General features: G+C 38.8%; 2 protein-coding genes across 3 annotated transcripts in view; both read left to right on the plus strand.

Annotated features, from left to right (window-relative positions):
• The first annotated feature begins 6172 nt into the window (after positions 1-6172).
• On the plus strand, positions 6173-43799 carry UBE2D1 (ubiquitin conjugating enzyme E2 D1). Of its 2 annotated transcripts, XM_037139921.2 has the most exons (7): positions 6173-6412; positions 31989-32052; positions 32145-32176; positions 34156-34233; positions 35504-35609; positions 41002-41095; positions 41808-43799. In XM_037139921.2, the coding sequence occupies exons 1-7, from the start codon at positions 6389-6391 to the stop codon at positions 41851-41853; spliced, it is 444 nt and encodes a 147-aa protein (XP_036995816.1). In that variant the 5' UTR covers positions 6173-6388; the 3' UTR covers positions 41854-43799. The 2 variants fall into 2 exon arrangements, with proteins under 2 accessions (XP_036995816.1, XP_036995817.1); XM_037139922.2 differs by lacking the exons at positions 6173-6412; positions 32145-32176.
• Positions 43800-68137: 24338 nt separating this feature from the next.
• Positions 68138-72089, plus strand: part of TFAM (transcription factor A, mitochondrial) — a 20964-nt gene continuing 17012 nt past the window's right edge. Inside the window, exons 1-3 of the mRNA XM_037139923.2 lie at positions 68138-68663; positions 69218-69336; positions 71580-71650. Coding sequence (XP_036995818.1) covers positions 68563-68663; positions 69218-69336; positions 71580-71650 — 291 coding nt within the window. The 5' untranslated portion in view covers positions 68138-68562. The remainder of the gene's footprint in view (positions 68664-69217; positions 69337-71579; positions 71651-72089) is intronic.

Genomic DNA, 72089 nt, shown 5'->3' on the forward strand with positions numbered 1-72089 from the left:
CACACTTTATTTTATTTGCCCTTTGGCAGTCAGAAGTAACTGCTTGCCTTTTCACAAGATGCACACACACATGCACACATACACACACATACATATGCATGCACATACACATACCTATATATGTCTATATATATGTCTATATATGTGTGTGTATAGCTCTCTCTATATATACCTATATGCATTCATTCATGCATACATATGCATAAGTATATATAGGTATATAAACATTCAGATATGTATATATACATATAGACCTGTGTGTGTGTGCATGTGTGCGTGTGTGTGTGTGTGTGTGTGTGTGTATATGGGTCCTCCTGAAAAACTGGGTTTTGGAGTCCTTGGCATTCTTAAAAGATTATATAGTTGGTTCTGCATTTACCACCTGTAATCAGATCCTGTTAGGCTTTGCAGAAAAGTACATCCAGCCATGATTCAGGGCACTTGAAATAAGTTTGTTAAAGGACTGCATCATGTAGATGTGTTTAACACCTTTTAGAGCATCGACATGCTCAATATTGTTTAAACTGGGGGGGGGGGGTGTTAAGTTACACACATCTCTCTTTCTCATTAAATTGTCATATATTGTCCTGGATTATTTACGGAATTACTTAGAGAGTCAGGTGCTCATTTATTGCCTTTAAGAATAGTCATTATGATAACATGACAACATCTGTTGGGTTGACCAAAAAGTCTGTTTAGATCTTTTCGTAAAATGAAAGACGCATTTTTCATTTTCACCAATAACTTCATTGATGTGGATATTTTGAGCATGTCGGCTGTCTCTCACTATCGGCCTCTAGTGGGCTGAGGTCAGGAATGCTGCTAAACATCTTCCAAGGTGCAAGACACCCCCATAGCAAAGAATTATTTGGCCAAAATGTCAATAGTACCAAGAAACTTCGTAAAACACTTTTGACATGCTCCATCAGTCACAGCACCTTCTCCATACACTGCACAAATCTTTTGTTTGCATTTTAGTTGTGTTTTTACCTTTCTTGAAATAATAAAGCATAATATGCCAAAATGTTGCATATCTTTTTACATCTTCAATATGAAAATGGCTACATAAAAACTTACCAATTTTGATAAGTTTTTTTTATTTTTTTAAATATTTTTTATTGATTATGCCATTACAGTTGTTCTATTTCCCCCTTCATTCCCCTCCACCCTGCACAACCCCGTCCCCACCATTCCCCCCCATTTAGTTTATGACCATGTGTCTCAAGTTCTTTAGATTCTATATTTCCCATACTATTCTGGCCCTCCCGCTGTCTATTTTCTACCTACCATCTATGCTACTTATTCTCTGTACCTTCTCCCCCCTTCTCCTTCTCCCACTGCCCTGTTGCTAACCCTCCATGTGATCTTCATTTCTATGGTTCTGCTCCTGATCTAGCTCTCCTCTTAGTTTGCTTTTGTTTTAGGTGTGGTTGTTAATAACTGTGAGTTTGCTGTCCTTTCACTGTTCATCTTTTTTATCTTCTTTTTCTTGGGTAAGTCCCTTTAACATTTCATATAAAAAGGGCTTGGTGATGATGAACTCCTTGAATTTGATCTTATCTGAGAAGCACTTTATCTGCCCTTCCATTCTAAATGAAAGCTTTGCTGAATAGAGCAATCTTGGTTGTAGATCTTTGGTTTTTGTGACCTGGAATACTTCTTTCCAGCCCCTTCTTGCCTGTAAGGTCTCTTTTGAGAAATCAGCTGACAGTCTGATGGGAAGTCCTTTGTAGGTGACTGTCCCCTTATCTCTTGCTGCTTCTAGAATTCTCTTCTTCATTTTAATCTTGGCTAATATAATGATGATGTGCCTTGATGTGTTACTCCTTTTGTCCAACTTCTTTGGGACTCTGAGCTTCCTGGATTTCCTGGAAGTCTATTTCCTTTGCCAGATTGGGAAGTTCTCCTTTATTATTTGTTCAAATAAGTGTTCCATTTGTTGCTGTTCCTCTTCCCCTTCTGGTACCCCTATAATTTGGACGTTGGAATGTTTAAAGATATCCTGGAGGTTCCTAAGCCACCTCATTTTTTTGAATTCTTGTTTCTTCATATTTTTCTGTTTGGTCATTTTTTCCTTCCTTCTGGTCCACTCCCTTGATTTGAGTTCCAGGTTCCTTTCCATCACTATTGGTTTCCTGTGCATTTTGCTTCATTTCACTTAGTGTAGCCTTCATTTGTTCCTCTAATTTGTGACTAAAATCAACCAGTTCTGTGAGCATCCTGATCACCAGTGTTTTTGAACTGTGCATCTGAAAGGTTGGCTATCTCTTGGTCTCTTAGAAGTATTGGGTCTGGGACTTTGAGCTGTTCTGCTTGAGCCACAATGTTTTGGTCTGTTTGAGCCTGTTAGTATGAAGGGCGGAGCCTTAGATGTTCACCAGTGCGGGGTGACCCAGGTCACTGGGTTGTGACGCTGCATGTGGGGACGGGGTCAAAGAGGGGCAATAGTGGTCCCCTCTGCTGCTTCCCACTGCTGGGGCTTGAGTGGTCTGTCTCACTGCTTGCTCCTTTGCTGGTTTATCTGTGTGCGAATGTGTGACTATGGTCAGCCTGTCGCCTTGCGCCCTCACTGAGTCCACGTGTTGCCACCCCACACCTGGGATTCTCCCACAAATGAATTCACTTGCCCGCCTGGGTCAGGGGATCTTTCCTGCCTGACCCTGTTTTACTGCTGGCTCCACCCCTCTTACCGGTCTGGCTGAATGATTATTGTTGCCGTATAGTTCAATTTTCTGTGTTTTGGCTGCATTTCTGTTACTAAAATTTTGTTGTCTTTAAACTTGGTTGTGCGAGTAGGCACAATGTTTCCACCTACGCCTCCATCTTGGTGGAAGTCTTCCAATTGTGATAAGTTTTTGAAAAATGCATGCTGATACAGCAGCTGTTGCAATACAATCTAACAAAATTGTTTCAAGTGAAGTTAGAGGCAAGTAAGCAGTGCTAGAGGCACCTTATGGAAAAATCCAAATGAACTTTTTGGCCGACCCAATATTTTACAACAGTTGCAGAATTGCAGAATTGCAACTGTTGTAAAATAGAGCAAGAATTCTCAGAGCAATAAAGTGTAGGGGGTGAAGTTTAAAGGCTTCACCCAAAATATTTATATCATAGCCTAATATAAAAATTCATATCAAAGGATGAAAGGACAAAATTCTGAAAATACTTATGGAGAGGAAAGAGATTCCCCAGTGCCAGAGAAAATTGTTAAATGAAATTAAGAAAGAGAGAGAGAGATAGGTAGCTACCTACCTGAGAAGGAAGAACTCTGCAAAGGAGTACACATATAATTAAGCAATAAAATTCTCTCTACATATAGCTTTCTGCTTTAGGACTATGACTGCCTTAATCTTTTTCACATTAAAAATTTGAATTCAGTTGATTTGGGCCATTTTCTCCTGGAAACATTCTTCAGTTTAGAGAAGAAATTTGGGAGGTGATGAAGGCAGGGCTCTGCTACATTGTCATTGCTGCTTCTTTAAAAAATATATATACAGCCCTGCCTGGTGTGGCTCAGTGGATTGAGTGCCAGCCTGTGAACCAAAGGTCGCTGGGTCAATTCCCAGTCAGGGCACATGCCTGGGTTGCGGGCCAGGCCCCTAGTTGGAGGAGTGCACAAGGCAACCAACTGATGTTTCTCTCACATGTTGTTGTTTCTTTCCCTCTCTGTTTCTCTCCCTTCTGCTCTCTCTAAAAGTAAATTTTAAAAAATCTTTAAAAATTATACAAATGAGCCCTGGCTGGTGTGGCTCAGTGGAATGAGCGCCAGTCAGCAAATCGAAGGGTTGTTGGTTCGATTCCCAGTCAGAGCACATGCCTGGGTTGCAGGCCGGGTTCCCTGGTGTGGGGCACGTGACAGGCAACCACACACTGATGTTTCTCTCCCTTTCTTTCTCCCTCCCTTCCTCTCTGTCTATAAATAATTTTTTTAAATCTTTTAAAAAATGATGCAAATTAATTCATGTATTCCTAGCCAGGTAGTTCAGTTGGTTAGAGTGTTGTCTGATACACCAAGGTTAGATCTTCCAGGGAGGTTTTTTCCTGGGCTTACTGGCAATGAGCTACCAGCAACTAGTGCTTCCCCATAAGGCATTCTCTGAACACAACTTCTGACATGATATTCAAACACTATCAGCTTGAGAAGGCAACTTCCCAAAGCAGCTGGTGCCCAAGCCCAGACTATTTATCTCCTATTTACAAGGACATTCTTATGCTTTCCCCATAAAAAAGGAAGGACAATGTGGCAGTTGGATCCCACTTTCTGGAGTACAAAATCAGTGCATAAAGCTAGCCTCTCTACAGGATAAGGCCTTGCTAGGGTGTTTCAGAAGCCTCTTCACCCAAAAGTACTTCAGACTTCCTAAAGCTGATTGGACCATGGGTGGCCACCTTAACCCAAGGGTTGTCTATCTGTACTTTGTTCACTAGCTGACAGTTTATACCTTGGAGTAAAACGATGAGTTGCATCAGTGAGAGTCTTCCTTTTAGGGAGATGAAATGGGGATACCAAAAAGCTTGGCCATTTTAGCAGCAGAAGCAGTTGCTGGGAGATTGTCAAAAAGTGGAGTAAGGATGGTACAAGCTCAAGCCTTGTGTAGGAGGACCTAAGGGAGCACTGGAAGGGGAAGTCAAGCCAATCAGCAGAGAGAGGTGAGACCCTGTAAAAAGGAAAGTAAGAAAGTAGCCAGGTTCTAGACTTGTCAAAGTCATCTTCTTCTTCTCCTTTTCTTTCTTCTTTATTATTATTATTATTACTATTATTATTTGGCAGAGGGAAGGTGAGACTTCCAAATTAAGTTTTAGATCTCACTGATTTATTTCTATCATTTTTTTCACTATCCGATTCCCCTGTACATTTCTTTTTAACTTACTCGAGTGGATTTTTTGTTTCTTGCTCTTTGTAAGCCTTTACCGTGGTAGCTAGTGTTTGAGTTTCCTGGAAAGCTTTCCTCCACCCCATTTTGTAGTAATGGACTGGCATTCCTAGAAGAAAGGTGACCACACCCAGTAAGCTTTTGGAAATATAAGGCTGAAGCAGATGTGAGCACTTTCAACATATTAGATACTATGTTTGGCACATTATATATATTAATGTCAGTTAATTTTTTACAATAATATATCTAGAGATTATTATCTCTAATGACAGATGATGAAATTGAGGCTTAGAGAGTTTAAGTGGCTTAGAGAAAGTCAACCGGTGGGTGTTCAGAGCTGGGATTCCATCTCAGGGTACTGGTCAGTCTACAAAACCCATGTTCCTCCGACTGCCCTGGGTGGCCTCCCAGTTTATAGCAGGGTTCAGGGTCTTTTAGGAAGACGTGGATGATGAGAAACCAAAGTTTGGAATTCTGGGGCACCCTTGAAAAGAGGAGCTAGTGACAGAAAAGGGAAACTCAGGGAAGTAGAAGACCCAGCTAGCACGGTCCCGTGGAAGCCAGAGGCGGTGAGCGTTAGGAAAAGTATACAGGTGGCCCACAATCAAACGGTTCAGAAACACCGCAGAGAGTAAGTGGGTAAGTAGCGCATTGGATTCGGTAATTAGAAAAGCTCAAGAGTGACATTGGTGAAAACCGATTCTGCTTGTGCTGAGAGCAGAAGCCAAGTTTTAATGAGCACACAAGTTCACAAGAATGAAGGGATTTAGGAGTGTGAGTTGACTGCCCTGAGCACGTACTGTCAGTGGAAGGGAAGGAGCCAACGGTGAAGACGAAGCTCAGAATTCAGAATTCTAAGGGAAGGAGACAGGCGAGATTGGCATTGCACAAAGGAGGCGCCTTTTGCAATAGGAACTAGGTAGGTATGAGTGTGTGCATGCTTGGAGGGTGAGAAATTCATGTATTTGAGTGAAATCTGTAAAAATAACAAGATCAGCTATATAGCACATTAGAAATTCCTGTAAGCGCTTTACAAACTAATTTATTACCCCCACTTCCCAGATCGGGACCGACAGGTTCAGTAACTGGATCCAGATCAAACTGCAGAGAACCACTGGAGCCCCAGGCGGTCGTCAGCCCCAGCTGCAGCGGAGGTCAGCGGTGAGTCAGCGGGCGGCGCCCCTGCTGGCCGCGGAGGAGGCCGGGCGGGAACTACACTTCCCAGGGTGCCCGGAGGGGCGGGGCGCGGGCGGGGAGAGCGCAGGCTCCTTCCCAGAAGTAAAAGCGGAAACAAAAGAGTCTCGCCGGTGTCCCCGCCCGCACAGTCCTCGCGCACACTCGCGCTCGGGCGCACACGGAGCAGGAGCAGGCTCCCGGAGCGAGCCAGCCAGCAGCGAGCCGGGGACCCGCCGGGCTGAGCCCGCCGAAGCACCAGCGAGCCGCGCCCGCAGCGACCCCACGCCCGAGCCCCGCAGCCGTCCCCCGCCGGCCGGTGTCCCCGCCGTCCTCCCTGACCCATGGCGCTGAAGCGGATTCAGAAAGTGAGTGCTGGGGGCAGGCCTGGGGCGCCGGGGCGGCTTCGGTCCCAGCCCGCACTGACCCGGGCGGTGTTCCCAAGCGACTCACCGAGAGGGCACGGGATGGAAGGGCGAGCAGGGGCGGGTACCCGAGGCCGGAGACGCGGGCCGGGCCAGCGGCACCGGACAAGTGGTGTGGGAGCAGGGATCGGTCCTGGGTGGCTGGAGGTGCTTGGAGGCAAAGGGCCCCCGGTGCTCGGGCTGGACCTGTGATCTGGAGACCTTCCTACTCTGTCTCCAGATCTGCAGCTCCAGATCTGAAGCTCCCGAAATCGGGGCTTCACAGTCACCGCTGGATTTGTGCCCTACACTGGGCTAGTTTTGGCCTCTGTCATGCTGTTTTTTCTTTTTGCTGTTTCTTAATCCCATTCTCTGTTATCTTTTTGCTTCCCCGGGCTCCCGATGAGGGCAAGGAAGGTGTGGTGGGCCTGCAGCCCTTTTCCTCGGATCTGTTGGGTTTGTTCTTTCTCTCCTTTGCGGTTGGCTCTTGCTCAGATACCCGAATGGGCTGGAAAAGCCGATTTGGGGCCCAGAAGCCAGGAGAAGCCTCCTGCTCCTTCTATTTTGGTGCCTCTCTTGCTGCCACTTTAGGTCACATAGCTGTAGTGAAAACATAGTTGCTGGTACACAAGATGACCTCCTGGCTGTGATTCACAGTGAGGCAGCCAAACAGGTTTTTTTCCTCCCTTTCATGATAAACTTACATGTAAAGTTTGAGACACAACAGAAACTGGCGCAATTAAATTGTTTGATGCTTTGACACATGGGTTTAGAATGAGGAAGAAATGTATATATTCATTCAAGAAATATCTGTTCCAACTGTAAGGAATTATCATCTTGTGCATATTTATTGCTACTGTATCAGATGTGAACATTTTCCAATATTGGGGTTGGGCCATTTTCTCTCTGTTCAGTTTTATTTGTTGTTGAGTTAGTGGTCTGCCCAGTAATGCCAGTTTTAGGTTTTAGAGTTATAGTTCACGTTCATGAGGAGAGCATTGAGAATTTGTTGTTGAAATTGGGAGTGCATTCAGCAAGTTAAGCCAAGAATGGACAGCGTGTTTTATAAGTGATTGCAGAAGAAATCGGTGCCTTCCAAAAATTTTTATCAACATGTTATCAAGAGAGCAATGACAGAGATGTATACATTATATTCTCAGTCACCGCTGGTGACATCTTTCTGTACAGAGGACAGCAACTTTCAGACCTACACATTTTTTTTGTTTGTTTCAAATCTATGAGTCATTGTTGTTTTTTGTGCCTTTAAGGGTCCTCTTACTATAAAGCATATCTAATTAGCATTTATTAATATGTTTTCTGGTTTGGAGATAATGCAGTCATACATTTTTTTTTTACATATAAGCAACCTAGTTTTTAAGCCCCAGCCAGAATCTTTGCTATACCTTATGTACTTATTAATGATGATGTAATATCGTCTGGCACTTAAATAATACACCTTTTCCAAGAATGTTGTAAAATTGCATTTTCTCCTTCCTAGCTATGAGCATTTTTCATGAGACTTTGCATATATGATGGCTTTTAAATAGTGGAGAATTTGTCCACAGTGAGTAGGACTTCAAAGAAAATGGACACTATTTGTAAATACCATCCTGGGCAACTGTCATTCACCATGCTGAACTAATGCATTTGACTAACATTTGTAATGTGGCATATGCACAAACCATATTTTTATAGTTACAGTTATTTTTAGTTTACAGGAGGGTTGACTGATTAAAAAAATCACTTAGAATTGATGTCAGACCTGCAAAAGTTGATATTTAGGAGACGAAATTGGGGATCATGTAACATCACATCTCCACGTGTCAGTCTTTGGCTTTCCTTTTCTGTTATCAGAAGACTTCACTTGCACAAGTTGCCTTTCCATTAATCACATGTTCACACCATTCCCTCAAACTTTAGGGGGCATTATTTTGTTTGACTTCCCACTTTTCCTCCTCCTTTAGCCACTTGATTGGAAGCCAATTCTAGGTAAGATGTACTGTTCATCGTATATAGAGCTATGAAGCTCTCCTCGATAGCACCAGTAGACAGGTTCTTATTTGCGTCTTGCATATTCCCACTGCAGAAGATGCACAGTAACATTTAGCCCTTCTTTTTTGAGCATTTCAGAGTAACACTGCTGTCCCTTGCCAGGTAGCTTGTTTGGTTGGGCACCGGCATGATACATCAGGGTGGCAGGTTTGATCCCCAGTTAGGGCGCATGCAGGAATCACCTGATGAGAGCATGGAGGAGTGTAACAGCAATTCGATGCTGGTCTCTCAGCCTTTCTCTGTCTCTTTCTCTCCTTGCCTTCCACCCTCCCTCCCTTTCTCTCTAAAATTCAATAAAAATAAATTAATTAATTAACACTGTCAGATACCTTCCAGGCTCCTGGGGTTGTGATTTTTCTGTACGTAATGTGGCAGCAGACTTGAGAACTGTGTATGGCCTCAGAGAACTCTGAAGTAGTGGAGTGGAGCCGAGCAGAGGGCAGGGGCGCAGCTTCCAGCGTAGTGTCCCAGAACCCCTTGCGTGATATTTTCAGACTGTCCCCTCTGCAGTAAGTGGAGAGATGTTGAATCCCTCAGATGGGCTGGGGTGGAAGAGTTGAGGACCAGTGATGTTCTACCCACCTTGTTCAAAGGCCTGGGGTAGAGAAGTACTTTGTCCAAGTTAATTTGTTAAGAAGTGATTTGACATATTTGGGAATGTTAGAAAGTTTATGACTTTATATTTTTTCACTTCGTTTGGAAATATTAAATATGCTTGAATTAAAATTATATATACAGTGTATACAAAGCATGTGGGTATCAGTGCTTAGAAACATTTTTATACTAGAGTATGTTAAATGATTTAGTACTTTAATGTAGGCATCTAGTGCCAGTTTTGCATGTCAGCTCATAAATTTACACAGCCACGCCCTATTTTTAGATGCAGTGGAAGTTATCAGTCACCTAAATCACTAAAGGGAAAAAGTTCAAACAGAGTCTGAGGAAAGATACCTAAAACATGTCTGAAAAAAGAGGGCATTGTGCAGCTGGGCATATGTTATTGCCCAGAATTAATTTCTAAGTGTTTTTTAATCAATATTTTCAAATCTTGATGAACTTTATTGGAAACCATTTAAAAAGTAACTTTATCTCATAATACTGAAAGTGTTGAGAACCAGAAAGGAAAAAGAAAGGAAATCAGAGTACAGGCATTATGATCATCCTAGTATGTAGTTGACCCTTGAATGACATGTTTGAACTATACAGGTCTCCTTGTATATGGGATTTTTTTTTCCAGTAAATACCTGAACTGTTTTTGATCCACGTTTGGGAGTTGGGTGTGCAGGGCCAACTGTGTGCCAGTTTATGTCCTGGACTTGAGCATTATGGGGGATTCTAGAATCAATCCTCTGTGGATGAGGTGCAGCTCAAGTTTTGAGGAAGTGAAAAGTTATATGTGGATTTGGTTTTCACATGTGTGAGGTTTGGTGCCCTTAACCCCTGCATTGTTCAAGGGTTAACTGCATTTCTTCTAGGTTGTTCTTTTGTCTGATAAAGAATTTGAAGCAATTAACGTGATATGTTATGATAGGCTTGTTGCCTTTTTTGATCTGTATTTTGAAAAGCAAAACAGAAGTTTTGTTTTGCAGATAATAGCAACACAGGTAATGGTTTCTTAATGTATAGTTCTGTCCCCAAAGTGGAAAATTTATTTTTTAATAATTAATATAAATATGCAAACATAGATTACAATACAACTTTATCAATGTTTTGAGCTGCTGCATATTTTACTTGTATAATTCCACATTAAACTGTTTATATTAATCTAGAAAACCTTAGGACACTTAAAAATAACAACAAACCCATCTTTCTGTGGATGAAGCTTCAAATGGGAGAAAAAGATCTGGTTTCTATTCCTGGCTCTGTGACTTACTAGCTTGTTTCCCTGGCCTTACAATGCTGCTGCTGATAAGTACAGTTAGAATGTACAATATATATGGTTACTTTGTGCTGGACACTATTTTAAGTGCTTGACATATATTAATTAGTTTAATCCTTAGTGGGTCAAAGAGGTAGAAATGATTATTATCCCCATTTAATAGATGATGAAACTGAGGTGGGGATGTTGAGTAATGTACTCGGAATCGCATATCTAGTAAGTGGCAATGCTAGGGGTCCAAACCAGGCAGTTGGCCCGAGATTCCCTGCTCTTAACCATTTTAGTGCATAGCTTCTCTTATCCAGATGGACCATATCTTATATCTATTGTACTTAAGTTGAAGGATGTACAGAGTCAAACGAGTTTATGGGTGTAAGTGCCTTGTAAACTGTTCTAGTCAAATGTAAAGTGGTGTTATAATTAAGTGGTGTTCTAGTCAAATGTAAAGTGGTGTCATAAATGACTGCATATGCAGTCATTTTCACTGTTGCATCACTCCACGTGTTGATTATACATTGTGAATAAATCTCTGCTTTGAGGTGACGTACACTGGATCTTTTAACATGGTGAATCAATAATGTAACTTTGTTCTGTCACTTAAAATTTTTCTCCTCCCAAGCATTCAGAAGAGTTGTTCTGTCAAAAGGATCATTTCATTGTGGAGTTTTCATTTGAGCAAGCAGTTTATGAATTGATGTAGCTGTTTAGTTCCTCCGGGGGCTTTGGAGAGTAGTCAGCTGTTCAGATTGCACGTATATGTTAGTAGGACTTTCAGATTACAAGGTTAAATCTCAGTCTCCAGGATCTGTCAATAAAGAAGCATATAACTTCAAAAATTTTTTACAGGATTAAAATAAAACAGTATTTATGCTTCTTGGTAAATAAATGGTTTGCCTTGAGATAAGAGGAAGGAATTGTTCTTTTTTAAAAAGCCACCATGTGAATTTTTCTGAATCTTTGTAATTAAGCTCAGTCTTCCTTTTGCCTCTGGTACCAAGTAGTTTTCTTCCTTCATCCCTAAAAGGTGTAAAAAGATGAGGTAGCCTATTAATAGTTAAGGAGTTCTGAAGTTCCTTCTCTGTGGAAATAAATAGCATAGATCTAAATAAAGCTGTTTATGCTTATTTTAGGAGGCCAAGCACATATTAGAAAAACCAAACCTAGCAGGATGTGGGTTTACCTCCAAAAAAAGCAGAGTAGCGTCCTTACTTGCTTTAGTTCCCTGAAAAACACAGAAAACATTTAATGAATGCCACTAATCAAAACGATAAGCCTTATACCTTCCATCAAACTGAGGTAGTGGTTGTCTACAATGTATTAGCTCCACTTATCCCCCCTCCTTTTTAACAGCCAATGAATTGATATTTAATTAAGAACAGATATTGAGATACTGTCCTCTCTTTTAACCATGTGATGCTGGACTAAAAGGTACTAGGGTATATAATGTAACTCAGGAATCAGGGATTGGCAGGGTCCTCAGGCCACCTCAGAATATCTGCCTGAGGGCAAAACAGGTTTTATTTCTGGCCGGCCTTAGTTTAGATGGCCTCTAAGAAGCTGAGGTTTTTCTGCATGTAAATTTGGTTCTGGGATGAATCTGTGAGGCTCCGGCTACACATATTGGACAGTAAGTAGTAAGAGTAAGAGGCACTTGTTCCGGGCGTTGTCATCAGTTTGGGGAGGAAGCCCGGGTCCCGTAGAGGACGCCTGCAGTCTGGTGCTGCCCATCGGATCACCACCGGGCTCTAGCTTCCTGTCTTGCCTCTTTCCGGATGTTTCCACTGCTGCTGTCTATGCAGATTATCCTGTTTGTGTGGCTTTTCTCTTTTGGTGACCAGATTGCATATTAGAGTCCTAGTCTCCTTTCAGATTTAGGAAAGCCTTTCCAACAGGGATAAGGTGAGGAATTGGTTCTTCCATCTTAAACTTCCATAATAGTAAAAAGAATCGATGGTTTTCACTCCTTTGTGAGGAGGCTCACAAAATGCCTCCTTATGTGAGCACTTTGGGTGGTTCTAGAGGGGACCACGCAGACCTGATGGTGGGGCTTGTTTGTTCTTCTCTAAACCAGTGAAACTCTGGCCTGCGTTTTTGCTTCCCTCGAATTTTAATGTATTGTATTTTCATTTTCGTCTAATTAAAAATATTTCCTCTTTCACTTTTGACTTCTTGTTCAGCCCTTGAGTTGTTTAGAAGTATATTATTTGTTTTCCAAATATCTGGGCTTTTACAGATAACATTCTATTATTGATTTATAATTTAATTCCATCGTTATCAGAGAAGATGTATTATTAACTCCTTTTAAATTTTTGAAACTTGTTTTATGGCCCAGAATGTGGTCTGTATTATTTACATAATCCCTTCAGGCATTATTAAGGTCAACATAGCTTTTGAATGAACAATATTAAATAATTTTTAGGCCTCATTTTGGCTGTGTCTGATTGTCATCTGTAGAACTTCGGTTATTCCCAAAGACTGAATGCCAAACTCAGGTTTATACCTTCCCACTGCCTTTTTGCACTTTTATGAGCTTGCAGAAGAGGGTGACAAAATCAGTTTCGTGGATCACAAACAGCATTTTAAAAAATGGAATGGAAAATGTTAATACTTTGGCTATGGTGAGGGTAGTGTTGTTTCACGAAACTTTTGTATTATGTGTGCATGTGTCTATGTGTATCTGTATGTGTATGAGAGGGGACTCCCCCCAAAACCTGGAATTATCCTCTGGAGGACAGGCCCCTTGTAGTGCAGACTTCCCCTGCTAGATGCATGTTCTGGGAACCCATCTGTATCAGTGTACCAGCCGGCATTGTTGTGAGAGGCTGCGTTTGGCTTCAGTTAATTTTTTTTTGAAGACTCTTTCAGCGCATTTGCCCATTTCATGATGGGTGATTTATGAGCACACCTGCCCACGCTGTGCTGAGTGTTCAGCTGTTTTCATCCAAAAACAGCATGAGCCCCTGTGCCCCACCTTCCTCCCTATTCACCTGATCTCTTTTTTTTTCCCCCACTGGATGAAAAAAGTCCTCAAAGGTAAACATGTTGCCAGTGTGAAAGAAGCAAAACAAAAAATGGCAGAAGCCCTAAAAGGCATCAAAATTAACAAGTTCAAAAACTGAGAAAAAAAAATCTTGATAGGTATATTGCATTAAACAGAGAGTACTTTGAAGGTGACTGAAGTTTAAACATGTAAGAATAAATACACAATTTTTATAAGTAAATTTCAGTTTTGAGGGGAGGTATCCCCTTGTATGTGATACGTGTACAAGGTTGTCATGTACTTCTTATTCTGAATTGCTATAAGGAGGGTTTGAAAAAAAATCACTGTACCACTTGTTCCATAGCATAAGATTCTTAGGTAGAATCAATATTGTCAAAAACACATTTCATATATTTATACATTATGTATATATAGAAAGAGCAAATGAACTATACACATACAAATGCACATACACATATACAGGTATATACAAATTGTGTAAAATGTTCTAGCCTTAGAAACAATTTTATGTCATACAAACTGTCTATGCTAATTCCTTTCTACTATAAGTAGCAGCCATTTAAAGACCATGGACTAAATAGTATGTGCCCGTGGGCTTTTTAAAAAAATCCTTACCCAAGAATATTTTTCTTATTGATTTTAGAGAGAGAGGAAGGGTGTGAGAGGAACACGGATTGATTGCTTCCCATACACACCCTGACCCTGGATTGAACCTGCAACCTTTTGGTGTAACAGGTGATGCTCCAACCAACTGAGACACCCAGCCAGGGCCACAGAAGCAGTTCTGTACAACCATACAATGTACAACCATACGTATTCAAGAATAGCCCTGGGTGACCCTAAAAGAGATTAATTTATTATGCAGGTACTTCCTAAGTGTCTATTGGCATACCAGTTATTAGGGATAGAGCTGTTAAGAAGTGGTGCTTGCCCTGGCTGGCGTAGCTCAGTGGATTGAGCGCGGGCCTGCGAACCAGAGTATCACGGTTCGATTCCCAGTCAGGGCACATGCCTGGGTTGCAGGCCAGTTCCCAGCAGGGGACTCACGAGGGGCAACCACACATTGATGTTTCTCTCCCACTCTTTCTCCTTCCCTTCCCCTCTCTCTAAAAGTAAATAAATAAAATATATTAAAAAAAGTTAAAAAAAAAAGAAGTGGTGCTTAATAACAAATATTTGGTGAATATTGCCAGGTATGTTTATGTTTTAAGTAGGTTTTAAGAAATACCCTGCTAGTTTCTTGTCTTTCATTTTTTTCTTTTTTCCCTGAAGCACCACCTTTCTTGGTTACTGTGAAGTAAATAGTAACCTCTGATAATGTTTCATTCAAAACGCTCTATGTTGCATGTTCCATTATGTGTCAGAACTCTATTATATATTTGAAAAGTTAGATGTGTTTTCCTTTCATGTTTTTCTTGCCTCTCAGAGGTCTTTGAACACACTCTCCTTAGAAACGTATGAAGTCGTGCTCATTTCTAACCTTTATAAAGGTTACAAGGCTCCTGGGAAAAGATAAAAAGAATTCCTTTTCATCCCTTCACTCGTCACACTTTTGTTTCTCTTGAGCGTGGCTGAAAATGTGCAAGTGGCTTAATTCGGTGTGGTGTATTGTTGGCTCTAATTCTGGTTGAAAATAATGGGCTCGACTTAGAACAGCCTTGAGACGAGTTCTGTTTGGGGGCAGGAACAGTGTGGGGGGTGAAATGAAAGTCAGATGGCCCTGAGCCTTTGTCCTAGCTTTAGCTTTGTGACCTTGGCCGAGAAACTCATTGTCTTTTTTTTCTTTATCTAGAAATGTAATGGGTTGAACTAGATAATTTGTATGGGTATAATTTTAGGCACACCTAAATAATGTTATTTGCTATTTGTTCAGCAAACAGCAAAAAATGGTCACAAAAATAAATATTGAGCAGTGGCACTATGTTCTGCTGCTGTATGAAACTTGAGTTAAAATTCTATTTACTTTCAGATGTCAGAATTGAACTAAATGTTAACATCTTATGTATAATATAATATTAGTGAGTGTATAAAGACATATTACTCTTTGAATAAAGAACAATTATTTCCAGTGCAAATAAGGTGTATTTCTGTTTTTGTACTGGTGGCATAGCATGCTCTTCTGATTCCATTTAGCTTCTATCGGTTTCACAGGTGTCTTTTGTACCTGAAAGATTGTTTTCTCCATATATTTAGATAACTGCCTTACAGCTTCATGCATTTATGGGGGACTCTCTGTATTTAAGGCATATACAAAATGGAATAAGGAGATAATGTAGAAAAGTAACCAGCGTTACCTAAGATACTGAAAACAAATAAAGGTAAGAAGTGTATCATAACAACAATGTAGCTTTAGGAAAGCGCCATAGAGAAAGCACAACATATTTGAGGAGGAAGGAAGTCAGAGGTGAGGGAGACCAAATTTATTTGGGGAAAAGAAGGGAAAATTCTATGGAGAAGATGGAATTGGTTGTGGTTTTAGAAGAAAGGGTAGCTCTTTTTTCTTTTTTTTTTTAAGATCTCACCTTTTTTTTTTTTTTTTTTTTTTTTTTTTCAGAGAGAAGGCAAGGTAGAAAGGGAGAGAAACATTGACCAGTTGCCTCATGTATGTGACCTGACCTGGGACCAAGCTCGCAATGCAGTCACGTGCCCAGACAGGAAATCTAGCAGGCCACCCTTCACCCTGCAGGATGACTCCCAACCAACTGAGCCATATCAGTCAGGGCTGAAAGGGCAGCAGGTTTAAAGACAGGACAGCCAGGTTCCTAGAGGAAGCTACATAAATGAAGGCACCAGATGCGGGCCCAATCTGGCCCTCCACCTTCTTTTATCCGACCCGCACTTTGTTTCTACCCGGCAGCAGCGCCAAGCTCTTGCTTAACTGTTAGGGAGTAGTTACATTTATAGTCCTAAAGTTACATTTGGCCCTTTGAAAGGCAACCACAAAGCTGATGTGACCCCTGGTGAAAATGAGTTTGACACCCCAGTGCTGGAGAGTATGTGGTTTATATGGGAAGGAACAGATAATCCTGCTTTTGGGAAGCATTTAGGGAATAGTAGGCCATAAAAACTCATACCATAGAAGGCCTTGAAGACCCATGCTGAGAAATGTGAACTTAATGCAGAAGTTTGGGGAAGCCGGCAAAGGTTTTTGAATAAGGAACTAACATTGCTAATCACAGAGTAGGTACGCATTCTTGCTCTCATAGAATACAAAATTGTTTACCATTTGTAATTACAAATTTGATAAATGTCATGAAAAGGGAAGTGCAGGGTTCCTCTTATACTCGGAATATAGTGGGGACCCCTTAAAAAAGGGGTCAAGGAAAACCTACTTAAGGAAATGGTGTGTAGGATGAGACATGAAGGTAAAAACTAAGGTAGGTGAAGTGAGTGAGTGTGTGTGGTATGGATGGTTTGGAATCTTCTGTCTAAAGGGAAACAATATTTCAAACTAGAGGCAAGATAGCATTTGGGGGATTGGCCGTCGTTATGACAGGTGCAGAGCAGGTTGCAGGAAAGCATGCAGACAGGAGGCCACAGAGACGGTGTCAGATCCTGGAGGGTCTACTGAGCCATTTTAATTAAGGACTTCTAAATCGTACATTAAGGCTAAGGAAAAGCATTGGAAGAATTTGGTATGGTACTTTAAGATGATTATTGACTGTGGTGTTGGTAGAGAAATAGGAGGACAAAGCATCAGCGAAGATGTTATTGTATTTATTCAAGTGAGATTTAAGGAGGTGTGAGCTAGGGTGGCAGCTGAGGACATTTGGAAAGAGGGGCATGTGAGAAAAATAATAGGGTGTTTGCCATTTAACGTTCTTGAGTTGGCCGCACCCACACAGCCCTTGACTCAGGTCAGTTCTGGGCTCGGTGGTCTAAGCAGTCTCTTCCTCCTACTACCCAGTCTGTCCCAGACACTTTGGTAGTGTCGCCCTTGTTCGGTGGAACCTCTGTCTTCTTATACTAAAATGTGCCCCCTCTGGCTTTTCTCAGACTCTTAAGCCTTTTGGACTTTGGTTTTTCTATGTCATGGGCTTACTTGTTTTCCCTTTCAGTGCAAGGGATCTGAGTCAAAGGAGAGTCTGAACAACTTGGTACTGACTAATGTGAGGGGGTGGGAGGGTAGGAAGGCACCTGGAGGGAAGCCCAAATCAGATGATGATTCCAGGGCTTAGAGTTTGGGGGGGTGGAATAAGTGCATTTTTACTATAAGAAAGTAGACTCAAGTACAAGTTTTTATTGAAATACCCTGGATTTGTGTAAGCTATATTTTTATTTATGTAATTCCTACGATTGAAATGTTACATATAAAGGGAAGTGATCGGGAGTCTTCTCTTTAAAAGGAAGCTGTGTTTTAAACTAGAGGCAAGGTAACGTTTGGGGAAATTAAAAGTCATTACGGGAGCTGTAGAGAGCACTGGGGGGGGGGCAGGAATGTGGCTGCAGATTTGCAGCCCCTGATCCTGACCTCAAACATTTCTTCTTGATCGAGCTTTTTAGAGTTCAGTCAATAGATGTCACTTTGACGCTGCAAAGTCAATAGCATCATTGCTTTTTTCATCCTCTTCTGTGTGGAGTTTGGCTGCATTCTTATTATTATTCTTTTTAATAAATAGTCTTTGCCAGAAATACTTGATCCGAAGAGGCAGGGAAGCAGCCAGGACCAGTTTGTTGAAGTGAACTTGGCTCCTATAACTTAGCTACTTGGATGTCATCAGCATCTTGAAGTCTTCCAGGAAGAATCTACATGATTTAAAATCAAGATGTTCTTTAATTTAAGGCCTTAAAGAGGGTCTGTATTTGGAGACATTTCAGACAATCCCTTGACATCTTTCTATTGAAATAGCTCTAGTCAGCCGGACAAGGAGATCAGAAGCTGAACTGTGGGCCCATGAAATGTTTATTTACAGACAAACCAAATATAGCTCATACACCCCTTTAGAGACAACATCAAATATGCAGTCCAGCTCGAATCACTGTCTTGTTTTAGGAGTTTTGAGACAAAGATGGTTGTGTCACATTAATTAATTGCCTGTTGAGCCAGCATTTTTGAACTAATGCTTTCATAAGCTTCGGATTCAGTAATCTAGATTTTGGACTGTAAATCATTCACTACACACGGACTGTTTAATGTCCTTTACACACACACACAGCAGAGTATGTATTCTTTTGCAGAGTTTAGACCTTCTAAATGTGGAAGCTAGAGAAGAACAAAGCATTTTCAGTCTGGTCAGCTAATTTTTTAGAGAATATTTACTGGATACTGTCATAGTAAGTCTGATGGTAAATGAGGCAGCTCTGACTTGTTAGCTTTCATTCTCGCTGTTCAGATCGGACTGTTTCCCTTCTGGGGGCTGAGAGATTAATGCAGGCCTCTCTTCTCTTACATTCCCTTCTTTGTTTCCTTTTATTTGTTTACTTTCTTTGAATTAGACTGCCTCATCTACTTTTAGATTTTTAAGGCCCCCAGAGGCAGGAACTGTGTCTAGGTTGGTTTTATGGAGAACACTCAGCATATTGTGGGGGTGTTATAAACATGCCATCTGTGCCAGTTTAAAATTCCGTTTCAGACCTTTCAGTACTTTTCTTTGTGTTTAGTTGGTTATAGAAATCTGAACTAGAATAGTCCATTAAGTACACATTTCTGTGGGCTGACGGTGCTTACAGTCTCAGTTCTAATATAGAGACAATATCTTATAATCTACCTTTGCTTACTATATCATATATATATATATTTTTTTAATTTAGATACCCTAAATACCATGTTTTGTACACTGTGTATAATGCACTTTTTTTGCCCAATTTTTTTTGGGGGGGGGAAATAAGGATGCTGGTAATATGTGGGTAGTAGCAATTCTGTGTCTATATAAGTGTTTTTAATTCATTTATTTATGCTTCCGAGTTAAAAGTATAACTCTAGAAAGCAATAAAAATATGTGTATACAGAATATGATAGTCTGTTTTGTTTCTAAATATAAATAAATAAAAGAATTGAATTAAAAAATTAAAATGAAAGATTTTTTCCCTGAAAGTTTGGGCCAAAAACATGGATGCACATTATACATGGCAAAATACAGTAGTTTTTTTTAAATTTGAGTATTAATCACATTGGAATAGAAAATTGCTTCCTTGATGCAGGTTGCTTTTGTCTGGGGTATATACTTTCTCTGCTTTGATGATAATTACTGTTCAATCTCTGTTTAGGTATAAGGTTGGTTTTAAGTTTACTCTTTCTGAAAGGAGAAGAAGGGGATCAGATCAACTATATATTTCCATTTTAGATTTAAAAGTTAGTAGAAATGCAACAAAGATACACATGCATACACAAAATATGTGTATTGTACAATGTGTTTACTATAACAAGTTCTTTTCATATATGGATTTATAACTGGTTTGTTATTTGATAGCCGTCTTACACATTATACAATTTCTATATATTTTTCTTAGGTATGTATCTCTCAGTAGAAGTCTGGGTCATTGAGTATTCCCATATTCACTTCCAGTGTTTACTGTCAAACTTTTCCTCTTCTACCAGCCGCGTGTGAGAGTTCCAGTCGCTTCACATCTTTGCCAACATTCGTATGTTCTTCTGTCATTTTCTTTTAAAAAAAGTTTGTATTGAATTTATAGGGGGGAACATTGGTTAATACAAGTATATAGGTTTCAAGTGTACAATTCCGCAACGTACCAACTGTGTAACGTATTGTGTGTTCACCACCCAGAGTCAGGTCCCCTTCTGTTACCATGTGTCCCCTCTTTTCCCTCTTCTCCCTCCCCCTACACCCTTTCCCTCAGGTAATTCTCATGTCATCTGGTCTAAGAGTTTGTTCGTTTGCTTGTTTGGTTTTGCTTAATCCCTTCACCTTTTCACCCAACCCCCCAAGACCCCTCCCCTCTGACAACTGTCAGTCTGTTTTTTTACCCGTGAGTCTGTTTCTATGTAATTCACTAAATTTCACTTAGCATAATACTCTATGCTGTTGCAAAAGGTAAGATTTTCATTATGGCTGAGTAGTATTCCATTGTGTAAATATACCACCGCATTTTTATCCACTCATCGACTGATGGGCCCTTGGGCCGCTTCCAAGCCTTCACTATTGTAAATGTTGCAGTGAACATAGAGGTGCATATATTCTTTCAAATTAGGGTTTCGGGTTTCCTCAGATATATTTCCATAAGTGGAATTACTGATCATAAGGCAGTTACATTTTTAATTTTTTCAGGTAACTCCATACTGTTTTCCACAGTGGCTGCACCAGCCTGCATTCCCACCAACAGTGCAGGAGGGTTCTCCTTTCTCCGCATCCGTGTCAACACTTGTTTGTTGACTTACTGATGATGGCCATTCTGACAGGTGTGAGATGGTACCTGATTAAAGTTTCAGTTTGCATCTCTCTGATGATTTTGTGACGTTGAGCATCTTTTCATATGTCTGTTGTCCATCTGTATGTCCTCTTTGGACAAGTGTCTATTCAGATAGTGTCTATTCTTTGCCCATTTTTTAATTGGATTGTTTGTTTTTCTGGTACTGAGTTTTATAATGCCTTTTAAAATTTTGGATATTAACCCCTTATCAGACGTTTCATTGGCAAGTATGTTCTGCAATTCAATGAGTTCTCTTTTCTTTTTATTGATGGTTCCTTTGCTGTGCAAAATCTTCAGTCTTTTTCATTTTAATGATTCTGTTAAATATGTGGAGGCATAGGACTTGGGTTTAAATTTGCATTTCTTTGATGGCTAATGAATCTGAGCCACTCTGATATGTACAGGGTGGGGCAAAAGTAGGGTGAGGAACAGAGTTTATTCTTGTATTATTATTCATTAATTATATATATTAATGATTTTTTAAAAGATTTAATTTATCTATTTTTAGAGAGAGGGGAAGGGAGGGAGAAAACAAGGAAGAGAAACATTGATCACCTGTCTCACAACCCCAATTTGGGACCTGGCCCACAACCCAAGCATGTGCCATGACCAGGAATTGAACCAGTGACTCCTTGGTTCGCAGGCCAGTGTTCAATCCACTGAGCCACACCACCCAGGACTATTAATGATTTTTTTACATGAACAACTGTAAACTTACTTTTGCCTAACCTTGTGTATTGACCATTTGTATAGCCTCTTTCATAAAGTGCCTATTCAACTCTGCCTTCGAAAAATTGATCTGTAGGAATTTAATTTTTTTCAACATTCTGGCTGTGAGTCTTTTGTCAGATATATCTTAATTTTTTGGCTTGCTTTTTCACACATTTAATGTGACTTTTGATGAACAGATGTTCCGAATTTTAATCAAGTCCTAATTTTCCTTTTTTTCCTCGCATGATTAGTGTTCTTTGTGTCCTGTGTAAGAAATCTCTGCCTGCCCCAAGGTCATGGAGATATTTTCTCTTTTCTTATAAAGGCATTATTGTTTTACCTTTTACATGTGCATAGATATTTTTTCTTTCTTAAAGTATTTACTTATTTACTTTTGGAGAGACGGGAAGGGTAGGAGAAGGAGAGAAACATCAATGTTTGAGAGAAGCCTCGATAGGTAGCCTCTCACGTGCCTCCAACTGGGGGCCGTACTGAGGCATGTGCCCTGATGGGAGTCAAACCCGTGACCTTTTGCTTGGTGGGTTGATGCCCAGCTAACTGAGCCACACCAGTTGGGGTGCTACCATTTATATTAAACCTATGATCAATTTGGAATTGATTTTTGTGTATGATTTGAGGTGAGGAAGGTCAAAGTTTATTTATTTTTCTGTATGGATACCTGATTGACCTAGCACTATGTACTGAAAAAAATTTCCCATCTCCCTTTGCTAGAATGTCCTTGTCTTTACTTTTAATTTTTGAATTCCAAGTTTGCCATTATTTTCTTCCCATTTTCAATACGTTGATGACATAGTTAAAATAAGTGCTTATGCCCCCACTTGGATGTCAAACACTGTCACTTTTGCCTCTACATCAAAAGTACTCTTTGTTTATTCACAGCTGATAATGTCCTAGGTTGGGTTTAGAGGACATGCTGCCCATTTCTTTTTCGTGCTGCAGCCTTCTATGATGAAGCTCTGGAGCCCTCGAGGGCCCCACTCACACTGAAGTTAGTGAGAATGGCACCCGTTGGCGTCAGCACACACAGCCTGTGTGACAAAATGCAGCAGCCCTGAATGCCATTTGTAGTAATTGACAAGTACAAAATTACTAACTTTTACTGTGCTCCAGCAATCTGCCTTTTAACATGTAAGGGTTGTTTTTCATTTAAGTGCAGTACTGTAGGATGCCACAAATTTAATGAGGTAGAGTAGGAAATAAATTCTGAGGCAACTCATGTGGCTTTTCAGAATTTACCAAATCTCATAAATTTACTTTTTAATGTTTCATATTTGTGTTTATTTTTTATTTAGAAGATAGTTTGTGGCATTGAGAGTATTTTATGCCAATTTCTTAGTATATCATGTTTCTATCCTAGGAGAAACTTTCCTGGATTCCCTAGAGTGTTACAAACTTTAATGAACACATTCAGAAGATGACCCTTGAGGCTTATAGCTACTCTTACACGTATTTTCTTGGAGATACAATTACTTTTAAGCATCTAAGCATCCAGGGGGCCTCTTTCCTGTACCTTTTAAATCACATCTTATGGATTTTCTTACAAATCAGTTCTTGAATTTCATATCCCAGTTTAATCATCAACAAATGTGCCTGACCAGTGACTTGGGAGGATTTTTATTAGCATCATAATCTGATACAGTCAAATTAAACCTTTAAAATATATGGGAGTGTATAGTTAGGATGAGAGTATAAAATCAGAATCCTGACCCCTGTTAGGAGGGATCTGGAAGTGCTTAACAAACCTCTGCAATAATCAGTCCAGCTGGTTCCGTTGAGCATGGAACTGCGACAACACGCTGCGGCTCCTGCGACAACCCGCTGCGCCACATGCTGCGGCTCCGTCTGCAGGCGGCTCCGGACTGGGGCTAGCCAGCGTTTGGACGATGACTGACATCGAGACTAGGTCAGCGCAGCACAGACCCCCCCAGCTCCTAGGAAAAGCAACCCCAAGCTGTGTCCTGAAAGTAGTTCAGCAGTATCTAAACAAACAATAAAGGTGGAATATTTAGAGTTTTGAGGTCTTCTACACTGGAAAAGCCAAAACAGATTTCTAGCAGAAATTTTGTGTGTCTTTGGACACTTTGCTGGAATCTCATATATTCTGTATAAATCAAAAATAGTTGTGGTAGCAAGTATTTTTAATACCTTAATGTTTAATATTCATTTGAGATTCATTTTTTAGGTGGTGTTAGCTGATATTTACAAGGCCACCAGTGTTTTTAAGTGACCTGCATTATTCTCTCTTAATACATGTTATGATAGTCTTTTTTTTAATAATATATTATATGCAATCTGCATATCTATGTTGGGAGTAATTAATTCTCATTCTATTGGCAAATCTAATAATTTGCATTCCTGAAAGATAGAATTATGAGATAGCGGTATTATTCCTTGAATTTTATTGCTTAACTATGTATCATACACCTTATAAAAAAGTCATTGCAGTAAATATTGTGGGGAAAAAACAAGAATAAAATGTGTAAAAGTCCTGATTTTATAAAAAGTATTCTGGTAGAAAAGGAAGACAGGGAGGAAGTTAATATTCCTTAAGCATCTAGTGTACATGCCAGGTATTGAGTTAGGTACTTTTCTTACATGTTTTTCTTTAATAATTCTCAATATAATTCTTCAGTGTTACCAGTGATATCCCCAAATGAGGTGCTTGAGAGACTCAAAGAGGCTAAGTTGCCCAAGGCCACACAGCTAGTGAGGTTCAGTAGTAGAGCCAGATTTGATATAGCTCTGACTCTAAACCTCATGTTTTTCAAATGGCCATTGAGAAAATAGCTACTGTTAAAGAAGATGGGTAAAATTTAGGCATAAGAAGATAGAAGGAAGGCTGTTTTAGGGGAAAGAAAATTATAAAGGCCAGAAAACTTAGCCATGTACAGGGAACGTGCAAATACACTAGATTTCAAAAACTCTTTGGTCTCTGGGGCCCCTTTATATTAAAAGTATTAAGGGTCTCAAAGAGCTTTTGTTTGTATGAATTACATCATTAGTTTTTACCATATGAAAACTAAAAACATAAATTTAAATGTATTTATAATTTAAAAATAATATAAGCTCATTAAATATTAATCTAAATAAAATTTTTATTAAAATAACTATATTTTCCAAAAAAAAGTAGAGGTGCTTTGTTTTATATGTATTCAGATCTCATGAGAGTCAGGCTTAAAAATGACAGTTGAGTTCTCACATCTGCTTCAATGTTACTATATATCACATTATTAAACTGGAAAACGCCACTGTGTACTCAGGATACATTGAGTGGAAGAGGTAGATAGCATCTTAGTTTTATTATGAAATTAATTTTGTAATTAATTTCACAGACCTCCTGAAAGTGTTTTAGAAAACCCAGGGGTGTTCTTTGGAGAATTACGAGGCATGTTTGTGAAGGGGAACCCAAATGAAAGTGTAAGGTCAGGACAAGGTAAAGGAAAGACCCTTCATTGGCTGAGTTTGATCTTTAATAAGCAGTGAGGAGCCACCGACATTTTCTAACAGAAGAATGAAATAAAGAGTCATGTTTTTAAAAGATTACTATGCAAATAATATAGAGTATTGGGAAGCAACTATCGTTGAAATGTAATTGATTTTTGAGGTAACTATCGTAAGCAATGCAGTTGGCACCGTGTAGTAGAACATATCGTAGCACTCTTCGTCTGGCCACATGTGTATGTGAAGAACCAGAGAAAGAAGAGTCGAAACGATGCTAAGATTTTGAGCCTGGTGACTGGGAGATTCATATTCCATTAATAGATATAGGGAACAAAGGAAAAGAAGCATATTGGGGAAGGAAAACCGTGAATTGTTTTCAAATATATTTAAAAAGTTTTTGTATTTTTATTTTGAAATAGTTTTAGTTTTACCAAAAAGTTGCAAGAATAACAGAAAATTTATAGATATTCTTCCCCTAATTTCCTCTGATATTTACAACTTGTATAACTAGAGTACAGTTATCAAAATGAAGAAAATAATATGTACAGTACTATAAAGTACAGACCTAATTCCGATTTCGCCAGTTGTTACACCTTTTCCTGTTTGAGGATTCAGTTTGGTGTCACGTGTTAGATTTAGTTGTGTCACTGTCATGTCTGTAGCCTCTCATCTGTGACAGTTCCTCAGTCTTTTCTTTAAAAAGTACTGTAATGAAAAGAGAAAAACATGTGAAAAAAAAGCAATATCAGTTTTATCTCTTTTAAAACGCCTAAGAACCTGAATAAAATCATTATTTTTTAAAGTGTTACAAAAGTGTTGTACAAAATTGAAATTTATGTAGAAGACATAAATAAAAAGTGACAACCCACTCCCAGAGATAACTGCTGTTAATAGTTTGGTGTGTATTCTTTTATTTGTTTCCTATGCATGTGTGTTTATATATTTTGGAATCTAATGGGGATACTCTACCACAGCTTATATTTTTCAGTCAATAACTATATTATATTCACGTGACATTCTTTTTAAAAAAATTTTTAGAGAGGGAGAAAGAGGAAAGGAACATCAGTGTGTGGCTGCCTCTTGCACGCCTACTGCTGGGGACCTGGCGCACAACCCAGGCGTGTGCCTTAGACCAGGAATTGAACCTGGGACCCTTTGCTTTGTAGGCTCGCAGTCAGCCACTGAGCCACACAAGCCAGGGCTCACACAACATTCTTTAATGTTAATATAGAGCGATCTATCTCATTCTTTTTAGTGGCTGCACGTGTTTCATAATATGGCTGTATCATGAAACCATTCCCTTATTGATGGACCTTTAGGTTATTCTCAGTTTTTCATAATTATGTATGTTTGGTTATTTGGGCAATTGATATGAGGTGAAATTAGTTCAGAGACCATACACATTTTTCACTCTCACAGTTATTACTGGATTGCCCTTCAGAAGTTTGTATCTCAATTTACGTTCCTTCCAACAGTACATGGCATGCTTGTTTCCCACCAAAGCTTGGATGGAAGTAACCTAAAAAGTGAATAATAATTTGGCTTGAGTAATGGTCTTGTGTGTGTTTACCTACTTATTGTTGCTCTTCTAATTTTTTTCCCCACAAAATACCTTTTCTTTTATAAAGAACACGCACCAATGGAGTACTTAATTAAAAATGGTTTTAAATATTTTGTCTTTAAGACCTTTGCTTTTAATCAGCATGGGATGAAAGCATGACCGTGAAGGCCTGGACAAGAGCCCCGAGTGATGAGTGAAACGGTTGCCAGAGGCTACCTGTGGCGTGCGTCCTGGATTTTAGGGTAGTGGGCATCAGTGTCATAAACTCTTCTTTAGAAGGGGCTTCCGTTAGCTGTGACTAATGTGTGGGTAGGTCTTGGCTCTTATGAGGATCCTACGGATTTGAGCAACTTACATAACTCAGTGTTAATTCTTAGAGAAAGTGGAAAGAGGAACAGAGGGAGAGATTACTAGTCTAACATTTCCTTCTGGAATAACATAAGAACCACTAAACTATTTTTGATACTCCATATATGTTTATGATGCTAGAAGCTGATACATGAGGATATTAGTTACAGCAGAGAAAGCATTAATCAGATAAGGGGATTTCTGAGAACTTCAAGTAAACTAAATCAAAAAGGGAGAATTTAACGAGTGTGTAAGTGGCCCTTGATTTCTTTTATCTAAAAGTACACTGGCTGCCCTGGCTGGTGTGGCTCAGTGGGTTGAGCGATAGCCAGTGAACTAGGTGGTAACTGGTTCGATTCCTGGTCAGGGCACATGCCTGAGTTGTTGGCCAGGCCCCTGGTTGCGGGGGTGTGAGAGGCAACCCATCCATGTTTCTCTCCCTCTCCTTCTCCATCCCTTCCCTCCTCTCTAAAAAAAGAAATAAAATCTTAAAAACAAATAAATACAAGTACACTGCTGAGCAGACTAAGACTTTTAAAATAGATGGAATTTTGGTTTGTCGGTTATAGTTTTTTTATATTTTTACCTTCTAAGCACATCTCAGAATTCTTTATCTTTTTTCACATTCAAGATCTGTATTTTTTAAATATTTTATTTATTTATCTTTACAGAGGGGAAGGGAGGGAGAGAAGGAAACATCAATGTGTGCTTGCCTCTCGCATGCCTCCTACAGGGGACCTGGCCTGCAACCCGGGCACGCGTCCTGACTGGGTATTGAACCAGTGACCCTTTGGTTCTCAGAACGGCAGCCAGTCCACTGAGCCACACCAGGCAGGGCAAGATCTGTATTTTTAAGGGTGGTTATATATTGTACCTTTTGTTTCTTTTGGTCATTCTCTCTGTAACTATGCACTGTAGTTTAGTTACTAATTTCCAAACAATGTAATGGCATATGTTGAGACATGGTTTGACAAAGGGACAGAACATTAGGAATTTAGACCCTCCTAAAAAGTCTAGGATATATAAGTTCCTCACCAAAGCATTAGTCTTGTTAGAAGTACTAGTAATGGTCATTGTGACTATTAAGAGTGTTAGATGTTTTATGTACCATCAGCTACTTCTCTCCTATCACAAATGAGCCTTCAGTAGACAACTTACGAACCTGGCCTGTGTAGGAGTCCCATTGTTCGATGTTCTCTCTCTTCCTTAGCTCTGACTTCTCTTTACCGAGGCAGTAGAATCAAGGCACAAAAATAGAAGAACAAGATAACTTTTATTTTTCTGTAATATTATAATGGGATTTGAATAACTGTCTGACACTTGAAATTTGAACATGACTCCAGGCTATTCTAAGTAAAATAGAGTTTGGGATTTTTTGTTAATAAAATTAATTTGCATTTATTTGTATGTATGATTTTTTCACATATAAATTATCTATGTAAAATATATGTACATATGAAGTATTAACATTTTTTTAAACCACAAAGACAGTATTTTCTAATTAACTAGTTTTCTAGTTAAAATGAGGGGGGGAAATCTCATTTACCCATTTACACTAATGTTTAGAAAACTACATGATGACCATTTTCAGAAGCAGTCTCCTAAAATACCAAATTAGAAAACTGAAATACAGCACAGTCCTTCTAAAATGGGGCTGTCTGTGACTCGGGAACCGCCCCTTCCCCAGTCATTTAAACTAGCTAAGTAGTTAAATAGTCTGCTACTAGAGAGTTAGATAGTTGTTATCAATTTATAATATCAACATTTATTTGAATGCCTAGAGACTGCTCATACTTTACATGTATCATTTCACTTGTCATAGAAACTATGGATGAAAGTAGGAATACCTTTATGTGAAAGAGAACTAAGATTAGAAGAGGAAAAACATGTTTTGCCCAGGGTCATGTGGCAAGAGTGTGATGGCACCTGGACTTGAACCTCAGAGCCTTGCTTTTTAACCACTATTGCTAAGTCAAAGACTGAAATCTTTCTCTTTATTGCTTAACTATACCTGGACCAAAGGAACTGCTAACTCAGATAGTTCTTGTCTGGAAGAGAAGCATTGCACCAGCTGTGGTAAAAACAGCAACAAAACCAAAAACGAAAGTACCAGAGTAGACTGGAAAACTTGGAGGAAGGAGACCTGAGTCTGCACTTGGCTCAGTTACTTAGCTCGTATCACTTTCTCAGTAAGGCCTTTCCCTCCCGTGTCCTCAGCTTGTTTATCGCTGTCACAACACTGAACTCATTGCTATAATTACCGTATTGCAGGGAGTCTAACGTGGACATCACTTTTATTTTATTTTACTTTTTTCAGGGATTATTGTTGTTTTCTACTTTATTTTATTTTTGTAAGGTTTATTTTTATTGTATTTTTCCCCATTACCATTAATCTCCTTACACCCTCTTTCTCCTCCACTGACCTCTCTCCCCCTGCCAGTCACCACACTGTTGTCCATGCTCATGAGTTCCTTTTCCTTTTTGCTCAGTCAACTAAGCACCACCCTCCCAATAGCTGTTTACCCTGCTCACTGTGAGTCTGACTCTATTTTGATTGTTAGTTCACTTTGTTCATTAGATTCCATCCATATGTGAGTAGAATCATGCGGCATTTGTTTTTCTCTGACTGGCTTATTTCACTTAGCATAATGTGGATGCATCTTATAATTGATGGTGTCTTCTAAAATTAATTGGCAGCATTCCTCCTTAATTATTGGTACATAAAATAAGGATGTGACTTACAGTGGGTGGCATCTTGGGTTTGACGTAGTGTATGTTTACATGTGCTCCCATGAAATGTTTCCATCGTTCCCACAGTTTTAAATACCAGGTGTATACACTGATTTTCCGATTTCTAGTCCAGTCCTCTTTTAAGCTGCAGCCCTGTATATTCAACTAAATTTTCCCTTGCTATCACAGGGATCACGGATTTTATACGCCTGCTTTCCAAATCAACTTGTCTTCTAGTGCTCCCTCATCTCAGTAAATGACATCTACATTTGTACATTTTCGAAGCTAAAAAGTTTGGCTGTTAGGGTTTGAATTTCAGTTCCATGCTTAATATACTAGGATTGTGAGCACACGGTGAAGCGTGTCATCTGTGTTCTTCATCTGTAACATGGGGGGCATAATCACACCTACCTCTGAGGATTGTTAGAGTAGTAAAACATCAAGTAAGTGTTAGGTGCCACTAACACGTGTACACATCCGTGACCTCTCCTTACTCTGCACTTGTAATTATCATCACGTCCTGTGATAGGCAGACTTTTCATGATAACTCCGGTACACCCACTCTTATTGTCACTTCTCTAGTTCAGGTCCCTGCCCCCCCCTTTTTTTGTCTGTAGTAATTAGTCTTGTAGTTGCTCCTCTTTCCCATCTCGAATGCCTTTAGTACTTAGACCAGGAGAGCCATCTTTTTAAAGTCAGATCATGGCACTTGTTAAAACCCTTCCCAGTGCACTGGTAGAAAGCCCCAGATTCCTACATGGGCACGTCATTCTCAGTTTTCTGCACGGCCGCTGTCTGCTTTTTCAACCACATTTCCTGCCACCCTGACATGCTCTGTCACTCACCACTCCCAAGACTCACTTGCACTCACTTCCATTTTAGCTTAAATCCCTCTTCCTCAAGACATTCCCTGACCCTCCAAACTAAAATAGTTCTTCAGTCCTAATACAGAGGTGATCGGTTTCTTCCCAACTGAAGATCTTTGCTGTGAGGCGGTCTTATGCATTGGAAGATGTTTAGCAGCACCCCTGGCCTCCACCCACGAGAAGCCAATATGCAGTATGCAGGAGATAGCCAGCACACTCATAATATCCAAATCAGTAAAGTTATTGGTAGAAATGAAAAATGTGTCTTTTATTTTATTGAAAAAAACATATAGACCTTTTGGCCAACCCAATAATTTCTCAAGGTCATAGAGCTAGTTATGGTAAAACTAGAACCCTGACCCAGGTCTGGCTAACTCTAAAGCTGTGTCATTTGTATGATCCTTTCCTCACTTTCTTGAGAGCAGAAACGAGTGTACGAATCAATGTTCTAGGCTTCCAAATATTGCCTGACTGTTCTCCTTTCTTTTCATTTAACCTTTGGGTTGTTCCTTAAATAACCATCTCGCTGTGAGCCATCATTCTACCCAATTAGATTATAAACCTGTTGAAGTAACACCTATTCCTTATATATTATATACCTGGTTCTTATATCAATTACCTTGTCTACAGTAGATACTCATTAATTATTTTTGTCTTAGGGATGTGAAAGATAAACAATATTTTAACCCATTTAATTTTTTCAGGGTTTGGAGCTATCTCATGAAGGAATTTAATGCTTTATTCCCTACTCTTCTTCCAATCAGTGACAGGGACAGAGTACATTTTGTTTTCTTTCTATGGTAATGCAGTGTTTTATTATTCTGTCCATTTAAAGCTCATATTTGAGAACATTCACCATATTAATGGAACTTAATCCAAGACAAGTTAAGCTTACAATTTTCAAAATATTTCAGTGCTGAATAATAATAGGAGTGATAATTATGTCAGGATTGTGTCAAAAATTATAATGTTTGATGTTAGTCTACATATAATTAATTTTGTGATGTAAAATTCTTTGCCTATGAGGAAGAACATTTGGTTTACTTCACTAACAGGAACATCTCAATGCTGGGGTGGCTGTCTCTTCGTATTTCTTCTGCTGGTGATATTTAGCATGGTTGTCTGCGATTCTCGGATGGAGTCCAGTGGGGAGGTACTCATCATGTTTGCTCCAAATAGGACCACGTGCCCGATTGCTACAGTAACGAGTCGGTACAGCGGCAGTGCAGCTGCCCGATACTTTTGAGGCCAAAGGTTAAGCCTAAAGCGTTTATTCAAGGTTCAGGAATATAAGCCCACATGAACTATATCATAAAGCCAAATTGGGAGCTTAAGAAAAGAACAGAGCCCTAAATTGTTCAGTGGCAACCAGGCGCCCAGTGGGTGCGAGGAAAAACTGGCCGGACATGGCGCGCAGACCACATTTTGTTTTTGCGTTTTGAACTGAACTGCCTAAAATGGTTTCAAAGGGAAATTGATAGTTTGTGTCTTCGTGGATTATTGTGCTTGTTTCCTTGGAAAAAAGAGTTAACCTTAGGTTTTTTTTTTCTTTTTTGCTTTAGGAATTAAGTGATCTTCAACGCGACCCACCTGCTCACTGTTCAGCTGGCCCCGTGGGAGATGACTGTAAGCTTTGCTTTATTACTAGCATTTTGCTACCATAAATAGTATAGGTTTGAACATTTGTTAATGACTCCAAACTCCTTTGTTTGTTTCAGTGTTCCACTGGCAAGCAACTATTATGGGGCCTGTAAGTATGATTCATATATATGAAATTAACCCGCTCAGCCATACTTCATTTTCACCATTTCACCTTTGATCCAGTGTTTGTGGCTAAGGTTGAATTTTCTTGTATCTGAGTCACTTAGAGGAAGCAAAATGTGATTAAAGGGTTTGTGATAATTTTCTACACCACTGACGGCAAATATTCGCCAGGGTCATTGTGATGTGTTTTCCTTCGCCAAGTCCTCCATCGTTGCTCCTAGGGATGGATCACCTACGACTTGCAGCCAGACTATGTGTTTTATTAAACACAAAAGCCATTTGTTCAGAACTAAGCACCATTGTTCTCACATCAAGAGAACATTTTAGTAGGTCAGAAATAAGTCTCAATAACCCAATAATGGAATTCCTGCAAGTAACAAGTATCAGTTTGCAGTAAGTTTCATCTCTTCTGTTTGTGAGAGAGAGCTGATAAAAGATTTCAGTGGGTCTTTCTCTGCTACCTCTTGGGCTTGCTGCTTTTAGTTTTATTGGACTGTCCGGAAGTCAAAATTACCTGCTGTGAGTGGCTTCTCTCAGCACTTACTCCTTTAAGATGATTTTTTTCTACACCCAAGAGGCAGTTATCACTAGAATGCGGCTTTCCTTCCTAGGAGCAAAAATCGGATTGTATAAGATGAGCACGGCAGCTCACATTCTGCCTTCTGGGAAACAGTGACATGTTTCCATGAACATCACGCTGTCCCCCTCCCGGAAGAGCTTTATCTAGTAAGCCACAGAGTTCTTAATCATATTGCCTTGTGTTTCACTTATAAAACAAAACAGTTACTGAATTTTCAGAGCAGGAGTCCTGGGCAAGTATCTCAATTACTAAATTGTTAAGTTAACCTTGTAAAGTGTAAAATGCAACATTTTTTTAAATAGCAATGTTTAATAAGAATCTAGATATTTGTTTCTCATTCTTATTTACTAAGAACTTTCAAAATACTGTCATTTAAAGGCCCATCCTTACCACTTGAATTATATCCCTTCAAAAATAATTTTTAGGTAATTACATGTAGCAAATGGTTACGATTATGTTACTCATACCACTTCTATTTTAATAATGTAAATATGTCACTCTGTGATATCATTTGAAGATCTAAACAGACCATGACTGTCGATTGTAATTTACTTGTTTTCTACATTCCTTATAACTTTTGATGAACTAGAATTAAGTAATGCATATAGCAAGAAAAAATATGCAGTGCAGTCTCCTATTATATATGCAGAAAATTAAAAGAAAGTAATGACAGTCTTGCTATTAAAACCAAAATGTTAATATAACATTGTGAATTTAATGAAATACAAAGGAATTAAAATATAATTTTAGGTAATTTTGCTACCTAAAAGGTAATTTTAAAAATTAATTTTTTCTTCCTTGCTCATGACATTCTATTTTCTGGTTGCCATGAAGACACCTGGCCACATTCAAATTCCTCTTGTCGATTCCTAATTTGACAATTCTATGAATATTTATTAGTTTTGTTTGGGGCATTTTTGCATTTCTCACATTATTTTATAAACTGTTACTAAGTGAAGACTTGAGGTCTAAAGCACATAGTGTGTCCCTTTTCATAACGTGTTCTCTTTAGTTCCTCTCCATTCTTGCCCCTTTAAAGGGCCATCAGAACGTAAGGCTCATAAATAAGATGGTAAACACCAGCCTTTTTTTATCCTGAGTCCTGCTGCAGAGAGTTACTCTTTCTCACAGCAGGCGTGTGTGTTGTGTACTGATGCTTCACAGTCGGACTCGTCAACAGATTTGTTTGGGCAAGTCACACCACTGCGCGTTTCCTCTTTTTTTTTTTCCTGTTTTAAATTCTGTGATGTCAACGTGATTTGAACTTATGACAAAATGATGGCATGTTTTTCCAACTGATATGTTTTTGGGGGAAAGGGGGGTCGATTTAGGTTGCCAAATAAAGGTAGCAGTCAAACACTGATGCACATGTTTTGTGATTTCAGCCCGATAGCGCGTATCAAGGTGGAGTGTTCTTTCTCACTGTACACTTTCCGACAGACTACCCTTTTAAACCACCAAAGGTATTTTTATTTTTATGATTAATGTGACTCCTGTGTCAGGGATCTATCCAGAGATATTTTTAGGATGTCCAAGGCAGGTTAGAGTGTTCAACTGTGTTGTAAAACTATCAAGCCTAAAATATGTTTTCTTAATTAAATATTGTATTATATTTGTAAAACAAAAGGCAGTATCTGTTATGCTATAAACTAGGTTCATTACTTTCATTAGATTTCTGTAGTTTGGGTTTTATGGTCAAGAACATGACTTTTCCATTTAGGGGATTATCTCTCCAAAGGTGATTCTTTTTTTTCAGTATTGTATTCAACAAGCATTTATTGAATACCTACCATGTTCTGTTACATTGGGGAATACAAAAGAAAATATGACACAGTACCTTCATTAGTGTGGTAAGAGATATAAAACCATGTTCTTACTCAGCTTACTTTAGATTAGATCTAAAGAGGAAACAAATGATGGGAGTATCAGAAGGGAGAAAATCATGAACAAGTTCGGTCATCGAGGAAATATTTATTTATTCATTTATTTATTCCAAATGATAAGAGACAGTTTATTTAGAAAGTTCTGGAGGAAGTAGAAGTGAACCAGCTGGGCTGAGTAGGCTCAGGAAACAAGCCACAGAAGCAGAAGGGCCCTCGGAGCCCGAGACAGGGAGAGGCAGAGGTGGCCTGGGGCGCGGGGAGGCAGAGGTGTGGACATGCCCCCAAGAGGGACAGTGCACAGGAAATAATTACTTTAGGTTTTAAAGAGCACCTTAATAACATTATGTATGAACAATATCACCACAACTATTGTGGACAATTAGGATTCCTTTTGGATTTCTTAGGACAGGTCACAAGCTGAGGGCCCTCAGCTTTCCCCTAAGACAGGGTCAGCCCCTATTTTTAGAGCCTAGTATCACTACCTCAAGTCACTGATGATCAAATTAATAAAGGGATTACTTTGAAGGATCATCAAAGCCGTGGTTAATTACTTCGGGTGCCACTCAGCCAGTCATACCAGCTATTACAGACTTACTGATTTCACTCTCTAGAAATATCTCTCAGTTTCTTGCTGGGGCAGGCGGGAGGTAGGGAGTGGCAAAACGAACTATTTGCTTTCCCATTCCCGGTAGCTAAAGCTATGTGTGCACAAAGTAGGTGCTCAATTTGCCTCGAATACTTTTCTCTACTAGGGTCATGTAAAATTGAAGACATTTCACCCTAAAGTAGATTGGTTCTGCTTTGTTCATCATTCGTGGATTGTCATGTTTTTATTTTGTTTTGTTTTTAGATTGCTTTCACAACAAAAATTTACCATCCAAACATAAACAGTAATGGAAGTATTTGCCTTGATATCCTGAGGTCACAATGGTCACCAGCTCTGACTGTATCAAAAGGTAATTTCACTTATGAGATATATCATAGCTGGTAATAGTGAGACAGGAAAAATACAGCAAAAGTCTGTTAAAGTCTAGAGTTTTAAAAAACCAGTCTACTGTGTGTTTTCCTCCTTTGATTTGTTTTGCTTTCATCACTCTGACAAGTATTCTGGAGCTTTTAGTAGTTGACTTGGTTGCGGGGTGTTGGTGGGCAAATCTAAATGCTGAAATAAGAGTTAGAGCTAGAAATTTGGGGATAAGCCTCTTGACATTTTATCCTTTAGTTTTGGCTTTATATTTAAAAGAGGGAGAATATGAGACAAGTAAATGCAGTCATACTCCGGTGCTCATCAGCTTCAGAACTCGTCAAACCCTGTACTCGTCACATTTTGATGACAAAAAATGTTTCAGCACTCGGCGCTCGCTGGGGACTTGTCGCACTTAGTATGAATCACAACGCCACCTCGCAAGAGGAAAAGCTTTATCACTTGTCACTTGCCTAGTACTCATCAGTTTTGGCACTTGTCACAAACAGTTCTGGAATGAATTAATGATGAGTACCAAGGTGCCACTGTGTATGATTTTTAAGGCCAGTTGCCCCATTTATTAAATGGAATTATTAACATAATGATTAAAGCTTTACATCTGTTTTACTTCATTTAAGAAGAAATATATCAGATTAGGCTGATAAAATAAATGATTTAAAATGATAGACATACTTCACTTTATATGTGAAATAGACTTTAGAATAATATAGTACATATAACATACTACTCTAAACCAGCAGTTTTCAACCCTTTTCATCTTATGGCACACATAAACTAATTGCTAAATTCTGTGGCATACCAAAAAATATATATTTTTGCCAATCTAACCAAAAAAATATGTATATAAGGGGGAACACCCCCAAAATCCAGAATTATCTCCTGGAGGGCCACCCCCTTGTAATACAGGCTTCCTCCAGTAAGTGAGTGTTGTAGAAACCCTTCTATATCATTGTACCAGCTAGTGTTGTTGTGAGAGGCTGCATTTGGCTTCAGTGAATTTATTTTTTGAAGACTCTTTCAGTGTGTTTGCTCATTTCATGATGGGTGGTTTATGAGCGCATCTGCCCACGCCGTGCTGAGTGTTCAGCAGTTTTTGACCCAAGCTGCAGTGACCTTGGTGCCTACCTTCCCTATTTACCCAATCAGTTTTACCCCAAGCAACTTTTTTTGTTTCTTGATGAAAAAAATCCTCAAAGGGAAACATTTTGGAAGAGGTGAAACAAAAAATGGCAGAAGCACTAAAAAGCACAAATCAAAGAGCTCAAAATCTGTTCTGAGCAATGGAAAAAAATTCTCACTAGGTATATTGCATTGAATGGAGAGTACTTTGAAGGTGACTGAAGTTTAAACATGTAAGGATAAAGACACACTTTTTTTTTATAAATAAATTCCAGTTTTTGGGGGGGTCTGCCTTCATGATTTGATCACTCACACCAGATGGCTTTCATTGTGTTGGCTGTTGTCACTTTTTTATTTGACAGTCTAAGGGACAGGTCAGTGCTCCTGAATGAATAATGAGGTGTTGTATCCTTTAAAAATTCTTGCAGCACATCAGTGCCTCTTGCTGGTACACGGGTTGAAAAATTGCTGCTCTAAACTTTGAATAATCAGTAGTGTTGTCATAATGATTGAAACACAGTCCATGTGGATTCTTAACTTCCAGTAAACTGGAACATCGTTCTTTGATAAATGATCAGACGTGTACGTCTGAAGCCAGTGCTGTTTTCTTGGCCAGTACTGTTTGCTGTGCCAGCCCTTTTAACCCGAGTCTTGTTTCTCTACCAGAGAAGAACCCAACAGATGGAAAATACTGATTTGAGTTAGAAGCATCTGTCCCTGAAGTAACTTGGTAGTTTTTCCTTTTTATAAAATTTAAGAAAGTTGTTTCTCTTGAAGGTTTCAGGGAGAGATCCATGGACTTGTGAAAAAAAATTTTTGATAAATGCTGTGTGAACATATAACTTGTTTTTTTTTTAAGTGATGAAGTTTAAAGACTATACTTTCAGGGATCATTTCTATAGTTTATTAAAAGTGATGAGGTTTCACCCTGACTGGTGAGGCTCAGTTGTTTGGGCATCGTCCAGCAAAGCTAAAGGCCACCAGTTTGATTCCTGGCCAGGGCACATGCCTGGGTTGTGGGTTCCACCCCCATGTGGGGTGTGTGCGAGAGGCAACCAGTTGATGTTTCTCTCTCACATCAATGCTTCTTTCCCTTTCTGTCTCCCTCCCTTTTTCTTTCTCTAAAAATAAACAAAACTTTTTTTAAGCAAAGGGTATAGGAAACAGAGTCTACAGCCATAATTATTTGAAGTATTAGGTAAATAATAGCCCTTTAGATCAGTTATTTGTAAATGACAGTTTTTCTGACCTAAAATGTTTGCATAAAATATTCATGTAGATTCTAGTGTCTTCTTAAAAATCTTTCACATAGTATAATGTTAGGCACTACATGAGTTACGGATGGGGAGAGGGACCGAGCTAAGAGGCTCTCTCCCCCGCCCCGGGTCTTGTCTTGCTCACAACACACAAATTCAGGCAAGAGACGAACATGTATAGTGGAAATGAGACAGCAAGTTTATGAAATATGTACGAGCACAAAGCTGTAGGCTGGCACCCAGCTAGTGTAAATGCCCCATGTACAGAGGAAAGAAAATTGTTAGTAAGTTTGTTAGCATTTTAGTGAGTTTGTTCTATACACTTGAGCTGAGGATACAAGTGGGTACTTAGCTGCTCAAGGTACACTGACTACTGGGGATCAGAAGTTACATACCTGAGCTAGCTTCCCGGTACCCCCTCCTCCCGCCTCCCTGGTAATAATATACAACTGCAAAGGCTTTCTTTTTCAGTTAGTAAAGGCTCTTTGTCTTTGTTAGTGAAATTGTTACAGAAGCTCCCTTTCCCAACTTAGTCTCAAGGATGCCCCTTCCTCCTATGCTATTTTTGCTTGCGATACTCGGAACACCTGCAGAACTTTTCCAACCTGGCTGAGTTCACTGATGAGACATGTCTGTCTGTTGTTTCTAGTCTCTTGTGTTAAGTTCTTTGTTAGATTGAAGTGGCGAGGGCCCTGCCTTTCTTTCTTTTCTGGCCGCTCATTCCTAGCTGCTACCCAACACAGGTAGGAAAGATTCTGTGTCAAAGGGTTATTTGAATTCATCTATCTTTCCTGGAGTGGTATCACAAAATAGAATTCATTTGGCGTAAGCAGCTAAGTACTTACACGTGTAAAAGAAATGGCGGACTGCCAGATGTTGAGCTCTTACCTTTTGACATTTGGTAGCTTTTTTAAAAGAATAATTAGTATTGTTGCCTTCTGGTAACTGTCTCTTAAGAACAGATTCAAATAGCCACAGTTTCCTCATGTGTAAAATGGGGATTGTAACAGTATTGCCACACAGGGTCTCTGTGCACCTGCCCTATGGGCAGCACTCAAGTGAATGTCAACGTTCCTTTTTCCTTAGAACAGTCGAACTGTGTGTGTAACGGTGAAATCGGGCCTGCTGCCTCTGAGCATCAGCCCAGGGGAGATGAGGAAATTTGCTTCTTTCTTATTTTGTAAGATTGCTTATACTTGCTACCTAAAATAAAGGTATTTTTAAATGCCTTGTTTTTATTTTTTTGTGAGTTTAATTGGGAATGTTTCTGGAGACTTGAGCCAGATAATCGTGGTTTAATTCGCAATAGAAGATAAGGAAGAGGAATTAAGAATTAGTTTTAACATTAGTGCCCTTCATACCCCCTTTCCGTGCCATCGAAGATTCAACTTTGCTTTATAAATTTACCTGTGGATTTTTAAGAATAGGAAAAACTACAGGAACATAGTAGATGAGGCTGAAGACGGAAGGTTGTTCCTGAAACCCCACGGACCCCCTCAGAAGTGGTGGCGTGAATTAAAGCAGAGGCCTCCTTCTCTCCTTTTCACTTGGATTTTGTGTGTGTGTAGCTATTTGCATTAGTATTTTGATGTCATGTGGCAAAAAGCAATTACTTTTTAAACTTTCATCTATATTTTAAAGGATTTAAGTAATATAGTAACTATTCACATTATTTTTACATGCATGTGCTATAGATTATGTACATGGAATAAAAGAGCCATTGAAAACAATCTTACAAATCGTCCTTTGTAGACAGTCTATATTTCTAAGCTAGTGTAAAAATTACATGAACACAGTACCTAAATGTTTTGGACTATTAACTATAATTTGATTGTTTTACTTTGAATTGATTAAAACACAGATTTTCTGCATTTAAATACAGGGTCCAACACAAATAATGCCCCTATTTTATTAAAAAAATCTTTTATTACAAAATCATAAGCATGTAATTCTATAATAAAACAATATCACACTCAAGCGCATCATATGACATTTTAGGTGAAATGTTCAAATTAAAACTATAACTTACTACACCCGTATCATTACCCCGCCAACCACACTCAGGCAGGCCTTCCTTGTGCTGGACCCTGTAGAATAAAAAATGGACAGTTCTCATTAAAGTACAAAAGTATCTCTAAGAAACATCTAAAGTTAGGACGCTGTTCTAAAAGCTTTCTGATTACGTACCATTTGGGATGTGTGTATGTGTTACCAAAAATATTTTGTAGAGGATTCTTGAGCTGCAAGGTTGTAATAGCAGCTGTGGAGGTTCACATTTTTTAAAATATGTATTTTATTTAATTATTTCTAGAGAAAGGGAAAGGGAGGGTGAGAGGAAGGAAACATCATTGTGTGAGAGAAACATCAATCAGTTGCCTCTCGCATGCACCCTGACGGGACCACCCAGGCATGTACTGAGACTAGGAATTGAACCAGCAACCTTTCGTTTTGAGGGAGGACACCCAGCCAACTGAGCCACACTGGTCAGAGCGAGGTTGACAGGGTTCCCCCCCAACAAAAAAATTTATTTGTTTATTTTTAGAGAGGAGAGAAGGGAGGGGGAAAGAGAGGAAGAGAAACATCGACCTGTTGTGTCTCGCAGGCCCCCAAACAGAGCCTTGGCCTGTGGTAACCCAGGCCTGTGCCCCCGTGGGGAGTCACACTGGTGACCTTGCAGCCAGCAGGACTACACTCACCCCACTGAGCCACACCAGCCAGGGCCCCATTTATTTATTTTGAATAAATAAAAATTCAATTAGGATTTAAAACTTTAAATGTTCTAGCAATTTTGTATTAGATACATTGTATGGTAATTTTACAGTTTAAAAAATGAAAAATACTTGCTGCCAGCTGTAGTCTAAAGTGTAATATAATGTGTTCATTTTGTTTTTATAAGTTTATTGCCTATATTCAATGATTATTTTCACATGTGCGATTGTATAAACAAGAAAGGTCATTATCTAATACGATGTTCTCTTTTAAATCTAGTTTTATTGTCCATATGTTCCCTGCTTTGTGACCCCAACCCAGACGACCCCTTAGTGCCAGATATTGCACAGATCTATAAATCAGACAAAGAGAAGTGAGTGTTCTGTTTATTTCTGCTTGGGCACCTTTCTTTGTAGTCTACCAAAATAGAAGTGTTACCAGTGTATTTAATCAGTACATTTAGTTATGCTTGCTGTACTTAACATTAAGATTGTTTTTCTTTCCACTGGAGTAAACTTGACTTTTTAAATTCTGTTAGTCTTTTTACAAAAAATCTTGTTCTGTTTCTCATGCTGTTTAATTTTTACTTGTTAGTACTACATGCTTTGCATTTACCCGGTTGGTCATGTTTTTGGTAGGAAATAACTATATATAATTGTAGGGAGTAAATTTAAGTGAAAAAATTTGATAATTGGGAAGCATTGGATATTATATTCCTTAGCTTTTCCCAGGGAGAGAAGTTATCCCTAAACCCCCCAAACTGACCTAGTTTTCAAGGTCATCTTGGTATGTGACTGGTTCATTTGCAGTTTAGAAGTAATGCTCATTGCATTTTACAGATTTTTATTCAGAAAATTTTTTCATTTTATTGTTTATAATTTAGGTATGTTTTCATATAGGTTGTAGAGACCCATCAGTTAAAAAATAACTTAAATTTTGTGCTAAGTCACAATGACCGAATAACTGATATATATATGATCATTGCAATTAAGCATAGGAAGGTAGAGTATCCTTTTTTATATAGATAGATCTTCTAAAAGATTTGATTTGTATGTTTTTACCGTATTTCTTTTGTATGCCTACAGATACAACAGACACGCAAGAGAATGGACTCAGAAATATGCAATGTAAAATCAAAAAATTTTTCATATATACAAGAGTACTGTAAAATCTAGGTTTTTTTCAATATCAGCAGTAAATTGAGCACTGTTTACTGTTTCATTGTACCATGAAATCCTTTGATTTTTATCCATTTTAAATGTATTTCTGAAGCAAGACAAAACAAACTTCCAAAAATACCCTTAAGACTGTGATGAGAGCATTTATCATTTTGTATGCATTGAGAAAGACATTTATTATGGTTTTTAAGATACTTGGACATCTGCATCTTCATCTGACAAGATCTACAATGCATCTGAGAAGCAACCAAATTATTTTTTTGCTGAAACTAGATGTTTTTACATGAGAAATACTGTATGTGCTGTCTGTCGTCAGTTTTATAAATCTGTATTCAGATTTCATTTTTGTTAGCTCACTTTATAATTTGTATTTTTTTACTGTATAGACTAAATGTATTCTATTTACATGTATGTCAAGTCATTACTTTTTTCCCTGTGAACAGTATTGAAAAAGCCGAACAGCTGATAATTAAATGAATTAACTGTTTGTCTCCCTTGTCTTAGGGTATTCTGTAGATCAGTTGCAGATTTCTTAAACCTGAATGATCTTTACACTGTAATTCTCATTATACTGATTATGGAGAAACACTTGTTTTGATTTTGTTATACTTGACTTAACTTTATTGCAATGTGAATTAATTGCACTGCTAAGTAGGAAGATATGTAACTTTTATTTGTTGCTATTCACGTTTGAATTTTTTTTCTGTATAGGCCATATTACCATGACACCTTTTACAGATCTTAATGTAGCTTTTCCATATAAATAAAATGCTTTTTCTACTATTTGTCTTGATTACTTAAAAAGATTTAGAAATATAAATAAGAATCATAAGTCTATGTAAAATTTTGCATGTAAATTAGTTCCAAATTGTGAGACTAAGGTCTGTTGATTGGCTAATTATTCATCACTAATGATATCAATTTTATTGCTTTAGGTTTGTGTCTGTTTACTCATTGTCAGTCTAAAGGATGATATACACTGGTCCCTTGTTATAGAAGAAAATTTAGAATTTTGGGGGGTTTGTTTAGATCATATCTAAAATGGATTATTTACTGAAGTACTAAGATTTGTGTGTGTAAGGTAGTGTCACCTACACTGAAGACTAATTAGGTCAGTTTATTAAAATAGCAGTCTAGCTGTAGCTGACATTGTATTTCTTCACACTTTAAAATTTAGAATTTCTAAAATAGAATCTTAATGCCATCACAGTTTGAAAAAGAACATTCTTTTTTTTTTTACTATAGAAGTTATAGAGAAAATTCTAAAATGATGCTTCCTGTTTTTATATATTGCCAGTTAAAAGTAGTTTAAATAAGCAGGTTATCTTTGCAGATTTTAAAGAAAGCTTGAAAGTTCTAATGTTTAACTTTGGAAAAAATACATCTCTAATTATTAGCATGCTTACCAGAGTTGGATGCGTGTCATTTTTAAGAAGAGCCGGAGTTCTTCCGATCCTTGCAGTAGTTGTAGAAGTGTGCAAGAGTCTGTGATGGGTGTCGTCATTAGCAAGGCGTCTAGGTCACTGAAGTATTTTATCATGGTTCATTATCATGAAATTGCAGAATAACCAATTGTTAGAAAATGTGTTTTTATAAATGAATGTAAAATAATTACATGAATTGTGAAATGTTTATGAAAATATAGGTTTAAAAAGTAATTATATTAAGTGATGTCTTCAAACAGCCAAATCATGAAAAACACTACGTCACTAGCTATTATTATAAGCTACATTCTCCCAGAATCTGAGCACTCAACAACATGAGGTTTTAGTATTTAGTATATTTTGATAGTGAAGGGTTTTGGTTCATGAATATCTTTCACTTTTTTATAAACTTTCATTTGTGTGGCATTTATTTTTGGAAGTGTCCCTTTTTCTTTATTAAAGTTTTTGAAACTTACCTAACTCTTGTTTGCCTTTGCTTACATCTTAATTGTGCAGCCAGTCTCTTGAGGAGTAAGCACAAGTTTTATTTACCTCAAATCTTCAGAGCTCATTGGGGGCATAATAATCAGTCAGCTTGCCATTGGGGTATGTTTTTGCTTAATTCTAAGAAAGAGTACATCAGTTAACTTTTATAACTGTACGTCCCAAGCCAGGGGCTTTCCTCCATTGTTTAACCATTAACTTAAGGATCTCCTTTGAGTGAGGGAAATGGTTAGTCTTTTGGAGATTTAGGATCCTACCAAAGCCATGGGTACTTTAAGATGTAGTTGAAAACTGTTAAACTTGGACTCTTGTTATTGTCACGTACAATCAATCAAGAATACAGGTTCTAAGGGCAGCCTCACCCAAATGCCGCAGCTATCTCAAAAGCACAGGATTCCTGAACTAGGTTTTGCACAACCCTATGTAAGTCATATATTATTGATTTTTGCTTTATTTTTCCCATCTCCCACCCCCCACCCTTCCATGAACTCTGGTAGGAAAAATTAAGAAAATTTTTTTGTAAATCACTACTTACCTGTTTCAAGGGATCAAAAGGTATTAAGTGAGAAACACCAGCACGGCACACAAGGGCAATCAATCCTAAGTGTTACTATTTAAAAGAGTGACTTTGTGATAGAAACAATACCACGTGTAGTTTTTCATTACTCTTATTTTATTACAGTGATCTGCTTATCTTTTTTTTTTCAGATAGCTTTTATTACAGTGTAATTTTTCTATAAATTATTGTTAATCTTTTTTTTTTAAGATTTTATTTATCTTTAGAGGGAAAGGGAAGGAGAGAGGGAGAGAAACATCAATGTATGGTTGCCTTTCGTGCGTCCCCTGCTGGGAATTGGCCTGCAACCCAAGAATGTGCCCTGACCAGGAATCAAACCGCGATTGTCTGGTTCACGGGCCCATGCTCAATCCGCTGAGCTACACCAGCCAGGGCTGTGATCTGCTTATCTTTGCACACAATTTAATCATTGATGTTTCACAAGATCGTGTTCTCTCACAGTTCTGTATTTTTGTTTTGAATAATTAAAAAAAATTTTAAGTACAGTTGGCATACGATACTATATTATTTTCAGGTGTACAGCCCAATGGTTAGACATTTATATAACTTACAAAGTGATCACCCAAATAAATCTAGTACTTAACCTGAGACCATTTTAAAATGGAAACACTGGGCAAATTCTTGAGGCTATTTATATCATGTTTATTTATTGGTGGTCAGTTTGATGTGAACTCAAAGTCCAGTCCAGTGAATATTTTAAATTTTAATTTCTGCAGTAGAATCATCAGTGTTGTTACTCATTCTTATAAGGACCAGCCATGGGAAATGTTACGAATGCTTTAGCCATGGCCATATAAACAGACCTTCAGTATATTCACATTGTGGAAGTTGGTCTGTTAAGATGTAACAGTACTGCTTTTTTAAAAAGTTGATTTACAACTTTGAAGTGGTTGTTACTAAAACAACAAATATGAATTTTTAGAGTTCAGTTCTATCACTCTTTTAACTATAAACCGGGACTTTCAAAATTTTTTTCTTTAATTGAGCACGGGCTGTGAACCAAAGGGTCACCAGTTTGATTCCCAGTCAGGGCACATGCCTGGGTTACAGGCCAGGTCCCCAGTGGGGGCCATGTGAGAGGCAACCACACATTGATGTTTCTCTCCCTTTCTTTCTCCTTCCTTTCTCCTCTCTCTATAAATAAATAAATGAAACCTTAATTTTTTTTTAAAGAAGTTTAATTGTAATTTTACATCCCTAAAATGTAATACAGATTATCTGTTGAAGTTCTCATTTTTTTTTATAGTGTATCTTCTTTACCGTTACAACAACTGCATGGTACAGATAAGGTAGCAGGTAGAGATTCATCTAATTTCACTTGTGAAAAATCCTGTGCACAGTCATTTCTACCTTTTTGGGGGGTAACTGAGTGATAGCTGCAAACTTTTATTAAACTATAATTAATTGATAAGCTTTCACCAGGATTTTTTTCATAGTGGTGATAACTGAAAAGACATGGACAGCTGATGGTTTTGGTTATAGAAATAAGTTGTAATGCATCAGTTTTGTTGTCAACCTAATAGTGCTGTACCAGTCATCTGTAATATGTCACCTGGACACTTCTGCTCCAGTTGTCCTGTTACACTAAAAATGTAGTTTGAAATTAGAAATCAACTAATAGGAAGAGGGAATATTCACCTCAAAGGACTAGCATTTGGGGGATTTATGTATAATAAGGCACATTTAATTACATTTCTTTAAAATTTTATTTTAACACTCTTATTAGGTTCTGCTGTTGTATAGGGAGGTATGTGCCTTTCTTCAGGAGGAACTTGCTTTTATTAAACTGGTACAAGTTCTGAGCTGTGCTTTCCCCAGATAATTGACTGATTGTGTTAAGATCTCAGTGGGTCACTGTAGTTGTATATATATATATTTTATTGCTAACTCTCAATATATATAAATGTAAATATACATATGAGAACAGATAACACCAGTTGTGTTATTACTTCTGATACACTTGGCAGTCCCATGACCACCCATGCCTTCACTGTGTCTGTAGAATTCACAAGACTAATCACGTGGTCATACAGCTAAGGTTTATAGTCACATGGCAGAGGTATACAGCTGGATGATCAGTGACGGGAAGGGAAAGGAGGCTGAGTCTGTAGGAATCCGTGTGCAGGCTTCTGTGTTCTTTCTGGAGAGGCCACACAGAGTGCACTCTCCCGACAACAGTGACATGCAGTAGCACGGGCACAGTGTTTGTCTAGGAAAGTCTGTTTGAAATGCGAAGTGCAGGATTTTTATTGGGGGCCAAACAGGGTAGGTACCTATTGCCCTTCAAAATTCTAGTCTCCCAGAAGAAAAGCAGGTGTTCCTCATAAATCACATTATTTTAAAAGTCTAGTCAGCACAGCAGACATGAAAAATATCCCATAGTGAGTGTTGGGAAAGCCAAGCTCCTGGATGCCAGCTGAGGGCCAGCCGGCTAAGCAAGGCCTTCTGAGATGGGTCTGCACCATTTGTTGAGAAGACTAATCTTTCCCTTTGGATGGTCTTGATACCCCTGTCAAAATCAACTAACCATGGAGGTTGATTTCTGGACTCTCAATTTTCTGTTGATCTCTACGCCTTATACTAGGCCAAACTATATTGATGACTGTAGCTTTGAACTAATCTTTGAAATTGGAAAGCATGGGTCTTCCAACTGTGTTCTTCTTTTACACTTTTGTTTTAATTATTTACATCTCTTGAGAGTCCAAATGTCTTTTAGGATCAGCTTTTCCTCTTCTGCTGAGCTTTCAATCTGGGATTGTATGAAATCTATAGAGTGACTTTGATCAAGTTGGCATCTTTTGTTCTGGTTATATGTTGCTGAATCGTAAACCACCTTTCACTAAGGTGTAAAAGAACACTCATATGTTCATGGAGTCTGTTGGGTCAAGAGTTAGGAATAGGGTACAGTAAGGATGCCTTGCCCATTCCATGAAACTGAGGGCCTCTGCTGGGGGCGATTTAAATGGCTGGCAGCTGAAATCATCTGGAAGCTTCCTCATGCCAATGTTGGCACTTAGACAAGTGTCTAGTAGAGCACTTAGTCAAAGCCGGTCTGTATGGACTTGAGCTTCTCACAACATGGCAGCTCCAAGGAGCATCTGGAGAGCAAATGAGACAGATGCGTGACCTTTTAGGATCTGGCCTTTGAGGTAACACAGTGGCCCTTCCTGTGTCATTGAAGCAGTCACAAGCCTTCTCAAATTCAAGGGAAGGTGACACAGATCTCCACTTTTCCATGGAAAAGAATTTGAGACCATCACCACATTTTACTGTACTTCAGTTGTCTTTAATTTCTGATTGTTTTGTAGTTTTCTGTGTTGAGAGGTCTTGCACATTTTCACTGGATTTATTCTTAGGCATCTAATTTTTTAAACCTATTACAAAAGTTATTTTCATCTCATTTTTTAGTTGTGTGTTCTCATTATACAGAAAAACAATGTATATAATATTCACCTTATATCCTACAACCTTGCTAAATTCTCTTCAACCATTTGTAGAATTTCAAAGTTTTCTGCAGCTAATAACTATGTTACCTGCAAATTAGTGATAATATCTTCATTTTCAATCTATATACCTCATTTCTTTTTCTTCTTCCATTAGTTACGACCTCCTGTATTGTTGAATACAAATAGTGATCGCTGACATCTTGATTTGTGAGGGAAAACTTTCATTATTTTAGTATGATATGATTTCATGATTTCAGATATGATCTTTGCTTCATATTACTAAGTTCCCTTCTATTTTTAGGTTATTAAGCATTTTTATTTGTTGAGTTACATTTTGAATTTTATTGAATGCTTTTTCTACATATATTGACATTATTGTGATTTTCATCCTTTTTCCATTATTAAATGTAGTATAAATTGTATTAACTAATGTTCAAATGTTAAATTGTCCTTACATTTCTGGACAGCTCTCAATTCTATTTGCTAGTATTTTGTTGAGAATTTTTGCATCTGTATTCATGAGAGAAGTCAATAGTTTTCTTTCTTGAATATCTCTGTCACATTTTTTAAGAATTATTTTTATTTTTATTTATTCATTTTTAGAGAGAGAGAGAGAGGAAGGAAGGGAGAAAGGGAGAGAAACGTCAATGTGTGGTTGCCTTCACGTGGCCCACACTGGGGACTTGGCCTGGAACCCAGGCATGTGCCCTAACTGGGAATTGAACTGGTGACCTTTCAGTTTGCAGGCCTGTGCTCAGTCCACTGAGCCACACCAGCCAGGGCTATCTCTGTCACATTTGATAGCTCAGAGTATGCTGGCCTCATAAAAAGGTTGGGCAATATTCCCTCTTTATTCTCTTGAAGAATTTGTGTACGATTTGTTTTCCCAATTTTTTGAAAAATATCCTGAAACTATCGTGCCTAGAGTTTTTCCTTGTGGGAAGATTTTAATAATAATTTTTTTTATCTTTAATATATATAGAATAGAGGTTTTTTGTTACTCTTCATTTTGATGTGTTTTTCAAGGAATTTGTGTATTAGCTAGGTGGTATAGAGTTGATATCCTCATATGTAGTCCTACCTCTTATTTTTTTTTAATTAGGGGGCTGTAAATATTAATCTTTCAAATGATCAACATTTGAGTTTTAGATTTTTCTACTGCACATTTGTTTTCCAATTCATTGACTTCTATACACATTTTTATTTAGTTTAGATTGCTTAATTTATTTCTTAGCATCTTGAGATTAAACAGATAATTTTAGCCTATGTCTTTACATATTTTTCTCTAAGCACCACTTTAGTGGTATCCTACAAGTTTTGAGATAAAACTTCATTACGGTAAAGTTAAAAAACATTTTATAATCCCTGTTTTGATTTTTCTATTTACCTTTGAGTAATAGAAATGTATTGTTTAATCCTAGACAATTGGATTTTTTAATTAGAATTTTTGCTATTCTAGCTTAATTTCTCTATGGCCAAAAAACACAATCTGAATTATACTTCAATTGTTTGAAACTTGTTGAAGCCTGCTTTATGATCTAGCATGTGGTAAATTTTGATGTTTCATTTGCACTCGAATATAAATCTGTTATTATGTATAGTGTTTATACATGTCTCAGATCTAGTTTATTGTGTTTACAATATTTGCTCTCATACTCATTAAAGTGCTTTATTTAAGCACTTTAAAAGGTGATATGTTTGTTTCTCCTTCATGATTGTTAAATGGTCTATTCATTTATTTTATTACTTAAATATTTTATTTATTTCTTTTTAGAGGGGAAGGGAAGGAGAGAGGGAGAGAAATATCAATGTGTGGTTGCCTCTGGTGAGTCCCCTGCTGGGAACTGGCCTGCAATCCAGGAATGTGCCCTGACTGGGAATCAAACCAGCGACCCTTTGCTTCACAGGGTCTATCTACTGAGCTACACCAGCCAGGGCTATTAATTTATTTTTGCTTTAAAGATTTTGAGATCAAGACTGGGCGCACACACACAGTATACCCACACATGATGATGTTTTACTGGCACAGTGACTCGCTTGCCCATTTAGAAATTTTCCTTGTTCTGACTGGTGTGGCTCGGTAGATTGGGCATTGTTCTGCAACCAGAAAGGTCACAGGTTTGATCACTGTCAGGGCACATGCCTGGATTCCGGGCCAGGCCCCTGATTGGGTGCTTGCAAGAGGCACCCGATCAGCGTTTCTCTTGCACATAGATGTTTCTCTCCCTCTCTTCCTCCTTTCCCCTCTCTTTAAAAAATAAATAAGTACAATCTTTTTTTAAAAAAAATGTTTATCTCTAATAAACAGGCCTTTGTCTTCTTGACACTATGAGACATCAGAAATTATACTATGTTTGCAAAGTTTTGTTCTTTAGCTTCCTGACCAACAAAGTCCGAGTCTCTGGCACATGTCTCAAGGAGAAAACTAGTTGTATATTGAAAGTCCACAGGTCTCTCCAGTTTTGTCACTCCAGTACCACAGCAATGGCCTGCTGCCTGTGCTAAGTCAACATTCTCAGCCTCCAGTCTTGTACTCCAGGAGATAAATAAGTGTAAGTACTCAGATTATTACCTCAGTGTCTCATGGCTTCTGAAGCAATCTCATGCCTTTTCAGTTATGATTTTTATATTTCATCCAGTTTTGATTCTCAGTAGGACCATGTGTCTGAAAACAGAAATCCTCACCTCTTCATTGTTTAAATGCAGTGCTACTACAACTTCCTATCTTCTCCACCATCAGGCTGCCCTGAAATGTATCATCCATGAAATGTCAGAGTATTCATCTAACTCAAACCTGATCTTGTGGGCTGTCAGCTATAAATTTTTTTTAATAGCTCCCAGAGCTTCTGCAGTGGTTTTGCAGAGGGGTCTAGGAAAGAAAGAAGAGAGATGCTAATGCCTTTGGATCCTACACTGTTATTTTAGGAACCAGATCAGCTTTACATATCAGGGTCCTGTGGGTTCTCCAGTTTGTTCCTTTTGTTTAAATCCTGCACCAGCAGAGTAAAGTACCAATTACAACTCTCCTGATTTGACCTGGATTGGGTCTCCAGACTCATCTTCCACTCCCGGCCCCTCACCAAACTTCCTGCAGTTCCCATTGGCTCCCAGGCTCTTCCACATCCAGTAGAGAGCCCTCATTCTCAGACTTTGGTCAAACTGCTCATTCTGCCTAAAATGCACTCCTCAATCCATTAAAAAAATCTAATTTCCTGTTTCTTTTTCCTTAGCTGTTGAGGAAATAAGAATTCCTCATTGGTACTGCCAAAACACTCAGTATGCATCTTTTCCCCCCCAGCTGTAATGAGATATAAGCTATGTACGACATTGTGTAATTAAGGTGAACAATGCATGGATTTGATTTATGTATATATTGTGAAATTATTACCACTGTAGTGTTAACACTTTCATTACCTCACTTAATTACCATTTCTTTTTTGTCATGAGAATATTTAAGATCTACTCTCAGCAATTTGGACTTTATAATACAGTATTGTTAACTACATATGTACACCATGTTGTAATTAGATCCCCAGAACTTACTCATCATATAACTGGAAGTTTGTACCTTTTGACCAACCTTTCCACATAAACAATGTCAAGGAGGTTTTTCTCTAGGTTTCTCTAGGAGTTTCACAGTTTCGAGTCTTGCTTTCAAGCCTTTAATCTATTTTGAGTTACTTACTGTGAGTGGTATAAGATAGAGGTCCAGTTTTACTCTTCTGCATATGATTATCCAGTTTTCCAAGTACCATTTATTGAAGATGTTGTTCCCACAGAACACTCTTGGCTCCCTTGTCAAATTTTAGTTCATCATATATGCAAAGATTCATGAATAGGCTCTTGATCTTTTCTATTGGTCTATGTCTATTGTTATGCTAGTACCATACTGTTGATTAATGTAGCTTTGTAGTATAGTTTGAAATTAGGTAGTAGGATGCATCCAGCTTTATTCTTTTGCAGGGTTGCTTTGACTCTTAAGGGTCTTCTCTTGTTCAATACAAACTTGTTTTTCCTATTACTGTGAAAAATGACATTGGAGTTTTGAAAGATATTGCTCTCAATGTATAGATGACTATGGGTGGTATGAACATTTTAACGATATTCTTCTGACCCATGATCACAGGACAGCTTTCCATTTATTTGTGTCTTCTCCAAGCTCTTCAACATCTTACAGATTTTAGTTTATAGACATTGCACCACTCTGGTTAAGCTTAGTCCTAAGTGATTGACAGGGGTGGGCAAAAGTAGTTGTTTGTTTGGAAAATACTACGATAACTAACAGGAATACAAGAATAAGCTCTGGGGTTCATGTACTCACAATTGTAAACCTATTCTTGCCTACCCCTGTGTTGTTTTAGATGCTATTATGAATGGGACTGTTTTATTTCTTTTTCAGATATTTTGTTATTAGTGCATAGAAATCCAACTGATTTCTGTATGTTGGTTTAATATCCTGCAACTTTACTGAATTTGTTGAGTAACCTACCAGTGTTTTGGTGGCGTCCTTGGGATTTTTTATGTACAAGATCATATCATCTGCAAACTAAGAATATTTTAGATCTTCCTTTCCATTTTTTTCTTTTATTCCTTTTTCATGCCTAATTGCTTTGGCTGGGACTACTGTGTTGAGTAGGAGTGTCTTATTCTTGATCTAAAAGGAAAAGCTTTCGAAATTCCACTGTTGAGTATGATGGTAGCTGAGGGCTTGTTATATATGGCCTTTATAATATGTTAAGGAATGTCCCTTCTATATTCAATTTCCTGATTTTATCCTAAAAGGATATATTTTTTCATATGTTTTTTTCTGCATCAGTTGAGATGATCATATGAATTTTATCTTTCATTTATTAATGTGACTTATCACAATTATTGACTTGTGTATTTGAACCATCCTTGCGTCCAATGGATAAATCTCACTTGATCATGGTGTGTGATCTGTAAATGTGCTGTTGAATTCAGTTTGCTAATATTTTGTTCAGGATTTTTGCATTTATATTCATCAGGGATATTGTCCTGTAGTTATCTTTTGCAGTTTTCTTATTTGGCTTTGGTATCAGGGTAATGGTGGTTTCATAAAATGAGTTTAGAGTGTTCCATGTTCTTCATTTTTTTTTTTTTGTTAAGTTTGAGAAGGATTGCTATTAATTCTTTAAATGTTTGGTAGAATTCACCAGGGAAACCATCTGGTCCTCAGCTTTTCTTTGGTGGAGGAATTTTGATTACTGATTCAATCTTCTTACTATTGGTTAGTTTTAATTTTCTCTTTCTCCAGGCTCTGTGTTTCTAGATCATCCATTTCTCCCGGGTTATCCAATTTGTTGGTGTGTAATTGTTCACAGTAATCTCATGGTCCTTTGCATTTCTGGTTTTGGTTATAGCTCCCTCTCCATATTTGATTTTATGTATTTGGGTCTTTTTTTCTTCTTAGTCTGCTAAAAGTTTTTCAGTTTTGAATTTCTTCATAAAAATTAGCTCTTAGTGTCACTGATTTTTTTTTTTTTAATTTAGGGTTGTCCATTTATTTCTGGTCTGACCTTTTTTTTTTTTTTTTCAAGACTTAATTATTTTTAGAGAGAGGGGAAGGGAGGGAGACAGAGAGAAAGAGAAACCTCAATGTGAGAGAGAAACATGGATTGGTTGCCTCTTGCACACACCCCAGCCAGGGATCAAACCTGTAACCCAGACACGTGCCCTGACCATCAATCAAACTGGCAACTTTTATCACTTTGTGGGATGATGCCCAACCAACTGAGCCACAGTGGTCAGGGCTTCAGGTCTGAACTTTGTTATTTCCTTCCTTCTATTAACTTTGGGCTTAGTTTGTTCCTCTTTTTGTGGTTCCTTTAGGTGTAAAGTTAGGTTGTTTATTTGGAGTCTTGCTATTGTTTTAATATATGTGTTTATCACTATAAAATTCTCTTTTTGAACTGATTCCATTTTTGATGACTTTAAGATATTTTTTCTTGGTTTTTATTTTTTATTTTTATGACAAAAATAGTTTTATTGGTTATGTCACTATTTTTACAAAGTCAAGATATTAATGTTTATTTCTATTTTGTAACCCTAATTCCTTTGGTCTTTTGGTCATAGTCTGTATTTTATTTATTTTTTTTAAATATATTTTATTGATTATGCCATTACAGTTGTCCCATTACCTCCCTCATTCCCCTCCACCCTGCACACCCCCTCCCCCCAGACTCCCCCCTTTAATTTATGTCCATGTGTCATAAGATCTTTAGCTTCTACATTTCCCATACTATTCTTGCCCTCCCCCTGTCTATTTCCTCCCCACCGTCTATACTGCTTATTCTCTGTACCTTCTCCCCCCTTCTCCTCCTCCCACTCCCCTGTTGCTAACCCTCCATGTGGTCTCCATTTCTGTGGCTCCGCTCCTGATCTAGCTGTCCACCTACCTAGTTTGCTTTTGTTTTAGGTGTGGTCGTTAATAACTGTGAGTTTGCTGTCCTTTCACTGTTCATATTTTTTATCTTCTTTTTCTAAGTCCCTTTAACATTTCATATAATAAGGGCTTGGTGATGATGAACTCCTTGAATTTGATCTTATCTGAGAAGCACTTTATCTGCCCTTCCATTCTAAATGAAAGCTTTGCTGGATAGAGCAATCTTGGATGTAGGTCCTTGCCTTTCATGACTTGGAATACTTCTTTCCAGCCCCTTCTTGCCTGTAAGGTCCCTTTTGAGAAATCAGCTGACAGTCTGATGGGAACTCCTTTGTAGGTGACTGTCCCCTTATCTCTTGCTGCTTCTAGAATTCTCTCCTTCATTTTAATCTTGGCTAATGTAATTATGATGCACCTCAGTGTGTTCCTCCTTGGGTCTAACTTCTTTGGGACTCTCTAAGCTTCCTGGATTTCCTAGAAGTCTATTTCCTTTGCCAGATTGGGGAAGTTCTTTATTATATGTTCGAATAGTTTTCCATTTGTTGCTCTTCCTCTTCCCCTTCTGGTACCCCTATAATTCAGTTGATGGAACGTTTAAAGATGTCCTGGAGGTCCCTAAGCCTCTCCTCATTTTTTTTTGAATTCTTATTTCCTCATTGTTTTCTGTTTGGTTGTTTCTTTCTTCCTTCTGGTCCACTTAATTGATTTGATTCCCAGTTTCCTTTCCATCACTACTGGTTCCCTGTATGTTTTCCTTCATTTCACTTAGTGTAGCCTTCATTTTGTCATCTAATTTGTAATCAAAATCAACCAATTCTGTGAGCATCCTGATCACCAGTGTTTTGAACTGTGCATCTGATAGGTTGGTTATCTCTTTGTCACTTAGAAATATTGGCTCTGGGGCTTTGATCTGTTCTTCTGTTTGAGCCATCATTTTTTGGTCTGTTCACACCTTTTATGTATGAGGGACAGAGCCTTAGGTGTTCACCAGGGTGGGGTGACCCAGTCGCTGGGTTATGACACTGTATGTGGGGGCGGGGTCAGAGAGGGGCAATGGCATTTGTACTGCTCTCTCTCAGATTTCAGTCCCTCTGCCACTGCCCACAAGCAAATTGGGCCCTTCTGGTGCTGGTTCCCGGGGGGGGGGGGGCGGGCTTGTGTACATTCTAGGACTCTGTGGGTCTCTCCAACGAACTCTTCTGTGAGGCTGGGAGCATCTCCTGGCACCTCAACCCAAGAAAGTTTTTTCAATCAATGCTTTTAGGTTTTATTTCCCATCACTGGGGTCCCAGGTTGCACAGTTTGTCTCACTGCCCATTTTTTGCCTGGTTTATCTGCACGAGAATGTGTGCCCGCTGTCAGCCAACTGTCTCGCTGGGTTCGCTGGCAGCCCGGGTCTGGCAGCCACCACCTTTTCCTGCCCAGACCCCTCTCTGCTGGCCACCGACTCTGCCCCTCTTACCAGTCTGGATGAATGGTTCGTTGTTGCCAGACTTTGGTACAGTTCAGTTTTCTGTCTGTTCTGGTTGTGTTTTTGTTTCTAAATCTTTGTTGTCCTTAAATTTGGTTGTGCGAGGAGGTAGTGTTTCCACCTACACCTCCATCTTGGCCAGAAATCAACTTAAGGTATTTTAAAATAGCCTTTTTGTTTTATTTCGACCCTGGATTTTTCAGGAGTGTGTTGTTTATATATAAATCTTTGTGAATTTTCTAGCTTCCTATTGCATTCTAGTTTCATACTATTGTGGTCTGAAAAGATACTTGGTAAAATTTCATTCTCCTTAAGCTGCTAAGATTTGTTTTGTGACCTATGATAGTCTGTTCTGGACAATGTTCTAAATGCTTTTAAAAAGATTGGGTATTCTGCCAGGTCTGGTGTAGGTCAGTGGATTGAGTGCCAGTCTGCAAACCAAAAGGGTCACTGGTTCTATTCCCGATCAGGGTACATGCCTGGATTGCAGGCCAGGTCCCCAGTAGGGGGCATGAAAGGGGCAACTACACTTTGATATTTCTCTCTCTCCCTCCCTTCTCCTCTAAAAATAAATAAATAAAACCTTTTTTTTAAAGTGTGTATTCTTGTGCTGTGGGGTGAAATGTTTTGTATATGTCTCTTAGGTCTGTCGGTCATAAAATATGTTTAAATCCAGCATTACCTTGTGGATTTTCTATCCGGAAGACCTACCTATTATGTTGAAAGTGGTGTTTTGAGGTTCTCTACCATTATTGTATTGTCTGTTTCTCCCTTCAGAATTGTTAGTATTTGCTTAATATATTTAGATACTCCAATGTTGGTTGCATATATATTTAAGGTTGTTACATATTCTTGAAGAATTGACTCCTTTATTATTATATCATTATATAATGCCCTTCTTTGCCTCTTGTTACAGTTTTTGAATTAAAGCCTACTCTCTCTGGTGTGAAGTATAGCTAGCTACTTCGGCTCTCTTTTGGTTTTCATTTGCATGGACTGTCCTTTCTGATCCCTTCACTTTGAACCTATGTATATCCTTAAAGCTAAAGTGAGTCTCTTTTAGGCAGCATACAGAAGGCTCTTTAAAAATAAAATTTAAAACTCCTGGCCAAGATGGAGGCATAGGTGGATACATTTTGACTCCTTGCATAATCAAAATAAGGAAACAAAAAATTTGAAAATGAAAAATAACCAGAACTGCCAGAAAATGGAACTGTATGGAAGTCTCACAAATAAGGAGTTAAAAAACATTCACCCAGACTGGTAGGAGGATGGAGATGGGCAGCCGGGGCAGAGAAGACTTGAGGCAAGGCGGTGGATGGAGGACTAGGGTGGGAGAGGCAGCGGCTGGCAGACCAGGTGGTCATGCATTTGCCTGCAGATAAACCAGAAAACAACTAGGGAGGGAGACAGACAGCACAACCCAGGGTTGCAGTGAGGGAAAATAAAGCCTCAAAACCTCTGGCTGTAAAAACTTGTGGGGGTTGAGGCAGTGGGGGAAATTCCCAGTCTCACACGAGAGTCCATTAGAACCACAGGGTCCTAGAACATACACAAACTCACCCACTAGAGAATCAGCACCAGGAAGGCCCCAATTTGCTTGTGGGTAGTAGAGGAAGTGACTGTAAACTGGCCAAGAACTGAGCAAGTAGCCTTGTTCCCTCTTGGACCCCTTCCTCACATATAGTGTCACAATGCAGTGACGTGGGTTGCTCTACCCTGGTGAACACCTAAGGCTCCACCCCTTCCTATGTAACATGCATTCGGAGACAAAAAATATGGCCCAAATGAAAGAACAGATCAATGCTCCAAAAATAGAAGTAAGTGTCAAATGGCCAGCCTATCAGATGCAGAGTTCAAAACACTGGTAATGAGTATGTCACAGAAATGGTTGAGTATGGTCACAAAATAGAGGAAGAAGTGAAGGCTATGTGAAGTGAAATGAAGGAAAATGAACAGGGAACCAACAGTCACGGGAAGGAAACTGGTACTCAAATCAATGATTTGGAGAAGGTAAAAATGAACATTCAGCCTGAACAAAATGAAGAAAAAAGAAACCAGAAAAATGAGGAGAGATGTAGGAACCTCCAGGACAACTTCAAACATTGACATTTGAACCATAGGGATGCCTATGGTTCAAACCAGAAGGAGAAGAGGGAGAGCAAGAAATGCAAAAAAATTATTTGGAAACATAATGAAGGAGAACTTCCTCAATCTGGAAAAGGAAATAGACTTCCAGGAGTCCAGGAAGCCCAGAGAGTCCCAAAGACATTGGACCCAAGGAGGAACACACTGAGGCACATCATAATTACATTGCCCAGATTAAAGATAAGGAGAGAATCTTAAAAGCAAGAGAAAAGGAGACAGTTACCTACAAAGGAGTTCCCATAGGACTATCAGCTGATTTGTCAAAAACCTTGCAGGCAAGAAGGGGCTGGAAAGATGTATTTGAAGTCTTGAAAGGCAAGGACCTACATCCAAGATTACTCTATCCAGCAAAGCTATCGTTTAGAATGGAAGGGCAAATAAAGTGCTTCCCAGATAAGATCAAGTTAAAGGAGTTTATCATCACCAAGCCCGTATTATATGAAATGTTAAAGAGATTTATCTAAGAAAAAGAAGATAAAAATATGAGCAGTAAAATGACAACAAACTCGTATCAACTGAACCAAAAACAAAAACAAACTAACCAAACAACTAGAACAGGAAAAGAAATGGAGATCACCTGGAGGGTTATCAGTGGGGAGGGGGGAGGGAGAATGGAGGAAAAGGTACAGGGAATAAGAAGCATAATAGGTGGGCACGAAATAGACAGGGGGAGGTTAAAAATGCTATAGGAAAGTGAGAAGCTGAAGAACTTATATGTACAACCCAAGAACCTGAAATAAGGTGGCTGGTGGGAAGGGTGGTGCAGGGCAGAGGGGAATAAAGGGGAGGAAAAAAATTGGACAACTCTAATAGCATAATTAATAAAATATACCTAAAATTTTCATCTAGCTACTCCATGTCTTTTAACTGGAGAGTGCATTCCACTTACATTTAGCCCTGGCTGGTGTAGCTCAGTGGATTGAGCATGGGCCTGCAAACCAAAGGATCGAGGTTTGATTCCCATTTGGGACACATGCCTGAGTTGCAAGCCAGTTCCCAGCAGGGGACGCACGAGAGGCAACCATACAAAGGAGTTGTTACCTACAAAGATAACAACTTTGTTACCTTTGTTAATATTTCTCTCCTTCCCTTACCCTCTAAAGATAAGAAATAAAATCTTAAAAAAAAAAAAAGAAAGGAAACCTATTTTAAAAATCCACTTACATTTAGAGCACTTATTGATAGGCAGGGACTGACTTATGTCATTATTTTCTTGCTGTTTTGTAGTTTCCTTGTTCCTTTCTTTCTCTCTTGCTTCCTTCCTTTATGAACTGATGATTTTGCACAGTGGTATGCTTTCATTCCGTTCTTTTTATCTTCTGCGAATGTATTATAAGGTCTTGCTTATGGTTACCTTAAGGCTTATAAAATAGACATATATATGTCTATTTTATGCTAAAAACTTTGCATACAAAAACTCTACCCTTTTATCCCCCTGCCTTTTATGTTTTGATACTGCTATTTACCACTCTTTATATTGTATATTCATTAACAAACAGTTATTGTTATAGCTTGTAGTGATCTTGTCCTCTAACCTTTACATGGGATTTAAGTGATTAACATATGCCATATGCCTTACAGTTTTAGGGTACTCTGAATTTGTAACTTTACCTTTACTACTGTATTGGATATTGCCATGTTACTAATAAAGATAATACTGTTTCATCTTGAAGAACTCATTTCAGCTTTTCTGTAAGGTGGAGCTGTTAGTGATGAACTCCATCACCTTTCGTTTGTCTGGGAAAGTCTATTTCTCTTTCATTTCGGAAGGACAGTTTTTCCCAGTAGAGTAATCTTGGTTGGCACTTTTTTCCTTTTAGCACTTTGACTATATGATGTCTTCATTTTCTCTGGCGTGTAAGATTTCTGCTGAGAAATCTGCTGATAGCTGTATTGGGGCTCCCTTGGAGTTACAATCTTCTTTTCTCCCTCTGCTTTTAAAATTCTGTCTTTGGCTTTGATATTTGACATTATTATAATGAATCTGGGAGACAAACTTTTTGAGTTAGGGGCCTGTGAGCTTGATAAACTAGGATATACAAATCTCTCCCAAGATTTAGAAAATTCTCAGTAATTATGTATTTAACTATGTTTTCTGCCCCCTTCTTTTCCTTACTTCAGTAATTTGCAAATTGTTTGTTGTGGTATCCCATAGATCACACAGGCCGTCTTCACTCTGTTTTTCTTTTTTTCTCTTCTGACTAGATAATACCAAAGTTCTTATCTTCTGACTCACAGCTTCTCTTTTTCTCCTTGTTCCATTGTGCCGTTGATGCTCTCTCTTGCATTTTGTATTTCATTTGTTGAATTCTTCAGCTCCAGAATTTCTGTATTAGTCTTCTTTACGATTTGCATTTCTTTGTAAAACTGTTTATTTTTAAAATGTATTGTTTTTTTTACTGATTTTGTTGAATTGTCTTTGTTTTCTTGCAGCATACTGAGTTCCCTTAAAACAGCTATTTTGAAATTTCATCAGGTAAATTTCAGATCTCTGTTTTGGGGATTGGTTCCAAGAAGAATGGGTTCCTTGGTGGCATCTTATTTCCTTGATTTTTCATGTTTCTTCAAGTTTTGCATTGCCATCTTCGCACTGGAAGTGCACTTCTTCTAGTCTTTACTAACTAATTGCCTTTGGAGAGAAATACCATTAACTTCTGTCCATCAGCTCTGCTAGGGATTCTGAGGCTTTCTTAGACCTTCTGTGCAAACACCCGCTCCATGCTTCTTGCTCCCTCTTGTGGCAGAATTCTTAAGCTTTTTTGCCTTCTCTTTTTTGTAACACACTGGATTGCGTGTTGACAGTTTACCTTTTGTTTTTCCAAAAATGGTGCTAAAGCTTGTTTATGTACTCTCTCTGGCCTTCAGTCTGGCTGGCTTTCTGTGTGCGCTCACTGGCTGTATGCCAAGTCCTGCTCTCAGGGCTGTCGTCAGAAGTGGGAATAGGAAGCCACTGTGTGTGGGTGCGGGGGTGGTGCACCAGCCACTGGGGATGACCATGGCCAGTTAAGGGGGTCTGTGAGTGAGGCATCTCAGCAGCTCATGGGCATGCCTCTTGATGGAGTCCGCAACACAGTATGATCCAAATCCCTTTAGTGCCCTTAGAGAATTCTATCTGGTGCTCTCTCAGCCTCCTGCCACTCTGCAGTCCTGAAGTTCATTATTCAGTGTTCTGGATGGACTGAGAGAGAAATGAGCTCTTTTTTGCAGTGTTCCACCCCCCCCCCCCCCCCCCGGGAAGCTGGGTGCTCAGTCACATGCTCTCACTTTTCCTCATTAGAGAAATCACAGGCTCAGAAGATCTCTCTTGGCCCTAAGCTGTTCCATCTTGGTAGACAGGTGATGCACATAAAGTCAAACGGTTTCTCTTACCTTCTCCAGCGTGTCCAAACTTATGTTTTGCTTCAGCATTGTCCTGGAAGTTCTCTACTAGAAAGCTGGACTTCCACGGTGGCTCTTCAATCTGTAAATTATTGTCTAAGACAAAACTGTTTTGCAGGGGTTCCTGGACTGTGGACAAGAGGGGCTGTAGCTGGCTTTTGGGCCACTGCAGGATCCACAGCCACCGCCAAAATCTGTATGCCTCTTACCTGATGCACAAATAGGCAAGACTCCTTCTGGGTCCCTTGGCATGTGGTGCTAGATCCCACTGCTCCCACAGAGGCATTTGTGACGGAGAATGGGTGCCAAAATGTTTTCTTTGGGGGGCAGGGAACAGCAGATGTCTTATTCTGTCATAATGCTGATGTCACTCTACCCCCAGTGCCTATCTTTATAATGGCTCCTTCTCTGCTGCATTATCAGTATCACTCATCGTGAGATCCTTTGTGTTTCCCATTTTTGACTTTCTGGGACCTAGCACAGTATTTGGCACATAGGAACCCAAGTATTTATTGAATAAATAAATGAGTGAACTAGGTGTTGAAAGATAGGATCTTAAGTGGCATATGTAAGTGGGAAGACATTAATTAAAATAGAGAAACTACACAAAGATAATGAAGTAGAAGAAATAAGTGAAAACCACCTTGGTGGGTTTATGGGCAATTTAATGAGAGAAAAGACTAGGTGGAGAAGGCAGAGCTACTGAATGTGAAACCATGTTAGCCTCTACTAAGTGTAAGTTTTTAACCAGTGAAGTGATATAAGGAAAGCATTTGTTCAGGGATATTTGTTTGGCAGAGAACTTGGATTAGAATAGTAGTTCATCATACTAGAAATTCTCGGAGTCATTCTTGGGTTCCTGGCTTAACTGGTCAGTGAAATTCTGCTGATTGTGCTTACAAATGCTTTTAGAGTGTGAACCAGTATAAGTTCAGAATTTCAACCTCTCTTCCCTGTATTATAGTAAAAGCCTCCTAACTCATTTTCTTAACAGTCTCCTCTCTCCCATCACTCTCTGTACTCCTCTTACCAAAGAGATTTGGTAGTACAAGTTTAAACTGCCTAAAAAGTTATTCGTCTATAATTTTTCTAACTCCTTGGCATATTGCACATAGCCCTTCACAAACTAATGCCACTCAACCTGTTTGGATTTGTCTCCTATTACCACTTTTCATATATGTATGTATATATATATATTTTAAGTATATCATGCTCTTATGTATATTTATGACTTGCACATACTGTTTCCTTTTTCTGGGAAACACCTCCATCCTTCCTCACTTGAAAAAACAGTTCAAATGTCACCCACTCTATGAAACCATCCCTTACTCTTCCAGGCAGATTTAAACAGATGGATCATGCCTTAGTCATTCTTGTATTTTTAGAACTTACTGCAGTATCTGGCATAATACTGGCTTCTACTAAGAATTGAGTTTTTAAAAATTATTACAAAAGGTGAATATTCCTGTTTTATTTTGGAAAAATATAAAACAGTACAGATCTATGTAAAGTAAAAAGTGAGTACCATCTATCACTCCTGCAATACTCAGGTATAATCACCATTAAAGCTAATGTTGTGTTATTGCTTTATACACTTTTTTATGCATGCACACCCATGCACATGTGAGTGTAATTTTTAACAACTCAAGCCTAAGTGTTACTGAATGACTGACTGAATGAGTGAATAAAGGATCTTAAGATGTTATTTAAACAATCCACTCATTAAAAAAAAAGTCAAGAAAGAGTCTTAATGGGGGTAGAAAAACAATTGAATGTATTAGAAAAACAGAACTAGCGTCATGACTGATTTCCCTATATTGCATAGAGTCAAATATAATTTCAAAGCTGCAAGTTGGATTTGTAGGTGGAAATTTTTAACAAGATGCAACAAGGAAGTTATTCCTTCCTGTGTATCTCTCTGAATACTAGTTTTTATATCTGTACAATAGAAATGATTCTACCTTATAGGATGGATAAAAGGATTAGAGATAATGTATTAAAATGTTTGGACACTCAGTTGAGCAATGAATTATAATTATTTGTATTGGTCAGGTGTTTTACAGTAATGTGACGCCAAACACTGTAGGTTACACTGTTTATTAATAGCATTATTCCATTAATATACTCATTCTAAATTTCTTCCATTCTTCAAGTCAGCTTTCTGGAATGCCAGCAATATGAATGTGGGTTTTATAAATTTGCATAAAATTATAGTTATCCTCTTTTCTTGTCTACCTCCTGCTGACTCAGAATCAGCTCTAAAATAGAAAGCTGTATTTATTTTGCATAATGCTGCTACAGCAATGGCTAAAAATAACTGGTATGCTCTTAATAATTAAGGCTGCATGCAGACTTTGTTCTAATTGAGAAATAAACTAATTTGGGTATCTGGGAACTATTAACATGCAATAGATCTTTCTAATTCTTCTCTCCCTTCCATCCTTTTTTATACTGATTTTAAGGGCAAACCCTAGTAAAGTGAAAATAGACTCCCAAATGAATGAAAATGGTTTGAAGGAAAAAATTACACACTTCATTAAAATTTACAAGATAAGCTAGGAAATAGGTTAGAAATCTTTTCCCTGTACAGCTAGAACTAATTATTACATCTTTATATTGTTGCAGTTTTACTCTGTTTCCACAGGAACAACATCTCACCTTTCTGAGCCATGTCCAGGGCCTATCACAGTGCCACGTAATTCCAATGTGTAAACTGTCTTTGAATGTGGTGTTTCCAGTATAATTCTATTCCTAGAAATATATTTTACTCGGGAGTTCAGAATAACATATAGTAAACTATTAGGTGATTGCTTCAATTATAACTGAATTATTTACCCACTGTAATTACAAAAGCATTACTGTGAAAAAAAATTTTTTGGCCCTTCCAGTGATATCTATGTATCTATGTACCTATAACTCCTTTATTCAGCAGGGAATTACCTTCTTCTCTGCTATTAACTGGTGCTTCCTTCTGCTTTTCCCATGTGCAAGCATCAATCAACCATGCTCATTACTTTCATATGTGTATTCCAAACTTTTACATGGTTCCTATCTCCATACATAACTGTGCTTTTTATTGGCAAATAACACTCCTAAAAGATCGTTGCTGTTTCCTCTGGGGTTGATAATTTGTGTAGATACTAATCTTTTCACATTTTCCCTGCCTCCTTCCCTCCCTCCCTTTCTCCATCAGTCAAGTTCACTGTACTAACTATGCTAGGTACTAGAGGCCTGAGGAAACAAAGGCTTGGTCTTGCCTTGAGTGGCTTACCAACTATTGAGGAGAAAAATCTGTACACATAAAAGTTACAAACCAGAGTGGTATGTGCTATAGCACAAGTAAATAATACAGACTTGCACACTATAGAAGATCCAAGAAAGATATTATGGGCTGGAATTGTGTGCTTTCTTGACTGAGTCCGGGGGATAGTTTGATATAATGGGAAAAACACAAGACAGTGAATTGGAAGACCAGGTTTTCACTTCCACCACTTGTTACCTATCGTAACATCATGACTTAAGCTTTCTGAAGCTAATTTCTCTCACATGTAAATTGGAAATCATGATCATAATAATACTTTTTCTGTTTACTTCTTTAATTTGTAAATCATACAATCAAATAAAATTATATAAAAATGTTCTGACAACATTAAAGTATGATTACAACCTAAGGTGTGTTTTAATTTTTTTAAGGTTTTATTTATTTATTTTTAGAGAGAGGAGGCAGGAGGAAGAAAGAGAGGAAGAGAAACATCAATGTGCAAGAGATACACAGATCAATTGCCATTCACAGGCCCCCAAATGGAGACCTGGCCCGCAACCCAGGCATGTACCCTGACCAGGAATCGAATCAGCAACCTTTCGGTTCATGGGTCAGCGTTCAATCCACTGAGCCATATCAGCCAGGGCTAATTTTAATTTTTCATTACATACCATAGTATTTATGTTCAAACACTAAGAAATGCTGGAAGTTCAATAAAAAGAGAGGTATATTTTTGGTATATGTATGTTACTTAATAGGGAGAGGTAATGACAGGGCTGTGATACAAATCTGACTTGTTTGGGGATGATTTATATTACTTATAATTATTTAGAAGCTACTAATAATTGTTATGAATAATGTAAGAATAATTATAGCCACTGTTTATTGAGCTTTTATTATGTGCCAGGGACTCTGCTAGAACTTTTTGTGCATTTTCCTGATTTAATCTTCTCAACAATCCTGAGACCCAACTATTATTGTCCTATTTCCCAGGGGGGAAAACTCTGAGTCAGAATGATTGTCCTTTGGCGAGGTCACACAGCTAGTAAGTAAAGAGCAGGATTTGAACCTAGATCTGCCTAACTTCTAAGCCAGTAATTTCCATAATTTTGGAATATCACCCAAAATGTGATTGTAAACTTAGAACCAAATGAAGTGGCTTGATGAGTTAAATCAGAAGAAATAGGTATTTAAACAGTACATTATTTTAAGCAAAGGTGAAGTGAGGAAAGAAGTTACAGAGGAAACAAAGGCCAGCTCATGCAAACTTGTGTGCCATGTGTGAGAATTTAAAACTTGATTCTGTGGGTAATCGGGAGCCTCTGAAGGTTTCAAGTACAGAAATGCAATCACCGCTCGCCCGCACAGAATTGTTGCTCCATACCTACTTAATGAACAAATGAATAAATGGGATTTGTCTTTTAGAAAGGACGACCTGGTGACAATGTGCAATATGGTTTGGAGGGAAGACTGAAAGTAGGAAAATGACTGTCAGAGTCTGGGTGAGGATGGCAGAGCCTGAACTGGCGGTATGCAGGAGCTGGCTGGTACTGGGTTGGAGAGCCAACTGCGTGTGTCTGCCCAACTTTAGGTTCAGTGACATGAGGTTGATATTTTGTAATCAGTCAGCCTGGTGGGAGTATTTAAACCACAGATGTTGGCAAACACTACAAATTAGGTCTTTCATTTTGAAGAGCTGATTTACCAACATACTATTGGCCTGAAAATAGGTTGGAGAGGAGGGACTAGCTTCCTCTTGCTGATGAGGAATCAGCAATATTTAGCGTCACTTGGTTGACAGGGGAGGAGTGTCAGTGGGGGGAGATTATAAAATGATTTATCAAATTATAGGCTTGGATGAGATAAATGGGATACTGGTGCCTCTTAACAAGAGTTGTTCAAGGTAGGGGAAAGAGAGTGAATTCTGTTTGGGGAAAATTGAAGTATGTGGGCGTGGTGGTGCAGGCGTCCAGAAGACAGTGGTTACATAGATATGGGACTAAAAGGAGAGGTCTGGCTTCAATATTAAATATGGGTTCAGTATAAAATATAACTTACAGTTGAAGCATCAGAGTAGATGAATTGTTAAAATAAAGGGACAGAACCCTGAGAAAAGCTGCAGAAAATCTTCATGTTTTATAAAGTAAATATAGATGAAGCCATATGTCTTCGTTCAAAGAAGGAGAAAGTAGGTAGAACTGTATTTTCTTTGTAATTACTGCTTTTGGAATAAAATCACTGCAGTGTATGTGTGTTTTAAAGAATACTGGTTATCTGATGAAAGCGGGCATGTGACAGATCAGATTTACAGGAACTTTATAGCAATATTTATCAGAATGACACTTAAAAATAACAGATTTAATAATCCAAAACAAGATTAACACATCAAACATCTGAAAGAACAAAAACATTCTATAAAACTAGAAAACAAATTATTCCCAAACTGGTATTACATATATATATATATATACACACACACACACACACACACACACACACTTCTCTTTTGGTACTAAGTTGTAATTGTTTATTTCTTTTTCTGTGCCATTAAATTGTACTGGGGGGTGAGGAAGTGCTGTGTCTGTCACCTGTGTTAGGGGGCTTGTGCTCTACGTCCTGTGTATTCAGAAAAAAAAATCTTTTGTGACAGGATTGGAGATTTGAACAGATGATCTAGAAGGTCCCTTTCAACCCTAAGAGTATGAAAAGGGAAGCTGTGATAGTTCCTTACCACTTAAAGGAAGTGATCTTCAGTCCTTTGTAGCACCGAAGGGCCAATGTCTCAAAGCTATAGAAAGGAAGTAGAGTCTCAGCTCAATATCACACAGGTTAAGAATTTTCGATCAATTACAGCTTTCCAACAGAGGAAAGGCTGTTTAGGAGATGGCTATCTTTGAAGTAAATACAATGTAAAAGCTGGAAATGTTCTTAGATATCTTAGTTTAGGTCTTCCCAATTTTTTCATGTCATTGCCTACACAGAAAAATGGTTGTACAGCACATCAATCAATATCTCAAAGTGTACTTGACACAAGTTCTCAGGGCTTTAGTTGGGAAAACTGATCTAATATAAATAATAAACCCTCATTTGCAGTGGGAAAAATTGAGTAAGAGAGGGGATACGACATTCCTGGTATAGACGTTAATGTTGGTGTTGGGGCTAGAACTCGCGTTTTACTAGCCTACAGACAACTAACTAGCCTAAGTCTCCTACCCGTAATTAAGCAAGGTTGCGAGTCAGGGCTGAAGTTCAATGTTAGCTGCAGTAGATGGGACGATAGTCTGGATTAGTGTTGCTTTAAGTGTAGTCCGATGACCACTGGCACTAGAACTTGTCCAACCTCGGGGAGCTCATTAAAAACGGAGATTCAAAGGCACCACACAGACACACTGAATCGGGCGCTGAGATAAGGCCCGGAAATATGCATTTTTAGGTTTGAAAACACGCCCCATCCTCTACCCCACTCCCCCACAGTACTTTCTGCTCCAGCTCCTGCAAGAACTGAGCAGCTCTGCTGGGCGCTCAGCATCCACCAATCTGACCTCAGAGCAGCGTGGGCGGCGCGTTTTCTGATTGTAAACTGTTACGTACTAGCCCTGCGGCCAGCAAGCACTTGCGGACGCCAACCAAGGCCCAGTCCCGATGAAGAGGGCCGCCGTACCTCCATCACCTCCTGGCCCCACTGCGGAACCCACTGCGGAGGCGGGGGCCGGGGCCAGAGGCGGCTCTGCAGCGCCCCTTTGAGGCTAGGGCCTCCGCAGCGAGCCGGGCTGCCCGTTCTCCTTCACCGCTCCCGAGCTCCTCCACCATTTCTGCAGCCCCGCCCAAGTGGGTAGCCACTAAGGCGCCTGCGCCAAATTTGCTCCATCCCAGCCTATCAACCAACAGGAAGTTAATAGGTTTCCCATAGTGCCTCGCGAGTGGAGGGGTTTGATTGCACTCCTAGGAGGGCTGAATACAGGTTCAAGTTGTCTTTGTTGGGGTTGTCGTGTCGGGCCTGGGTGCGCTACGAGATTGCGGGTCCGTCACTGCCTGCTCCGGCGGGTGCAATGCCGCTTCTTCGGGGTGTGTGGGGCGTGCTGAGTGCCCTGGGAAAGTCGGGAGCGGATCTCTGCGCGGACTGTGGGAGCCGACTGCGCTCCCCTTTCAGGTAAGACCATGAGACTGGAATGTAGACCGTTTCTTCCCCGTTCTGCGCCCCTGCGGCACCCCCCCCCCCCGCCCGCTCTTTCCCCGGCCCGGGAGGTCACGGCTGCCTAGACCCTTTAATTCAGACCCCGACCTTACGGGGGGGTGGTGGTAGCTGTGCGGGCTTTATCCAGCAGTACCCCATGCTTTGTTTTCGGGCACCTTCCACCTTCCCGCCCCTCCTCTCCGTCCGGCCTTGGAGCACCTGGTTGTTTGGTGTTCTTTGTAAAATTGCCGCGACACTCTCCCGCCTTCATCTACGCATGTAGGAGGCGGGGCCCAGGAGCTGCAGTAGAGGTGCGTTCGCTCCTCTCTGCCCTTCGTAGGAGGTAAGCGCTTGGAGTTAGGCTTCAGTTTTGCAGGCTCTTTCCTCTGGTTAGAGCACGATTTTAAATGTCACTAGCTTTTTTTTTTTTTTTTTGTCGAAGGTGTCAGAGATACAGCATCTTGATGACATCTTATTTGGGACCTATTTATATGCATGTGACACTGGTTATTTTCTTTTTATTTATGTAGTTTTGTGTATATACCGAGATGGTTTTCATCTACCTTAAGAAGTTATCCAAAGAAGCCTATGACTTCATATGTTCGCTTTTCTAAAGAACAGCTACCCATATTTAAAGCTCAGAACCCAGGTAAGGCGTTTTGGGGCTTTCACACTCTTCTCTGATATAATAAAGAGCCCACTAAGCAGTTAAACTGCGAAGCTGATTTTCACTACCAAACGATCCAGTGACTGCAGGAACAAAACTATTTTAATTGGTGGTCTGTGAAATAGCAGGTCTAACATTTTATTTTGACAAAGTGGAAATACTAAATATAATTGAGAACTTATGATAGGTATTTTATTTTTTAAGGTTTTATTTATTTATTTTTAAAGAGAGGGGAAGGGGGAAGAAAGAGAAAGAAACATGTGAGAGATAGACATCGATCATTTGCTTTTCACAGGCCCCCAACTGGGAACCTGGGCCTGCAACCCAGGCAATGTGCCCTGACCAGGAATTGAACCAACAACCTTTTGGTTCCCGGGCCAGGACTCAATCCATTGAGCCACACCAACCAGGGGGAAAGGTATTTTAAAAATACCTCCATTTTGAGCCCAGTTGCCCATGGCTTAAAAGTCCATTGATGAATCATTTTATCCCTTGCTTAGCTCCTTGCCTGAGAAAATTGTTCATGGAAGTTGTAGTGAAACAACTTCTGTGGAAGTGTTCTGAACACTTTAAAGCTCCATACAAAGTAGTGCTAACTAACTTCAAGAGCTTTTGCACGGAAAGATTTCCAGATAGCATGTTTTATAACTCCCTAGAGAGAGGCTGTAGGTCTTCCTTTGGGGTTGTAGTGTAAAGTTAATAGCTAACCTATGCTTGTGATTTCTAAAGCCTTGTCACAAGCAGTACATCACAGGACACTTCTAAAAATCAAATGAGCTATAATAAAAATTCTCAAAAAATTGGTTTATGAGACATGCTTAAGTGCTCACACCTTTTAAAGTGTAGAAGTTGAAACTAGTAAGTGGTTTGGTAAAGCATTTTCACCCTGCCATTTTAGTTAAGATAAGTTAGGAAATTGGGAATAATGAGTTGATTTTAGAAAAATTTAGTTTGTTTGCAAATGGTATTTCTGTAATTAAAATCCAAGATGGTGTTATATGAATCAAGACTGTATTTTGTTCTTTATTCAGGTGTTGTGAACTTAATTAGTAAAAAACTTGGAAAAATGTTTGATTAATATATAAAGTGCAGGATGAAATTGATTGCCCAAATGCTTATACTAGTAATCAATTTCTGAAGATCATTTGATATACTCCTTGATTATTAGATAATAGACTTTAAAATTTGGATAAAGTATTTTTTAAATTTATTTATTTTAATTGTTGTTCAGGTACAGTTTTCTGTCTTTTACTCCCAACCTAGTCCACCCCCCCCCCCAGTGCTCCCACCTCCCTCCCATTTCCACCCCCCTTTAGTTTTGTTCCATGTGTCCTTTATACTTGTTCCTGTAAACCCTTCCCCTTTTCCCCTGAAATTCCCTCCCCTCTTCCCTCTGGTCACTGTCATCCTGTTCTCTACTTCAGTGTCTTTGGTTATATTTTGCTTGCTTGTTTGCTTTGTTGTTTAGGTTCCTGTTAAAGGTGAGATCATATGGTATTTGTCTTTCACTGCCTCACTTATTTCACTCAGAATAATGCTTTCCAGTTCCATCCATGTGGGATAGGAGCTCCTTCTTTCTTTCTGCTGCATAGAATTCCACTGTGTAAATGTACCATAGTTTTTTGATCTATTCATTTACTGATGGGCACCTAGGTTGCTTCCAACTCTTGGCCATTGTAAATTGTGCTGCCAAGAACTTTGGGGTGCATAGGTTTTTTTGGATTGGTGTTTCAGGGTTCTTAGGATATAATGCTAGCAGCAGAATTGCTGGGTCAAAAGGCAGGTCCATTTTTAGTTTTCTGAGAAAATTCTACACTGTTTTCCATAGTGGTTGTACCAGTCTGCAATCCCACAAGCAGTGAACTAGGTTCCCCTTTTCTCCACAACCTCTTCAACACTTGTTTGTTGCTTTATTTATGATGGCCATTCTGACTGGTCTAAAGTGGTATCTCATCGTGGTTTTAATTTGCATCTCTCTGATAGCTAGCAATATTGAGCATCTCTTCATGTGTCTCTGGATCCTCTGTATGGATAAAGTATTAAATTTATCATAAAATTAATTGGTTAAAGAAAAGCTAAATAATTGTATTAAATTGTGTGTGGTGTAGAGGTATCAAATAAAACATGTTTAGAGTTAATATATTATGATTTCCTGGCTGTCTTTAGAAAAAAAAATTAATCCTGAGACATAAAATTGTGGCATCTTTTCTCATTCCAATCCATAGGTGCAAGAAATTCAGAACTGATTAAAAAAATCGCAGAGGTATGGAGGGGACTTCCTGATTCAGAGAAAAAAGTAAGCATACAGGTTTTCAACATTGTTGACCAAGTTATTCTGCAGTTAGGAACAATTGTCATGCCTTTTAAGAGACCAGATGACCCAGAGTTTTATTTATTTATTTTTAAACATCCATTATTTACAAGGAAGTTTATACCTTCTGATCTATATAAATTATGAGAATACCGATTATGGGGGTGGTGATGAAGGGCAATGACATTGAAGGCTAACCGCTAGACTCTGAGGTTGGTTAGCATGTATATGAAAAAAAAAACAACCCATGATTTTGGTCCATATAAATATCCCAGAGCACATTTTCCATTCCATGGTTCAGTCTGTCTTTACCTAAGTCATGCAGTTGTCTTTCCTTGGCAGATGTGCTATGTTTAATTGGCCAGAAACAATGTATTGACTTTTTTTCACTGTTGTATGTGCTTTGAACCACTGTTTTAACCAC

Source organism: Artibeus jamaicensis, unplaced genomic scaffold (assembly GCF_021234435.1).
Source record: "Artibeus jamaicensis isolate MK-2021 breed Jamaican fruit bat unplaced genomic scaffold, CSHL_Jam_final contig_332, whole genome shotgun sequence".
NCBI classification, from domain to species: Eukaryota; Metazoa; Chordata; class Mammalia; order Chiroptera; family Phyllostomidae; genus Artibeus; species Artibeus jamaicensis.

Coding starts and splice junctions, on each gene's coding strand:
- UBE2D1 (XM_037139921.2), top strand. CDS start 6,389: ATGGCGCTGAAGCGGATTCAGAAA. Junction 32,177..34,155: donor AAGCAACTATTATGGGGCCT/GTAAGTATGATT, acceptor TTGTGATTTCAG/CCCGATAGCGCGTATCAAGG. Junction 41,096..41,807: donor TATAAATCAGACAAAGAGAA/GTGAGTGTTCTG, acceptor GTATGCCTACAG/ATACAACAGACACGCAAGAG.